Consider the following 60,948-nt stretch of genomic DNA (forward strand, 5'->3'; position numbering starts at 1 on the left):
AATCCATAAATACCCAATGACAAAGGAATGTTGACAATAAATGAAACCCTCATACAGCTCAGTCTATATCATTGAGAATATGAGTATATTTTCCCTTTAATATGGCCTCTTTGTATTTTGTTCCCATTGCTCTCTTATTACCCCCTTCTTTTTCGGCTAATACTCATTCCCTGCGTATCCCCTCTTCCTGCATTTATATTTACCCATAAATCTCTCCTGGTTGGAGAAGTCACACAGTTTAGAGGAAATCGTTCTGGAGAGATGCCAAAGCTGTGCACCCCTCCTATCCCCGAGGGGGGGGACATGAGCCAAACAGCTCACAGTTACAATACCAGGATCTGCTCAGACTTGGCTGATATTTACATGTATATATGTCTATTCCTCCATCTTCATATCTTTCTTTTTCACTCTGTTCTCTCTTTCTTTCTCTCTCTCCTTTCACCCTCCCTCTCTTTTCCATTCTGCTTTAGGGTAGGCACAAAGCTACAGTTGGGGATGAAGGAGGGGTATGTAAATAAAAGGTGCAAGGTAACCCATAGTAATAATCAGTAGATAGAATTTAATGGTTACAACATGAGAGAGAGCCAAGGAGGAGAAATCCAGCGCCGCACAATGGATGTCGCCATGTCGCCTTTTATGAACAGGAGTGGAAGTGGAGTTTCGATAAGTTATTTCTTAATAAAGGCTTTGCAATTTCAATATTTTATTTGTCTTGGTGTTTATTTTTTGATGTATACTAACGGATTTTTTTTTAAAAAAAAAAAAAAATTTATGTTACTGTTCCATGAAAGCAAGCAGCTGATTCGTTGCTATGGGTTACTAGACCTTGTCAAATGTCCCCCTATATATTACATTACCTCATAGTATCCAGAGTAGGAAAATAAGTCATGAATGACCCCCATCTACTACTTTGGATCAATTCTGAGAACCTATGGCAAAGATGCTTGATACCTTCATTTCTAGGGAATATCATCTCTAAACCCTCACCCTGCCTCCTCTTCCTCTTTTCTTTCGTTAACTTTGAAGTCACCACAAATAAAAAAACACTGAGTCCAATTCAGTAACTGGAAACTCAGCGAGCAGAGAAGTACATTCATTTTATCTTGGTCAAACCCATAAATCCCAAACCACACTCCCCACATCCCATATAAACCTTGTTATGGGAACGCAGCACACAGAACATACATGACATTCCCTGTTGGCCCATGTGTGCAGCAGATGCTTCCTGGGGTGGGAACGATTCATCACCATAAACGTTTGCAGACACAGAGCAGAGACTTTGAAACCGTGTTGGTTTCTCCTCTGCTCTACTTAAGGGGGAAACAAACACCAGATGTCTGACTCTTCCCAGCAGTTCATCTCAGTAGCCAAGCTGAGTTCACTACTGGTATATGAGAGGCAGGGCCAGGGGAGACCAGTGGAACTGTTGAAAACACCAATAAACTTAATATAAATGAGCATAAGTAAACCTGAGAAGTGACATCTCATGGGCAACCAATGGATCTCAAGCCAAACTAGGTCCTTCCAAAAGATTGATGTCCAAGGCCTCTTTACCCTACTTATGGCAGTAGTTAACTTCTAAGTGTAGTTGGCTAGAAATACATATCCATGGGGCAAAATGTCTATTATACCCCCTCCTGAGAACTAGATTATAAACATAGTCTCCTATTGAACTTCCTTCCTACAGCTGCTATTGTGCAGGGTCTATGCAGTTGCCTTAACTTATGACTTCTCCTGCAGAATCACCATCAGAAATCGTAGGGCCCCACTTAAGCTGCCTGTGAAGGTGCTGATAAAATTATACAGAACATTTCAATATTTGTATGATTTTCAGTACTGTTCTTTGGTTGGGCAGGATTGAAATCATGTGGACTATGTATTGGACCATGTATGTGGTTCATCAGCAGATAAAGAAGTCAAGAGAAGCCAGAAGAAAAGGTGCCATGCCATGTCTTCTAATAGTATCTACCCGTAGACTTGATTGGTTGGATCCAGTAAAGGAAAGGGCACTGATTGGCCATCTAAAAATGTGGGCGACCCATGGCCAACACACAGCCCTTTATGTAAACCCCTAAAAGCAACAATTGTAATCTGGTAGAAGCAGCGTTCTAACTAGAACTCCAGCATAAGCCGGGGCCTGGATAATGCTGCACAAAGAAAACAAAAATGAATTACTGTCCAGGCCCCGCCAGGCTAAAAGTTTACCAGTAAATAATCATTAAACAAAATGTATGTCCCATAACTCATAATTCATAAAACTCAAAAGTTTATTCAATTATTATAGCGACAGATTAAAATTTAGTACATACTGACCCCATATGATCCAGTTTACGCTTTTCTTACTCTCCGGTACTTAATCATAAAAACCTACGATTATGTACCAGAGGGTACGAAACACGTAAGGTGGATCATATGGGGGTATGTACTAAATTTTAAAATAATTGAATAAACTTTTTTGAATTATGAGTTATGGGACATAATTTTGTTTAATGATTATTTAATGGTGCCTTGGGAAATGGGGCAAGTCCCTGTTACTCAGCCGCCTTATCTGGACTGGCGGTATAGACCCCCTCCCCTTTTATTTAAACATTTTTCCTAAAAATTTACCAGGCCACCTACAGTGGTTTTGCCTGTCCCCTCAATGGTGGCCCTGAGCTCCAGCAGAATTTATTAACTACCTGGAGCAGATTCATTACTGACACAGCTCAGATCGAACCATACTTGCCACTGATGGACTCTGTCCTGGTCTAGTAATCCTTGGCAACCAATCACAGGTTTCCTATTAATAATCAAACTGCCCTAGATCAGCTGAAGTATGAACTGGTTGATGGTTGCTATGGGTTACCAAAGCAAATGGGTTACCTCCCAAAATTTTGGAAATAAAAAGAGGGACAAAAAAAGTTGCTGAGAGTAAAAAGGGGACATTTTGGCCACGCCCATTTTTGTGGCCACACCCCCTAATTAAGTTTGAACTTATTTCTGTGGGGTTTTTTTTTTCAGTTTTTACAGCTTTGTTAATGAAGGTGAATTGCCCTTTAAGGGCAGAGACAAGCTCCGATTTGGGGAGATAATCTCCTCTTCTTCGGGGCGACTAATCTCCCCAAACTGCCACCCCTGCCTTCCCGCCGGCTAAGAATATTAATAGGTGACGGGATGGTACTCGGAGCACTTTGTTTTCAGAGGTAGGAGTGGGGGCACCACAAGTTGGGCATGTTGGGGGCAAAACTGGGTGGGGGTGTTGTTACTAGCAGGCTTGGATTTGTGAAGCGTTCCCCAGCGCCATTGCGCATGCTCACTTGCAGACTGCGGGCACTAGGACCACAAGGCCTCGGGGCACCGCAGAGGCAAATCCGGCCCTGGTTACTAGCATATACCCAGGCCACAGCTGGGGATTTACCCAACCCTGGGTAGAGATTATGGGGCAAATTTATCAAAGAGTGAAGTTCCGCCACTAGAGTGAAATTCTGCCGCTCTCAATTCATTTCTATGGGATTTTGAAAGGCGTATTTATCAATGGGTGAAGTGAAAGTTCACCCTTTGATAAATATGCCTATAAAAATCCCATAGAAATGAATGGAGAGTGGCGGAATTTCACTCTAGTGGCGGAACTTCACTATTAACTTCACTCTTTGATAAATATACCCCTATGAATTTAGAAATGGGTATTTTTGAGCTTTTGAGAATTCCAGGAGTCCAGAGAGATTTGTTTAAAATACACTCACTTTTCCAGTCCCTCTGTGGCTTCTGGAGTCTTCTGGAACTTGAAAAAGGTCCAAATGTGGACCGAAACGTCAGTTTGATACCATGACAATAAAAAGTATTACATTTTAAAAGGGAGTGCTGGTCTGCTGATAATTGATATTCATACAATTACCATGCACCCCGCCATTAGCAACAGCCTTGGAGTGTGGATACTCATTGGAAAGAGTATATATATATATATATATATATATATATATATATATATATATATATATATATATATATATATATACTCATGCAGAAAGCTGACGCACACTGGGATTTATCAAAATAAAACTTGTTTTATTGGATCGACGTTTCGGTCCACACACGGACCTTTATCTTATTATTTACCTTCTTGATAAAGGTGATAAAGGTCCGTGTGTGGACCGAAACGTCGATCCAATAAAACAAGTTTTATTTTGATAAATCCCAGTGTGCGTCAGCTTTCTGCATGAATATACAATTTTTTCTGACTAGCACCTGGGTCTTTGCTTCAGTAAGGGGCCGATTCACTAAGCTCGAGTGAAGGATTCGAATGGAAAATACTTCGAATTTCGAAGTATTTTTTGGGTACTTCGACCATCGAATGGGCTACTTCGACCTTCGACTACGACCTTCGACTTCGATTCGAACGATTCGAACGAAAAATCGTTCGACTATTCGACCATTCGATAGTCGAAGTACTTTCCCTTTAAAAAAAACTTCGACCCCCTACTTCGGCAGATAAAACCTACCGAAGTCAATGTTAGCCTATGGGGAAGGTCCCCATAGGCTTGATAAACTTTTTTTGATCGAAGGATTTTCCTTCGATCGTTGGATTAAAATCCTTAGAATCGTTCGATTCGAAGGATTTAATCGTTCGATCGTACGAAAAATCCTTCGATCGATCGAACGAACGTTTAGCGCTAAATCCTTTGACTTCGATATTCGAAGTCGAAGGATTTCAATTCGAGGGTCGAATTTCGAAGTATTTTTTACTTCGAAATTCGACCCTTAGTGAATCTGCCCCTTAGTGTGTGCCACAGCCCTTCTACATATATATATATATATATATATATATATATATATATATATATATATATATATATATAGACTGCAGCGTGGGTTGCATGCATTACAGTTTGTATACACAAAGGAGACAGCGGCCCCAGCTCCGCCCTGCTATGAGGAAAAGGCTACTTGTCTTTTGCCTATAAACACAGTTAAATTTAGGGCCGGGGAAGAAGATTAAATCTGATTTTCAAGAAAAGACATAAATCCTGTGACAGTTGTTATTACAGAGCCGAGGGGGCGAATGGAACAATTTATCAGAAGGGAAAGTAAGAAGAGCGAATGGTACATCCTATAGATATGTATTTGTAACTTCATTTATAGAGCGCTGCACGAGCATCATACTTACTATATAAATATCAGTAATAAATCAGTACACATAGACAAAACGACACACTGGGAAGGAGGTCCCTGCCCCGTAGAGCTTACAATTTATTTATCAAAACCCTGAGCAAGCAAGGGAGCATGTACCACCACATTTGCCCATTATGCAGAGTCTTTACCCGGATTCCAGTATAACTGCAGTCCACATACACTGAAAGAGAAGCCATGTTGGTAATTTAGAGGGTCTAAGTCAATCATTACAAGGTTTAGTGCAGTGCAGTCTGCGGCATGCATATCAAGGCATTGCCAATTGCAATTGTTTTTAGCAGCCGCCAAAAAACTACCTTTTAGTATGTTATAGAACGGCTAATTCATTTCTAAGCAACTTTTCAATTGGCCTTCATTTTTTCTTTTTTGTTGTCTTTCAATTATTTAACTTCTTCTTCTTCTTCTGACCCTTTCCAGCTTTCCAGTGTGTGTGTGGGGGGGTCACTGTCCCCATCTAAAAAACAAATACAGGTATAGGACCTTTATCCAGCATGCTGTGGACCTGGGATAAAGGGTCTTTCTGTAATTTGGATCTCCATACATTATGGGTTGTTATTTATTAAGCTCCGAATACCCGAAATCCAAAAATTCTGGACTTTTTGGACCTTAAAAAAAAAAAAATTTTATTAAAGTCCGATGGTATGAAAACTCAGAATCCGAAAACCCGGCATCTAAAAGCTCTCAAGGTCCTGTACAAATCAATGGGGAATGTCCCAGTGTCTGCGCAGGTGTCTGTACCGATATCCAATTATTTCGGGGATTAGGAGCAGAAAACTCAGAAAACGCTGAAAAAACATAATTTTTGCGGAAAACTCAGAACAATTCTGAGTTTTCAGGGAAAGCTCCAAAGTTTTCATAGTTTTGGCCGACCCTAGTTTTTCGGACTTTTTTGTTCATAAATAAGGTCCAATTCGGAAATTTGGAGTTGCTCGAAGTTTGATATTAGAAATAGCGAGATAAATTCGGACCTTGATAAATAAGCCCCTAAGTCTACTAGTAAATCATGTAAATGTTAAAAGGCTGGTTTTGCTTCCAATAAGGATTAATTACAGTATATCTAAGTTACTGTTTTATTATTACAGAGAAAAAGGAAATAATTTTTAGAACTTCGGAACTTTCTGGCTAATGGGTTTCCAGATTTATTGTTATTGCTACTTTTTATTACTCATCTTTCTATTCAGGCCTCTCCTTTTCATATTCCAGTCTCTGAAGAGCTGCTGAATAAAAAACAAAATTACTCAAAAACCGCAAATAATAAAAAATGAAACTGATTGCAAATTGTCTCAGAATATCCCTCTCTACATCATACTAAACATTTATTTAAAGGCGAACAACCCCTTTAATCTGAATAGACCATTTATTATAGTAAAAAAAAAAAGTCTGAGACCCCCCTACCCCCCCCAACTCCATGTGCTTTTACTTTAGAGATACTGTAACCCAATAGGCCAATGAGTAGTCAGATAACCGCATGGGAAATGTGACCCCCACGTATAAGGAAAGCTGGACTTTAGAGCTCACTATCTTATCTGTATTCTTTGCATGGCTTCTGGGAAGTTTCCCTTTCAGTGGGGCGTCTGGGGACCCCGAGGCCTTTGAAAATGTGTTTATGGGATCATTAAGAAAAGGAACATTAGGCGGCCCCCCCATTGGCCTTCGTTTACCTAGGAGAGTGCTGGGCCACATGTTATCACACAGTCCCAGGAAGGGCCCATATGGGAGTGATTAGGGGGGTGCTACACGGCAGTGGGGCTATAGGACCTTTGACCTGCATTGAGTAAGAAGCCACTTGTCAATTCCAGGAGGTCACAAGCCAGGAGGCTGCCGGCCACATGCAAATAACACACACGGGCCTAAGAAATAACCTAAAAAAAAACAAATGACCTATGACTAAGGGATTTACTCCCGAAACGCGTTAGGTTTTGCAGCAGCAACCCCAATAAACCCTTTCCAGAAGTGCCGTCTGCTGGTTTTGATTCTGTTAAAAAAAACCATACGTGTGCTCATCCAGCTAAACTACAACTCCCAGAATCCACAGGGACAGGGCAACTGATCTGCTTTTTGGCCCCAGATAGGTTTGCCACCTGGCCAGTATTTTACCGGCCTGATTGATAAAAATTATACTGACCCCAATGTTATTAATAGGGAAAAATCTAAATATATAGGACAGAATTTTTTCCAAAAAGGTGGCAACCCTAGTCCTGGAGCAATGATAGGAATATAATAAGAGCCAATTTATTGATTTGGTGGCAACAATTTTCATTTAAATTGTCCCTGGATAATTGGACACCTACGGGTGAACTGATCATAGTTACATAGTTACATAGTTAAATTGGGTTGAAAAAAGACAAAGTACATCAAGATCAACCCCTAAAATGAAAACCCAGCATCCATACACACACCCCTCTCTACTTTTAATTAAATTCTATATACCCATATCTATACTAACTATAGAGTTTAGTATCACAATAGCCTTTGATATTATGTCTGTCCAAGAAATCATCCAAGTCCCTCTTATAGTCATTAACTGAATCAGCATCACAACATCACCCGGCAGTGCATTCCCCAACCTCACTGTCCTGACTGTGAAGAACCCCCTACGTTGCTTCAAATGAAAGTTCTTTTCTTCTAGTCTGAAGGGGAGGCCTCTGGTACGGTGATCCACTTTATGGGTAAAAAGGTCCCCTGCCATTTGTCTATAATGTCCTCTAATGTACTTGTAAAGTCTAATCATGTCCCCTCGCAAGCGCCTTTTTTCCAGAGAAAACAACCCCAAACTTGAAAGTCTCCCTCATAATTTAAGTCTTCCATCCCTCTAACCAGTTTAGTTGCACTTAGTCTCTGCACTCTCTCCAGCTCATTTATATCCCTCTTAAGGACTGGAGTCCAAAACTGCACTGCATACTCCAGATGAGGCCTCACCAGGGACCTATAAAGAGGCATAATTATGTTTTCATCCCTTGAGTTAATGCCCTTTTTTATACAAGACAGAACTTTATTTGCTTTAGTAGCCACTGAATGACACTGCCCAGAATTAGACAACGTGTTATCTACAAAGACCCCTAGATCCTTCTCATTTAAGGAAACTCCCAACACACTGCCATTTAGTGTATAACCTGCATTTATATTATTTTTGCCAAAGTGCATAACCTGCATTTATCAACATTGAACCTCATTTTCCAGTTTGCTGCCCAGTTTTCCAATTTAGACAAATCACTCTGCAAATTGATCAGACTGCGTCATTGTTAGATAAGAAATAGGTGCTGCTGGGGGAGTAAGGTTCCTATAGAGTTCCTGTGACTCCGGGATGTTACAATAAACCTTCTCTCCAATGTACTGTTGTCAGGATTCAGTTGCTCTTTAAAGGGGGTGGGTCACCTTTATTAGTATGTTATAGAATGGCTAATTTTAAGCAACTTTTCAATTGACCTTCTTTATTTATTTATTTTATAGTTTTTGAATTAATTTCAAAAGGCTGACCCCATCTAATGGTTGTTATTGCTACTTATTATTGCTCATCTTTCTATTCAGGTCTCTTCTATTCCAGTCTCTTATTCATATCAATGCATGGTTGCTAGGGTCAATTGGACCCTAGCAACCTGATTGCTGAAATTGCAAACGGTATAGCTTCTGAATAAAAAGCTTAATGACTCGAAAAACATAAATTAAAAAAAATGAAAACCTATTGCAAATTGTCTTAGAATATCAATCTCTACATCATACTAAAAGTTAATTTAAAGTTAAAAAACCCCTTTTAAACAAACAAAAAAATCTATAACCAATGTATGAAGCTGATTGTTGGTCCTGATTAGGACTCAGTGATTACAGGGATGGAGAAGGCGGAATGTGCAAAGAAACAGAAAAAGACCATTTTAAAGGGACTAAAATGTTTGAATGAGGCCTCAGCTTTTTATACCATTGCCAAACCCTCAGCCTGAGCCATCTTACTTTAATGAATGGGAAAGCAGCGCCATCTAGTGGGTAATACGGAACTAAGTATTCCCATTGGTGCAGGGAGCAATCTTGACAGCAGCTCATAAGTGACCCAGTAAGGCTTCACAGCAGTCACACCAGGGTCAGACTGGGCTGATGGGACAAGGGGGACAAACCTGGTGGTCCCTGGATTTCATGGGCACCACTGACCCAGACCCGCTCCCTGTAGCACGGCGGACACACCCCACTGCCTCTCAGTCGATGGCAGGATAAGAATAAAGGTGCACAACCTCCTGGGACCCCCTGTTTTAATCCCATGAGACACCTGGCCAGTGAGCCTTGCCAACCAGCAGAAAGCATACCTCCCAACATTTAGAAAATAGAAAGAGGGACAAAAAGAATTTCTGTGCGTAGTGCAGCAAAATGTATTTGGCCACGCCCATTTCTGTGGTCACACCCCCTAATTACCATGTTCATTTTAAAAAAAAATTGGCAGGTTATGAAAGTTTGAAGACATTTCAGTGGTTTTTATGTGTTATAACAGTTTTGCTAATGAAGGTGAATCGCCCTTTAAAGTCACAGCTTCCCCAAAAGACCTGCTTATCTTAGATTGTTACAAACGTATCTAAGTATCTGGGCTCTCTGCCAAAAGTCAATTACGTTTCAGAAACGTTGTATCTTTTTCTGGCTGTCCAGTGCAGGAGATCAAAGAGAAAGTCGGGACATTTCAGTTAATAATCCGGGACTGGGGGTTGAGCTGTCAAAATCGGGACTGTCCCGCGAAAAACAGGACAGTTGGGAGGTATGAGAATGGGCCCCCATGAATGAAAATGCCATGCAAGCTGGGTTGGACTGGAGCACTGGGGGCCCACGAGGGCTGTGACACCAGCAGTCCCCAGGACCCCTCCCGATTAGCAAACTTCGGCACGTATGCGGGAACGTTGTTGGTTGATCTTGGAAGCAGGTCTGGACCGGCCGGGACCACCGGGTTTTTTTATTGGTGTCCCACCGTCCTAGTCCGACCCTGCCTGTGAGCACATGGTCATGCCCTAGACCTGCCTTTGCCCTTTGGAATTATATCAAAGTGCTTACCCATAATGCCCCAGTACAGCACTCGCCTCTCCCAGGCTTTACATTTTTCACCCACAGGGATGGGAGCTGCCACTGTGTTTACTGGGAGTAACAGATACCGGCACCTCAGGGAAGGTCCAAACGTGTAGCCCAGGTACGATTTCCATTTGACTGGAGTTTCACTGGGAAACCCTAAGCCCAGGGCACACTCACCTCTCCCAGAACCAGCCCAAATGTATTTAACTGGGCCCACCCTGCAATTGCTCAGACCTCCCCAGCCAGAACTGAGCTTGGAGCCCACAGATACCCCCCTACAATGACATGGAACATTCTTCAGTGAAGCAATGGCTGCCACCAATGTCTAGCTTAAAAGTCAGTGGGATAATCAGATATTTCTGGAAAACTAATATTGCTGCCTCTGTACCTTAATGAGGTGGTTCACCTTTCAGTTAACTTTTAATTGTTATAGAATGGCTAATTATAAGCAACTTTTCAATAGGCCTTCAATTTTTCTTTTTTATAGTTTTTGAATTATTTGCCTTCTTCTTCTGACTCTTTCCAGCTTTCAAATGGGGGTCACTGACCCCATCTAAAAAAACAAATGCTCTGTAAGGCTACAAATGTATTGTTATTGTTACTTTTTATTACTCATCTTTCTATTCAGGCCTCTCCTTTTCATATTACAGTCTCTTATTCAAATCAGTGCATGGTTGCTAAGGCTATTTGGACCCTAGCAACCAGATTGCTGAAATAACAAACTGGAGAGATTCGGAATAAAAAGCTAAATAACTCAAAAACCACAAATAAATGAACTTTTAGTTGTTATAGAATGGCTAATTCTAAGCAACTGTTCAATAGGCCTTCAATTTTTCTTTTTTATAGTTTTTGAATTATTTGCCTTCTTCTTCTGACTCTTTGCAGCTTTCCAACGGGGGTCACTTACACCATCTAAAAAACAAATGCTCTGTAAGGTTACAAATTAGTGATGTGCGGGTCAGGGTTTCCATAACTCGCACCCGACCCTAACCCACCCTGCTAATATCCGCACCCGCCCACACCCGTTTCAGGGGGTCCTTTTATAGACCTGCGCCGCCCCGCCAATGACATCACAATGACGTCACAAAAGGGGCGGGGCGAGCAGACGCGACACTATAAAACTGGGAGCCGGAAGTCAGAAGCCGGCATTTGAAGGTGGTCGGGCGGGGAGAGCAGGAGAAGAGCTCAACCAGCAGCCACCCGGGAGGAGCACTGTGAGGGTCCCGGGGGTATCGGGTCGGCCCGCACATTACTACTACAAATGTATTGTTGTTGCTTTCTATTCAGGCCTCTCTTATACATATTCTAGTCTCTCATTCAAATCGGTGCATGGTTGCTAGGGGAATTTGGACCCTAGCAACCAGATTCCTGAAAGTGCAAACTGTAGAGCTGCTGAATAAAAAGCTAAATAACTCAAAAACCACAAATAATAAAAAAATGAAACCCAATTGCAAATCATACTAAAAGTTCAGGTGAACAACCCCTTTAACACCAGTCACTAATGAGGTTGTTACTGAGGCACATGCTGCAGACTGAACTGACATCTATACAGCCATGCAACAGCCAAAACATTTGCCATACAATAAACACGGCTGCTGCTTCATCTGAGAACCTTACACAGCCTGAACCTTCAGGCTGATTGGCAGGTAAATCCCCTCTCCTAGTTCCACCACAGCTCGTTGCTACGTCTCCAGCCTGAGCCTCCAGGGGTCACAATGCTTTAAAAAAAACGATGTTTTCTACAATAAAACAGATAAATATCCTCTATAATCCCCCCATAGACTCGAAATCCCCACAAAGTGAATTCCAGGAAACAAGGTCGGAATCCAGGAAGTAGAAGGGACCATGGGCAAAGGACTGGCAGCGGCGGCTTCATTGCGTCACTAACGTGCGCCGGAAGTAGAGCACATGCGCTTACAATTGACCTTCCTGCAGCCCCGGTTCGTGTGACAGGAATCGGGGGGAACCATCATGATATTGAGGGGGTTTCTGCTGGGCTCCGGGAGACGGGTAGGTGATGAGTCTGGGAGTTAACCCTCAGTAATCAGGGTCTCTGTCCTAATAATCATTTATGGCTGCTTTGCCTTCATTCCTGCAGCTGTCAATGAACTTCAGCCCCAGCACTCACAGAGCTACACTGGCCCCTGCCATAGAGAGATCCTGATGAAGGCTGCACGTGATTGGCTGATATGTGCCTCTGACTGACTGTCCTTTTTCCTTTGTCTCTTTTCTCCAGCTTCTCTGCACCATTTCTTGTGAGTCAGCAGTCCCTCCAAATCTTATTCTGCCTCCTGGTTTAAAGGATGGACCTTGTAAAAGTGAGTAAAATATAAATACTGCTCCCTTTTGGTGTTGTTACCTCACTTCCTGGGACCCTCATCCATAGGAAACAACTAGGGGTAGGCAGAAGGGGCATGTGACTAGAGCCCAATGGTTCAGTCCAGAGCCAAAAAGTGGAAGGTCACACTGTGGTGGTGGGGGGGTGGTCTAGGGTCCACCGGGGCTGCTGATTCAGGGGCCCCACACTAGGGTTACCACCTGGCCAGTGTTTTACCGGTAAAAATGATGGCTGGTCCCAATGTTATTAATAGGGAAAAAAGATAAATAATAGGAAGGTTGGTATTTTTTTGCAGAGAAGGTGTCAACCCTACTCCACACCCTCATCGGGGCTCCCACCCCAGTCTCAACCCTTCCCCATGCCCCGCAGTAGCGCTGCACGTAATTTATTTTCTAACGACCGCAATTGGGGCAAAAGGTCAGGGGGCAGTTCATAATGGCTTCTGAGGAAGTGACGAAACACATTGAAAGAAATTGTTCAGTGTAAAAATAAAAACTGGGTAAATAGAGAGGCTATGCAAAATGAAAAAATCTTATATAGTTAGTTAGCCAAATATGTAATGTAGAAAGACTGAAGTGACTGGATGTGGAACAGAACAGAACACTACTTGCCTTTTCAGCTCTCTTGGTTTACACTGACTGGTTACCAGGCAGTAACCAATCAGAGACTTGAGGGGAGCCACATGGGTCATATCTTTTGCTTTTGAATCTGAGCTGAATGCTGAGGATCAATTACAAACTCACTGAACAGATATGACCCATGTGGCCCCCCTTATAGTCACTGACTAACTCAGAGTTAGAGAGCTGAAAAGCAGGAAGTAGTGTTCTGGCTATTATGTTAAACATCCAGTCACTCCAGCCTTTATACATTACATTTTTGCCTAACTAACTATATTCGAAAAAAAAATTATTTTGCACAGCCTATCTATTTACACAGTTTTTATATTCACGCTGAACTATTCCTTTAAGCCGTGCTCTCCCCTGCCTGCTTTATTTGTCTGTCCTCATGCAATGATTTTATTGGAAAATTCTTAATAAATTTGGATTTTTATATATACACTCGTGCAAGTCCTGCAATATGGTGAACCATTAGGTGCGTTTTTGATGATTGGCAGTGCATAAGGTTCTAGGGGAGGATCAGTCCTGATTTGTGGAGAGGCCTCCAAGGCCCGGGCCTAGGGCAGCAGGATTTTAGGGGGTGGCATGCTGCCCAACCACACCCACACTGGTTCAGAAACATTGGGGATTTGCAGGAAATGCGACAGTTTTTTACATTTTCCATACACCAATCCCCATTGCTTCGGTCCTGATGATGAAAATTTGCACGAATAAAGGGAGGGGATGTGGGCGACTTGGTAAGTAAATTCGGCCCTGGGGAGGATCTGGTCTGGGTCACCAGAGCTTTTTTCCCGGTGTTCTGCCGGCCCAGTACGACCCTTAGAAAGTGGTGCCAAGTGGGTCGGGGGGAGAGATCGAGGACAGGAGCAAGACGTGGGCTCACGTGTTACTTTTCCCTGCATGTCCCCTCAATGTCACTTATTGCTACCCCTTCCCTCCTGTCCGATGAGCAAATGAATGTCACAGTATGGAGGGAGGTGAATGCTGGAATGTTAGTCCTGTTTGGTAGTCGTGCATGGGCCATGTGGGTTTGGGCAGACCAATTAGCCCCAGAGGTGGGATTTAGTAGGTCACCACCAGCCCAACATTGACGGGACATCACTTGTTTATATCACACATACCCCGTCCCTACAGTGTTATCAGAGAAGTGTCAGGTCAGGCGCAGGTATATAAACCATGGGAGGAGTGAGGCTCGGGTTGGTTCAGGGTCAGGCACAAGTTGAAAAGTCTTCAACCTGCACATTACTACTATACAGTTGCACGGTCTGCTGTGGCAACACTAGGCATCCCAGATGTTACACTGCCTGCTCCAGTACTGTATCTCACCAATCACCTCATGGGCTAAATGTGTGGCTACTGAACAAAGGGCTATACAAGTTACAGTCACCTTTCTTTTGTTCCATGTGTTTGGACTGACAGCCTAAGGCTGGAACTAGACGGTGCGCGTCCTTCCAATTCGACGCAATGAGAGGAAGCGCCGGCTGTCTGATGAAGACGCAATGTGAAGCATTCGCATCCGACAGTCGTGTCGTGTCAGATGCAATCTGTTTGTAGATGCGACATTTGTATTAATTACATTCGATTCGGCTCATCCGACGTGACCCCTGCGCTTCCTCTCATCGGATCGGAAAGACGCGCATCGTGTAGTTCTAACCTTAGACTTCATGTCAGGCTAAATCTTAAAGGGTTTGTTCACCTTAAGTAAAGGTTTTGTTATAGCATGGCCTATTCTAAGCAACTTTTCAATTGGTCTTCATTATTTATTTTTTTGTTGTTTTTTTAATTATTTGCCTTCTTTCTGACTCTTTCCATCCTTCAAATGGGGCTCACCGGCCCCATCTTATAACCAAATGCTCTGTAAGGCTACACATGTTCTACACATTTTTCTCATTGCTACTTTTTATTACTCATCTTTCTATTCAGGCCTTTCCTATTCATATTCCAGTCTCTTATCAATGTATGGTTGCTATGGTTATTTGAACCCTAGCAACCAGATTGCTTAAAATGCAAACTGCAGAGCTGCTGAATAAAATGCTAAATAACTCAAAAACCACAAATAATAAAAATGAAAACCAATTGCTAAATTGTCTCATAATAATAATAATCTCTACATCATACCAAGAGTTAATTTAAAAGCCTCTTTAAAGGGATCCTGTCATCGGAAAACATGTTTTTTTCAAAACGCATCAGTTAATAGTGCTGCTCCAGCAGAATTCTGCACTGAAATCCATTTCTCAAAAGAGCAAACAGATTTTTTATATTCAATTTTGAAATCTGACATGGGGCTACACATTTTGTCAATTTCCCAGCTGCCCCATGTCATGTGACTTGTGCCTGCACTTTAGGAGAGAAATGCTTTCTGGCAGGCTGCTGTTTTTCCTTCTCAATGTAACTGAATGTGTCTCAGTGGGACATGGGTTTTTACTATTGAGTGTTGTTCTTAGATCTACCAGGCAGCTGTTATCTTGTGTTAGGGAGCTGCTATCTGGTTACCTTCCCATTGTTCTTTTGTTTGGCTGCTGGGGGGAAAAAAGTGAGGGGGTGATATGACTCTAACTTGCAGTACAGCAGCAAAGAGTGATTGAAGTTTACCAGAGCACAAGTCACATGACTTGGGGCAGCTGGGAAATTGACAAAATGTCTAGCCCCGTGTCAGATTTCAAAATTGAATATAAAAAAAATCTGTTTGCTCTTTTGAGAAATGGATTTCAGCGCAAAATTCTGCTGGAGCAGCGCTATTAACTGATTCATTTTGGAAAATGTTTTTTTCCCATGACAGTATCCCTTTAAAGACAATAATTGTGCATAAAGGAACAATGTTATTCCCATCATTAAATCCTGTCTCTATTCTCCAGTCCAGCGCCCCCCAGTGGACTTGTCTCAGCCTGTCATACGGCCATGCAAGATCCCTGTTCCCTCTCATCTGTCCCCCAAACCAGTTTGGTTGGATTCTCTGAAACATCCGGATGATCAGCAACTGGGACTGGTCCATTTGCATCCAGACGTCTTTACTGTTCCGCCCAGGTGGGATTCCTGATGGCTCAATGTTACATTACTGTTATGTTCTGAGGCTCTTCTGTGTTTGTTAGTTTTATCCCTACAATTGCCATTACATTTGATTACTCTAGAATCCATTTCCAGGGTGAATTCATTTTTATATTATTTCCTAGGATTGATATTCTCCATCAAGTCATCACATGGCAGAGAAACTTCAAAAGGATTGTAAGTATCCCTATGTATTTATAAAATAAAAAAACAAACAAATACAAAAAGTAGTGTAGAAGTGATACCTATATTGGCTAACAATAAAAATACATTGCAAGCTTTCGGAGCACCAAGGCCCATTCATCCTAATTAATTGCCCATGAATACCTTTCCCTGATCTAACAGTATATATGCTGTGCCTTTCATTTGTATTTTGCCTGATGAAGGGGCCTTGGTGCTCCGAAAGCTTGCAATGTATTTTTATTGTTAGCCAATATAGGTATCACTTCTATAATACTTTTTGTATTTTTTTGTTTTTTTATTTGTTATTTTTGCTACTGGCTAACACGGTACCACAGTTTTGTGCTTATGTATTGATAGACACACGCACCCACACAGACTATACACTCCTATACACAGGGACACAGATACAGTAATGGGGCAGAGGGAGCATTGGGAGAAGGGAATCCTCCCCTGCAGAGCTTACACTCTAATGTATAGAGGAACACAGGTACAATACAGGGAGGAGGAACCTTTGGGAGAAGGGAATCCTGCCCTGCAGAGCTTACACTCTAATGTATAGAGGAACACAGATACTGTACAGGGAGGGGGAACCTTTGGGAGAAGGGAATCCTGCTCTGCAGAGCTTACACTCTGATATACCCAGGGACACCTATACAATACAGGGAGAGGGAACCATTGTGAGAAGGGAATCTTGCCTTGCAGAGCTTACACTCTAATATACAGAGGGACACATATACAATACAGGGAGAGGAACCATTGGGAGAAGGGAATCCTGCCCTGCAGAGCTTACATTCTCATATACAGAGGGACAGAGATACAATACAGGGAGAGGAATAATTGGGAGAAGGGAATCCTGTCCTGCAGAGCTTACACTCTATGTATAGCGGAACACAGATTCAATACAGGGAGAGGAACCATTGGAAGAAGGGAATCCTGTCCTGTAGAACTTACACTCTAATATACAAAGCTTTACTCTCTAACTCTGCCATTCCACAATCGCTTGCACTGGGGTCACTATTCTCCCAGTTGCCTCCCCTCCGTCAGTCTGATGAAGTGCAATTAATTGCAGAGTTACGCCAAGGTGAAGACTCGTGCAGAGGTGAGAGGAGGTGGGAAGAAGCCCCGGCAGCAGAAAGGCAGTGGCCGATCACGTCAGGGGAGTATCAGATCACCATTATGGAGAGGAGGTGAGTACGTTCAGGGGAGTGTGTATGTTAAAGTATAAGTAAACCTTAAAATGAAGTGAATATAAAATTGATGAGAGGGCTATTCTGAGTAATTTTGCAATGTACATTCATTATTTATTTTTAAATTCTAAGCTATTACATGTACTGTTAACGGGAATGAATTGTGTTACAACAGCTCCACCTACTGGTCAGTTTCCCACCAGTCTGACCACCAAGTAGTCAAGGAAGTTGTCAGGATAAAAAAAGAAGCTGCTCTGATGTTCTTCTGCTTAGGAAAAAAAATTAAAAACCTCACTTAAATTTTTCCAGAGCAGCATTGGCTCCTGTCAAGCATTTTCTTTTTAGTGTAATCAATAGTTATATAATAATAATAATATTTTACTTTTTAGGGGGTGTTGCACATGGTCCCCGTGGCCCTACCAGCTATTACTACATGATGCCTATGAAGTTACGGGTACTGGGTCTAAAGATTGCACTCACTACCAAGCTGGCACAGGTACTCCTTAGTGCCCATACTCACTACTGTTATATACTGTTGTTATATACACACTGTTATATATACTACTGTTATATACTGTTGTTATATGCTACTTTTATATACTTTTATACTACTGTTATATACACTCTGCACTCACTGTACAGCTAATTGCTTATTATAACATACAAGAGCTTGTTCTGTGCTTCTCCACTGAAACGAGACACATTGAGCCACTGCTGCTTCCTAATGATGCAGAATTCCCTGTATCCCACACCGGAAATATCCATGTCATTTATATTGTGATTTCTTTACAGGATGATCTCCATATTATTGACTCTTTAGAGATCTCCACTCCAGATCCTCAGTATCTCATTGACCTTGTTAATCACCGACAGTGGGGGGATTCTGTGCTGATTGTTGATGTGTAAGTCAAGTTTATATAATATATGAGCTGTATATGCTCAATGGTTTTATACCCCCGAGGCTTTACACTTTAACTATGACAGCATATTCATAATGAGCAATAGGAGGAGTTATAGGGAGGTGTTATATGGAGCAATAGGAGGAGTTATAGGGAGGTGTTATATGGAGCAATAGGAGGAGTTATAGGGAGGAGTTATATAGAGCAATAGGAGGGGTTATAGGGAGGTGTTATATGGAGCAATAGGAGGAGTTATAGGGAGGGTTATATGGAGCAATAGGAGGAGTTATAGGGAGGTGTTCTATGGAGCAATAGGAGGAGTTATATATATATATATATATATATATATATATATATATATATATATATATATATATATATATATATATATATATATATATATATATATATATATATATATATATATATATATATATATATATATATATATAAATAGTAGGATTATTTGGTGTATCACGTTCACCTTTTTTTTTTTTTCTACAGCAATGAAAATTTACCTGAAAATATATTTAATGCAACAATCAATTTAAAGAAGATCAATGTGATTCCTGCTACAGGTGAGTGTTTTTCTTCCCTAGTGTATAAATGTGCCCTTTGAAAAATATCTATCTTTCTGAAGTGGCAGGCTTTTATAATCCTTAAGTGCTCATGAAATGGCATAGCAGAGACTTACAAAAAGGGGGTCTCTTTCCCTTAAAACAGAACCATAGAACTCCCTGCTTTCCTGCTCTTGGAAATCGTGTTACCAGGGCAAAGAACAGAAAAATGGAGCAAATGTTGGTGCATTTATTGTACAATTTTGTCTTTGCGAAGAAGCAACACTTGGCTTTGCCGGCTGTATTTGTTTATTATGTTTGGATTTGTCCCTGATCCGGTACCTTCCATGTCTCTGTGCCCAGGTCTCAATGTGTTCAGCATGCTCAAGCACGACACCGTGGTATTAACCGTCGCAGCGGTGGATTTCTTGGAAGAGAAGTTACTGTGGCACGATTCCCGCTACACCGCCCTCTATCCATTCCGTCTGCCTTACAGCGATTTCCCTTAGCGGCGGCGCTGCTGTGTATTCGTTACTTCTGTGCAGCCAAACTGCCGTTTTTCACATTTGTAAATATTAAAAACAGGAAAAATCATGGCTCAGTTTATGCTTAGTTGCTGCTTCCCTGGAAGGTGCCTGAGCTGCGTCTTTAATCAGGTTCTAAGCAGAGCAAAGACCAATGTATTTGGTCTAAACAAACTTTCTTTTGGCTCTTTTGCTTCCACTGCAGTTTCTCACCAGATCAAATCATTTAGAACTTAGTTTGCTTTGTTTTTTTTATTGCAAGGAAACTGCCAGCCCACCTACTGCAAGTTCTAGCTCTTCTCAATTATGGTCAGTGTAGACATGGTCATAACAATCCCTCTGTAATAGTCTATAATCATCGCCCTCATATAGGATAAGTAAATCTAAAAATAAGTGAATGTAAAATTGATGGGGGGCTATTCTAAGCACTTTTGCAATGTACATTCATCATTAATTTATTTTTAATTCCAAGATATTCTGGGATACTTGTACTGTTAATATGAATGAATTTTGTTACAACAGCACCACCTGCTGGTCAGTTTCCCACCAGTCTGACCACTGAGTAGTCAAGGAAGTTGTCAGGAGAAAGAAAGAGGCTGCTCTGATGTTCTTCTTGTTAGTAAAAAATTAGAAACCTTTCTAAAATCTTTCCTAAGCAGAAGAACATCAGAGCAGCCTCTTTCTTTCTCCTGACAACTTCCTTGACTACTTGGTGGTTAGACTGGTGGGAAAATGACCAGGAGGTGGTGCTGCTGTAACAAAATTAATTCAGGTTAACTTTACATGCATGCCTTAATATATTGGAATTAAAAATAAATAATGAATGTACATTGCAAAAGTTATTAGAATATCACCCTCGTCAATTTTACACTCACTTATTTTTAAGGTTTACTTATCCTATCAGCCCAACCCTTCCCACTCCCCCACACTTTGGGATCCATTGCTCCAAAAACAGATGCATTGGATGCTGGTAGTGACTCCACCATAGAGAAGAACAAGAATCATACTGGTCAACTGTATGGATGGTGCCAGAGTCGCACCATAGCAATACATCCAATCACATGGCAGCATTAGGGTCCAACTCATGTCCATAGTCCATAAACAAAGCTACTATTACCCAACAGACTATGGTTACATACGGTAGACTTTATGGGAAATAGGGAAATTAACGATTCAGTAGGGAGACTGATCATTATGCACTGTGTGCAATACAGTTCGAATATGATTTTGGGATTGCTCATCTGTGTATCCCCTATGTCTTAAAGGACAAGAAAAGGCCTATTCAGTGGGGGGTACTAAGATGCACCCACAAGTCACCTGCTAAGTTCTTTTTTAGGGGGAAACAATACACTTGCCCTGGCAGAAGGAAAATCTCTGCTTTGCTCTGATGTTCTTCTGCTTAGGAAAGATTTGAGAAAGGTTTCTAATTTTATTTCCTAAGCAGAAGAACATCAGAGCAGCCTCTTTCTTTCTCCTGACAACTTCCTTGACTACTTGGTGGTCAGACTGGTGGGAAAATGACCAGCAGGTGGCGCTGTTGTAACAAAATTCACGAGTACGCAAATCCTTTAATATCTTGGAATTAAAACAAAATAAATAACGAATGTACATTGCAAAAGTTCTTACAATGGCCCCCTCATACATTTTACATTTTTACATTCACTTATTTTTAAAGTTTATCCTTTACAATAAAATCTCTGCCCACTGTGGTCTGAAATGTAAAGAGATCTGGGATCAGCTGCATTGTGATAGGCAAGAATCTAATAATAAATCCAGGGAGATGTTTGTTAGAGAGGCTCGGGGTGCTTTGCGGCTCTGCCTAATGACTTAATTATATTGTACGGATTTAACCAGAGATTCTGAGCATGGAGCAGCTGCACATTACACTGTATCTGCCTGCAGGGTGTTGCTTCTCTGACTTGAGCCATGAAAGAGTGGCGCTTGTATTCCAGCTAATGCTGTTGCTGTATTTAGTGTGGGGTCAGGTTAATTCTGCTCTGGGAGGATCACCAGCCCAAGGTCTAACGTACGCTTGTTTGTAGCCAGCAATGAAGTTGAAGCTATGGAAGTGGCTAGGGAGGGAGACTAACGTGGTCAACGAGTCTGTTTTTTCATAAAATACCTATATAAATGCACCAGTTGAAAAGCTGATAAGAATAGGTCAGTATGCAAAAAAAAAAAAGATTCATATACGGATACACTTTGCCTTTAACAGGGAGACCTAAAGCTCCACAAAGAATTACTTCTACATGCTACATCCTATGTGTTGTGCTTCTGAACCAGCCCAAGAGCCACACAGCCCTTTAGCAGGGAAGATTTGTGCCTCCAAAGATGCCCCAGTAGCTCCCCATCTTTTCTGCTGATTCCCAGCACACGCTTTGGGCTGCTGTCATTAACTGAGCTTAGGGAGCCACTCACAATATACACTATTTATCATTTAAGGCTGAATAGTAAGTAATTCTAAATTTACACTGCATGGCTGCAGAGAAACTGGTGTATTCCAGAGCACACTGAGCATGTGCAGTGCCACTGACACACACAAGATGGCATAACAAGATCCAAGGTGGGGAGCTGCTGGGGTATCTGTGAATGCCTAGATCAGGGATCCCCAACCTTTAGAATCCTTGAGCAACATTCAGATGTAAAAGGAGTTGGGGAGCAACACTAGCATGAAAACTATTCCTGGGGTGCCAAATAAGGGCTGTGATTGGCCCTTTAGTAGACCCTATGTGGATTGTCAACCTACATTGAAGCTCTGTTTGCCAGAGTACCTGGTTTTTATGCAGCCAAAACTTGCCTGGAATTCAAAAATAATCACCTGCTTTGAGGCCACTGGGAGCAACTTCCAAGGGGTTGGAGGGCAACATGTTACTCACGAGCTACTGGTTGGGGATCCCTGGCCTAGATCATAACTGCTATGGGGCTGCTGAACATCTGGGATGGTACAGTAAGTTCATTATATAAAATACAACATTTCTACCCATTTTTTTTTTTTTAGGATTTCATTCGCCTTTAACCCTAAACGCAAACATTACTAGTGTATGGTGTTGCCAGGTTGAACAGAATGCTGTAACATTCATACACCTTTGCAAAAGCAACAACTACATGTTAAGATGAATTAAAGGGGACCTGTCACTCAGACATAAAAAATAGGAAATATATTAGATTAAATTTCAAGACTAAAAAAAACAAGATTTAAATAATTTTTATAGTATAAGTACAGTTTGTGTTATTTGTGTCACATGATATATATAGATATATATGTATATGTATAATATATATATAGATATAGATATATATGTATGTATATATATATATAGATATATATAGAGAGAGATATATATAGAGAGAGAGAGAGAGAGAGAGAGATATAGATAGATAGATAGATAGATAGATAGATAGATATCTTAAAAATAATATATGTCTTACTTTAAATATGAGGGTGTTAGAATTCAGCTTGGAAGTTCCATGTAGGGTTGCCACTCAACAGTTCAGTTTTTTTGGGTGGTTGTTTGGTACAGGTTTGGTATCAGCATTGTGAAACCTGAACAAAAATCTGGCCAATACCTCCAATATCTCACCTCTGCTCCCACCAATATCACAACCACACCCCCATACACGACCAGTCTGCCCCCATGTTATCAGCCCGCTCCCATTAGTCCACAACCTTGTCTTTTTTTTTTGTAGAGGTCAGAGGCAGCAACCCCAGTTCCGTGGCTCCTGTAAAAACTGTTGGACTCAGATCTTAAAGATATCTGTGGTCATGGAAGTCCTAAGTGAATGTTATTTAACAAAGTTACACAAAACTTCTATGAATGCCATGAATTCCACATCTCACTTGCTACAGTGATGCGCCCAGCCAATATTGTCAATGAAATATGCTGGGTGGAGGGGTTCACTAAACGTAACAGAGAAGGTATGGAGAAGAGTCACTGTGTCAGAAAGGTGATAAAATGACAGGACCCCGGCCTCATAATCCAGGTATATCCCTAGGGTTCTTATTGGAGGGTGAAAGGGAAGGGTCATTTCATTACAATCATGCACTGCTCTATACTCCCCGATGGCAGACAGGTAAAGGCACCATGAATCTCTGTTAAAGCCCAACTTGCTCCCTTCTGCTCTACGATATGCCATTCCAACCCCCCACTCTAGCAATCCCTTAGTCTCTACTTCCCAGTAATGTTCTCCAGAAGATATGGCTGTTGAGCTTAAGGTCTGATATGCACTACTGTAGGGAGTCCCATCCAAGGAGAGAGTCTGCAATAAATTAGATGTATGAGAGATATCATCAGAAATGAGCAACTGGCTGAACATGCCGTTTAGTTCCAACGTGATGTGTGAAAGTGAGGCGTCCTGTGCATGAAATCCTCGAACTTTCTGTAGCCGTGGCAAATTTGTTAAGAAATCATGTAGGCCTGACTGCAACGCCACCTTGATTAGCACCTCGTCCATTGCTTTAGGTTCAGCGGTATCTTCAGAACCCATTAATAACTCATTTGCCCTACAGATGGTATAGCCACAGTTCTCCAAAACTGTCATGGGATCGGTGCTTTGACCAAGGTGGTTGATGTCCAATATCTGGGCACTGAGTTTTGATTTCTCCTCTTCCAGCTTCTTGATTAAGGTAGAGATTTGTGCACATACATCTTCTTCCTGCTTGGAGACCTCACAGAGGACTTTGTGCTCCAACACCTCTAGTTCTCTCCTTATATCCCCAAACAGACCAGTCACTCCAATTCTCATCTTCTCCTGACTCTCCTTGTTGTGTCCCTTCATTTCTTCCAGTTTAATTTCCTTCAGGTGTTTCTCTGCTGTCAGTAAATTCTCAACATTTTTAAGAATTGCCTTTTGATTTTTGGAAATCTCCTGAAGTGTGACAAATGTATGCCCCACGTGGTCACCAAACAGACAACAGGATGCACAGATACAGACATCTTCTTCACAGCAGTAGAACCTCAGGAGCTCCTGGTGGACAGAGCACTTTCGGGTGTCCAGGTTAGTGTTGACCTCAGTAAGGACATGCTCTACTGTTTTATTGTGTGTATTTCCGTGGCCTTCACACAGATACACCTCACAGAGCAAGCACAGAGTTATGGAACTTCCTCCACAGTAAGAACAATCGTTCATGGTGCCGGGTTTGGATTGCACAGAAGCCATATGTTCCACTATGTTGCACAGTTTGGTGTTCTTGTTGAGTTGAAGGTTTGCTGGAAACCTGTACCTGCATTCTGGGCAAGAGACTGCCTGGTAGCATCCTCGGCTCCTCTCTGCTCCACTGATACATCTTTGGCAGAATGTATGTCCACATGGCAACGTCGTAGGATCTTCATAAGTATTCAGGCATATTGAGCAGTTCAGTTCTTGCTTCAGAGCATCGGATGCCATTGTAACCAGGATTCAAGAACAGTAGGAGCAGCCGCTCCTCAATCAAAATATCAAATTTTATTCATCCGACTGTAGATAATCCCAGGAACTGGCAGAGCAGTGCCGTATGAATGCATGGCACACATCTGTAACAAATTATAGTGATTAAACGTGTTTGATCTGTTTACATTTGCAAATTGCCCGAGGCTACATTCATCTAGCAACTGTTACACATTGAAAGTAGAACGTACATAGAAATATCACTGGTTTTGATGGATTAGTCACGTTCAATAAGATTTTTAAATATTATTCTATTTTTGTTTCACTTGGCTTTATTTTTAAGAAGTCGTTTGGGCACAGAACGTTTCTCCAAGATGCCTCTGTACCTAAACATTTTCCAACAAAATTTTGCTCACTTCAGATAAGTACCTAGGCTGGCATAGATTTAAGCTATTGCTCAGTGCAGGCTATGAGCTTATCTAGAAGATTTTCCAAGTCATGGAGATCACCATTTAAAGCTCACAGATTAAAGGGCACTTCACGGGAGTAATTTATTTAATAAAATGCCCATGTGGGCTGCCTTATATAGGGCAGACAATGAGGAGTATTAAAACCCGTTTAAATGAACATAAGAGCAACATACGCAATTATAACCCAGAGAATGAAAAAATGAAAAATTAGGAAACTGTATAGCGGAGTTATCTGTTGCAAAACATTTTTATTATGCAAAGCACACTGTAGCCCAAATGAGATGGACTGTATTGGAACAAGTGAAGTTGCCCAGGGGTGGCAATATTAGCCAGCAATTACTAAGGAGGGAGGTGGCATGGATCAAAAGAGTAGATTCTCTTTCTCCTCAGGGATTAATCTTTTGAATGTTACGTTGTAACAATGGTTTTAAATGATGTATTTAGTGTTGCATTTTTTCAGATTAGGAAATATGAGGACTGCTTTTGAATTCAGATTGTTTTGTAACTTTTATACAGGTTAATGTCAAACTACATGGGACTACATGAAGCATTTAAATTGTGTTGTATTCACTAATGTGTGTTGCACCTGAGGAAGGGGTTGGACCCCGAAAGCTTGTGCGTTTAATACTTCTGAAGGCATTGCCTAGCTGAACTGGTGTGCTTCTTCCCTAACTGTATTTATCCTGCCATGTGTTCTGGGGTATTATATATGGAATTGGCACTGTTTTTATCCTGCCGTGTGTTCTGGGGTATTATACATGGAATTGGCACTGTATTTATCCTGCTGTGTGTTCTGGGGTATTATACATGGAATTGGCACTGTATTTATCCTGCCGTGTGTTCTGGGGTATTATACATGGAATTGGCACTGTATTTATCTGCCATGTGTTCTGGGGTATTATATATGGAATTGGCACTGTTTTTATCCTGCTGTGTGTTCTGGGGTATTATATATGGAATTGGCACTGTATTTATCCTGCTGTGTGTTCTGGGGTATTATACATGGAATTGGTACTGTATTTATCCTGCCATGCGTTCTGGGATATTAATCATGCAAATGGCACTTTATTTATCCTGCCGTGTGTTCTGGGGTATTATATATGGAATTGGCACTGTATTTATCCTGCCATGTGTTCTGGGGTATTATACATGGAATCGGCACTGTATTTATCCTGCCGTGTGTTCTGGGGTATTATACATGGAATCGGCACTGTATTTATCCTGCCGTGTGTTCTGGGGTATTATATATGGAATTGGCACTGTATTTATCCTGCCATGTGTTCTGGGGTATTATATATGGAAATGGCACTGTATTTATCCTGCTGTGTGTTCTGGGGTATTATATATGGAAATGGCACTGTATTTATCCTGCTGTGTGTTCTGGGGTATTATATATGGAAATGGCACTGTATTTATCCTGCCATGAAGGCTTGGGAAGCATAACTCCCACCCCCAATCAATAACAATACCATGTACAGGATGGAGGAATTATTGCATAGAAGTGACCCTTTTCTTGTTATGAGCTATAAGAAGTGTCACACATGGAGTTGGTGCTGAATGTATCCTGCCGGAGGTATTCCCCATACAATTGGCAGTGCATTTGGCCCACAATATGATTTGAGGTTATTATGGATTAATTTGATGCTGTATTTATCCTGCCGTGTGTACTGGGGCATTATATATAGAATTGGCACTGTATTTATCTGCCATGTGTTCTGGGGTATTATATGTGGAAATGTCACTATAAATATGTATAGAAAATTAGCTGTCCTGAGCTAGGCTTCTCCTACTTGTTTGTTGCCTGACCTAAGGCCAGTTCTAGTCACTGTTTCTGCATTTCCACTCCTGATTTGGACCTGCTCTAGTGTTGCCAACATGCCCTTGCCTGTTCTAAGCTTAGATTGTCAGCTGCTTGTATCGTCCTCAGTCTTTTCTAGAGTCTTCTGTTAGGTGGCATAGCTGCCTAACACCTAAACTCTTACAGACTCACTATGTTAACTGCTTGTCATCACTTTGTCACATTGTTGTTATGAATTAAATATATCTTTCTTTATGGAACAACTAGCAGGTTTTACATAGACATAACAGGCTAAACATGATGGATGGCAAGCTGGCACTTTGTAGCAAAGCCATAGATGATTATACATTAGCTAGCCAAACACAGAGACGTCACTTGCTTGACAAAGTCATTCATGAGTGGATTTTTGGCTGATTTTGGTGGGAGACCACATCAGGTTCAATGAATAGTATTAGGACCAGGTCAACAATTTTAATAATTAGGGGAGGAGCACTGAGCCATCAGCAGAGCATCTTGCCCAGCAGCATGTACCTCTAATCAAATACTGGGCATGAGCAGAGTACATGGACCAATAAGCTGCTAACGTTTGCGTCAACCTGTATGGTCCCCTCAACTCTTCCCGGCCACTTTGTGCAACAACATAAGGACACCACTGGCAGTACATGTACGTGTATATATATATATATATATATATATATATATATATATATATATATATATATATATATATATATATATGTATATATATATATATACATATACATATTTGCTGCTTATAAAAGCCAAGTTCATCTCCAGTTTGGACTCATCCTGCCATCTGTTGGCTGTACTTGATACTATATAAAACAATCATTTTTATTACATGATTATTTGGGTTTTAGGGTTCATGGATATTTTGTGAAAACATTGGCTATGCTACGGACACGAATTATATAATGAGTAATAAATAATTCACTCTAATTTATAAAAGATGCTAAATTGAACCTCCAGACCTAGTTGGCAGCGAATTTGAGCACTCCCAATTGCCTGCCAGGATGATAACTGTCTGAAATTGACAAGATCAAGTAAGTGTTAAAATCCTCCTGATGGAGTTCTCTCCTGACAGCCCTCCCGAGGCCACTATTATGATCTGATCATTGACTTGGTAGCCAAACCATTGATATTATTGGCCCAGCATGTAGGTAGCCGAATCAGGATAAGATCTTTATGTTTGGCAGCATTGCCAAATGAGCGTATGGCCATACTCTTGAAAATCTGTCACAAAAAAAGAGAAATGACTGTCAAATGTTTTCTGTAATACACATGTAAGGTATAAAACATAGTTCAGTAAATGTCATTTCATTTTGGTCAGTAGATGGCAGCAACCCTCTAGGTTGGGCTTTCTTATCTAAACAGATTACAGACATTTAGTTTTAAGATGCCAGCGCCAATGCACTCGCGTCGATTCAATTTCCGGAGTCGCCCGAAGTTTCCTCGTGAGGTGACTTCGGAAATCGAAGAGGTGCGAGTGACATTGCGCTGGCGTTTTCTCATTATAGCAGGCGAAAGTCAGGGGGAAGGCAGTCCATCCCGAAGAAGAAGCGATTAGTCGCCAGGTGACTAAATCTCCGAATCTGCCCGTGTGCCCCTGCCCTTACAGTATATACATATAATGTGCCTTTCAGCCTTTCATTTGTATTTTACCTGTCGAAGGGGCCGGGGTGCTCTGAAAACTTGCAATGTTTACTTATTCATTTAGCCAATAAAAGGTATCACCTAACTTTACATTTTCTACAGACATTTAGGATATTTATTCTCATCCTTACACATTGCAGTTTCATTTTTGAAGACCTCAAGGATTTAATGGACAGTGACAATTTTATGGGGCTTCCTGATAACAACAAATTGACTTTTTTTGCTATTGGTTTGGCCTCCTGTAGGGGGGATAGTGGTCTAGGTTTATGGGTATAATTAGATGTGTTGGATTAGTCACTTTTATATCCTTTTTTTAAAGGAGAATGACAGTCTTCGTGAACTTGGGGGTGCCACATGTTAGGCACCCCAAGTGATTGTATCTACTTACCTGAAACCCCGGGCTGGTGCTCCTATCAGCAGAAAACTGCACCGACCTGAGGTTATACCAGTGAGCACCACGGAGTGATCCTCTTCCATCTTCCTCTTTCTTCAAATTTCCTGGGGCAGACGCATGCGCAGTTGAATGAAATAGCCGACTTTTCAGTTAAAGTTCGACTTTTCGTTCTACTTCGCATGCGCGGAGGATCGCTCTGTGTTGCTCACTGGTATTACTGTTATTGGGTGTATTTAAACCTTTTTTCTGATGAATGCATACCTCCCAACTGTCCCGTTTTTCATGGGACAGTACCAATTGTGACAGCTCAGCCCACAATCCTGGATTGTTACTGAAATGTCCAGACTTTCTCTTTGATCTCCTGCACTGAACAGCCAGAAAAAGATACAACATTTTGAAAACTTAATTGGCTTTTGGCAAAGAGCCCAGAATAAGTGTCAGGTGCACTTAGATACTTTTGTAACAATTTAAGATAAGCAAAGAAGCAATTACAACAATTTAAGATAAGCAGGTCTCTTTGGGGAAACTGTGACCTGCAGCTTAAAGGGCAATTCACCTTCATTAGCAAAACTGTAATAACTCATAAAAACCACAGAAATGTGTTCAGACTTTCATAACCTGCTAAATTTTGTAAAATTACCATGGTAATCAGGGGGTGTGGCCACAAAACGGGCATGGCCAGAAAAAAAATGCCACACTCCGCGAGGCAAAGCTTTTTCTCCCTCTTTCTATTTCCAAAATGCTGGGGGTATGTGAATGCTGCTTGGTTAGGCCTCCCCTAGAGGTAATTGGTAGAGGGGAAATAAAAAGGCTAGGTATCAGGCCCGGACTGGCAATCTGTGAGTTCTGGCAAATGCAAGAGGGGTTGCTGTAAGATGCTATAGAGCAGGTCTGGAATGGGAGTCAGAATAGGCCCTGGCATTTCTAGTATAACATCGCCAAACAGCCCCCACCAGCTCACTAAATAGTTACTGTCCATGCAGGGGCTCTACTGAGGAGAGTTGAGAAACTTGAATTAGGTGGCAGCAGCCCGTAAGTTTCCAGGAGAGGCAAAAAACAGCTCCTGATAACCTAAAGAGCCAAAATTCTGATCATTAAATCAGAATTTTCGGTCTTCTAGCGCAGAGAACACCACTGGGCTCTGTACACTAGCAATGCAGCCCCCGCTCATCATGCTTCCACATAAAAAATCTAAGTGAGGGGGGCGGCATTTACTTGGCTTCTTCAGGGCACATGGTCCTAAAACTCCCGTGTCTATGGCATCTTACAACAGCATTTGCCAGAACCCACAGATTGCCAGTCCGGGCCTGCCAGTCACTAGTTTTTGGGCTAGTGTGGGCTGTTTGGACCTCGTTGTACTTGAAATGCCTGGGCTGGTGGGACACCGGGAATAAAATCCAGTGGCCTCCACCAACCCAGACCCGTACCCTGCTGAAGACGCTGTATGTTCACTGTGCTCCCCCTCACCTCTCCTGATCACGGGTGTCAGGCTAGAAATGAAAGGTATGAGCAGGAGGGGAGCAGGGAGATAATTGTGGCACTGGGTACTGACTGGGGGGCCCTGAGGTGGTAGCCCATTCGGCCCTGGACCCACAGTCTGACAATGCTCCCAGTTCAGGGCTGGCTAGTAACCTAATGTATATTTGGGGAAGAGACTCTATGCAACACTTATGGCTGCCATCAAATGATGATTGATCCCAATGTTATTAATAGGATAGAAGATAAATATTTAGGAACATTTTGGGGGAAAGTCAATGAATATTGGAAATCTCAGACAGGGCAGTCTATACAATTCATAATGTCCTGGGCAATTTTTGTAACATCTCCACAGGCAACTTGTCACATTCTGAAAGAGGCTTGACATTCTGAGAGAGACTAGCCACAGTGACCAGGAAAACAACGATGACTCTCTCTGATATCTCCACCACTCCTATTAGTTAAACACGCAACTTCTTTTTTCCTATGGATTGACTTGAGACAACCACAAACAAAGAACAATACACCGATATCTTACAATATACACTTTTACCTACACTTACCTTTACATTAACTATTATTTATTTATACAATAGCCAATGCTAAGCAACTTTTCAATTGGTCTTCATTTTTTTTTATAGTTTTTTAACATTATTTGCATTCTTCTTCTGACTCTTTTCAGCTTTAAAATGGGGGTCACTGACCCCATCTAAAAAACAAATGCTCTGTAAGGCTACAAATGTATTGTTATTGCAACTTTTTATTACTCATCTTTCTATTCAGGCCTCTCCTATTCATATTCCAGTCTCTTATTCATAAGTGCATGGTCACTAGGGTAATGTGAACCCTAGCAACCAGATGGCTGAAATTGCAAACTGGAGAGCTGCTGAATAAAAAGCTAAATAACTCAAAAACCACAAATAATAAAAAATGAAAACCAATTGCAAATTGTCTGAGAATATCACTCTCTACATCACACTAACAGTTAATTTAAAGGTGAACAACCTCTTTAACCCAAATGTTATTGTTACTATGAATACTTGTTTTTTGTACCCTAATTAACAAACAATATTTTGTTCTTCCTAATTCTTTTACTTGAAAACAAAATCCATACTAAATGGATATTAAAAGCACGGCTTGGCTCTAGGCCTGATGTGGTACTGACGGATACATTTACACCACGACCCCTCGTGCGTCCCAATCGTGTAGTGTAAGAGGCGGCAGATAGAGAGTAAATATAGGGGGGGGACTGTGTGTCGGCGCAGCTGTGCTGGGAATGTATAATGGAACGTTTGGCTGAGCTCAATCACATGGACGACAACTGCTGAGGGGGCAGCACATAACAGAGATTGTTTGTTGTTGGGAGCTTCGTTATATGTGCAGCGTCCAACTCCAGACTCACATCATGAGCAACAATAAATTCCTTGGCACCCGGATCAGATATCCCCTGCCAAAAGGGCTCCGATCTCACAAACAAAGCTTGTCTCAGCAAAACCAACTGAATGTACACAAAGCAACTCCAGTCTGAAACATCACACTTATACTACATACACACACTTATACACTGACACACACACATATACACTGACATACATATATACACACACAGAGCTAAAGATTTATCTTCAAGAAATATAGCACACAAAAAAAATATTTTCTCACTAACAAATAGTAGTCCTACTTCCAATCACCCACAACAAAAATTGAACCTTGTTGAGTTTAAGTCCAATGCTGACCTTGTCTTTGCAAAACCCAGGGCTCGTCCGGGATTTGAACCCGGGACCTCTCGCACCCAAAGCGAGAATCATACCCCTAGACCAACGAGCCAGTCCTGTGTTTTCCTGTAAGTACCTGTGCCCACCTGCTAACTTCTGTCTATCAATGTCTTGGCTTTTACATTTATTAGTAAAAACAGTTGATATTGAAGGCAACATGTGCTTAACTCCCAGTGTCAGACTGGCCCACCGGGATACCAGGAAAACTCCCGGTGGGCCCAGGTGTCAGTGGGCCTCTTGCTTCTAATCATTTGGCCTATTTCATGGTCATTCCCTATTTCTTTATGGGAACACAGAGGCTTAATAATGGAAGAATAGAGTATAGTATGTTGAGAAAAGAGACTAGGAGAATAAAGAGGTTGAGTGAGGAAAGGATAGTTTGGAAAGTGGGCCCTCAGCCTAAGATTTTCTGGTGGGCCCCTGGTATCGCAGTCCGACACTGTTAACTCCTGCTTGTTACTTTTTAAATAATGTTGCAACAGTCTTGGTTCCCCAGCAAAGTCAGGTCTGTTAAAGGGGAAGTCAACCTGCACGGGGAAAAAACCCTTCCCCCCTCCCCTGTGTAGGCCCCCCTCCCTCCTTCTTCCCCCCCGGCCTGCCTGCCCTCCCTGGGCAAATGCCCCTAACTTGTTACCCCCCTTGGCGCAGGTCCTCTGCTGCTGAGTTTGCAGCAGCCATCTTCTCCCGAGCGCTCTTCTTCCTGCTTTGCCCGGCGTTTTTTGGCGCATGCGCAGTACGAGGCATTTACCAGTAAGGATCTTCTGCGCATGCGCTGAAAGTCACGAGGTTTCCGGAAAAAAAGATCGAAATTTTTTTGTGACTTTGGGGCGCATGCGCAGTAGCAATGTACCGGAAAATGCCTCCAACTGCGCATGCGCCCGAAAGTCGCGAAGTTTCCGATCTTTTTTTCAGAAACTTCGTGACTATCGGCGCAAGCTCAGAAGATCCTTACCGGTAAATGCCTCGTACTGCGCATGTGAACTAGTCTTGAATGTGTAGACTAGAAATGTTGTACATGATGTTTTGGGCTTCTGTACCAGCCCAAGGCAACCACAGCCCTTTAGCAGTAAAGATCTGTGTCTCCAAAGATGCCCCAGTAGCTCCCCATCTTCTTTTCTGCTGATTCACTGAACATGCTCTACATTACTACATGGCAGAACAGAAACCAGTGCAATTAGCATCAGAATTTAATAATCAGCAAACCTGTAGCATCAGCTTATATTACAGCCAGGGAAGCTCATTTTCTGCTGGATAATTAGTGACGAGCCCTAAGTTTAGCTTCTCAACAGCTGGCCTGTCTCAGGGCGGAACTTTGTGTGGAATTGCTCCGAGTTAAAGCATCGTAGGTTGGATAATCCTGCTTTATGTGGATGGGGAGACTCTAACAACATTAGGACAGATGTGCATGCAATGATCATAGTCTTAAAGTGCCCAGTGACTTATACCTGGAAAAGCCCAAATGAGGAGGAGTCCGGGCAGCACATCATCAAACCCTACTGCCCATGTACCATCTGTTCCTCATTTATTTATACACCATTACTTAGTCTAGTGTTACTCCTAGCCAGTGTTTTACCTAAATGGCCAGTAAAATGATACTAAGTACCAGTGCTATAAACATTGAATTTGGATAACAGAGAATGGAAGGCCAGAGAAGGTGGCAACTCTACTTAGTGCTTATTCGAATGAGGGTGCTAATATAATATTTCTTATTCATCCTGGTTTATTTCATTTAATATGACAGCTAATGTGCTATTGGCAGCAGTTCACTAAAGGCAAACCTCCCCTTTAAATATGAGCATGACCCATATAATGGTAGGAATGTTGGAAGACTGACAAAGTGAAAAGCAAAATAGTCTTGGGAATACTGGGAGCTTATGCTTGGCAAATGGGAATATTGAAACTTTGGCCATGAGTGAGTGGGGTTATTGAAAGGATGACCTTAAATATGTGGTAGATAGATAGAATTTGAGGACATATATTAATAAGACTGACCCTCCCCAAATTTTACCCCTTCCCCCCCTCATGCTCTTGATAACCATCTAACACTTGCTGTAATTCCTATTGTTTCATACGGTACAATGGCTTCTTTACTGTTTCTATTATAAATGACACAACAGCTCAGGTTACTCTGAGTTAACTTTATTTGTTGAAGTTTCTGTTCCATTAATGATATGCTCAAAATGTACCACCACATCCAATGTTTTATACTGATTTGAACACTCCTTAATTAAAGAATTGTAAAAAAAAAACCAGTGGTTTACTGGAAACCGTAAGACTGGAAAAGTGGGCTTGGGGAAATCGTGAACCATGGACTTAAAACAAGCGATTCCACTTGCCGAAACCCGGGATCGAACCAGGGACCTTTAGATCTTCAGTCTAACGCTCTCCCAACTGAGCTATTTCGGCAACAGCTGACTGTCTTTCCCCCATTCATCTACTGGAGTAGTGAATTCCTGTGGTTTTAACAGAGTGAACCATAGGTCAAGAGTTCAAATCCAGCTCAGGGGCCAATCTTTTACATAGCAGCATATTTGCAGTTAAATCTTTCCTTGCAGAAAGCAAGTTGTACTGCCAGAGTCTCCTTTAGGCTACCAGTCCATATAGGGGCTACCAATAGTCAATCACAGCCCTTATTTGGCACCAGGAACATTTTTCATGCTTTTGTTGCTCCCCAATTCTTTTTACATCTGAATGTTGCTCACGGTTGAAAAAGGTCAGCATCCCTGCCCTATGGTATGAATAATAAAACAAATATGGAAATATTGAGATATAAGTAACATATCATAAGCAAGTAGGAATTCAGTAATATGCTGGTAGATTGGAATATAGAAAACATTGGCTTTCGCAGGTATGGATACATGGTAGGACTAGAACTAGGTAGAGATACAATAAATGAAAAGTGAGGCACGGAGAGGTAGGGATAAAGGATATAGGAAAGCCAGGAAGGGTTGGAAGAAATAAGGAAAAGCTGAAATAGGAAGGCAGGAATGTAGTACGGAAGCTACAGAAAGACAATAATATACAAGACTGGGATACAGGGAAGACTGGCACGTGGAAGTAATAATGGAAGAGAACTGAGATAGGTAAGTAGGGAGATACATTAGAAAGTCTGGGACATGATGGTGGAGATGGTGTAGGTATGGGATAGGGGGGCAGCAATATAATAAGGTGGGGAATGGGTGGCTGGTATATGTAGAAGACTGGGTTGGGATGTAGGGAAAAAGGAAAGCTTAAATAGGAGGAAAATCTATATTGGCAAGATAGGAATATTTAAAAGATAATTATGTGAACATAGAAATAATAATTAAGACGACTGGGAGGAATTAGAGGGGGTATGTACGGTATATGGAATGTTTTGTTTTTTTTTACTTTATATAGAATGGCTTTTTAAAGGAGACAAATAATGTGAAAAACAAGAATGTGCCCCTTCATTATACTCATTTAAATATAGAAGGAAATTGCTTTAAAAAGTATTGAAAGTTTCTGCAAAAACCGTACTAGTTTCGCCCATCTGTTCCACTTTCTGCTGCTTCCTTTCCCAGGCTGTGCAGGGGAGCCTGTTGCATTCAGCACACTGCACTGTAGCATAGGAACCAATCAGCAGCCAGGCTGACCTCATAGGGAACTGAAGCCTGTCTTTGTGTGTGTGACTGCAGAGTTGTGATTGGCTGTCCCACTCCTACTGTGCTTCTGGAAGGGATTGTAAGAACACACCCACCCTCATTTGAAACAGGGGCCTTTTTTGAGGATTAAATTAATTTGTTGCCCAAATTAACACCAAATATTATTTATTATTGACAACAAGTTTAGGGGTTTTTCACGTATCCTATATGCCTTTAACTATAAGAGGCAGAAGGAGAAAAAGGAAACGGGTGTCTTTCCGCTGTACTTTCCATTGGGTGGGGGGATTCATTCTATAACAATGTCAAAGCAGAAAACATAGAGAGGAGGAAGTTAACTACAGGATAATGTAATTCTCTCATGTTAAAAAAAAAAAAAAAAAAATAGTTCCAAAAGGAAGTGAAAATGAAAGTCAATAGACAATAGTAGAAGTAGTGGGGTTGTGTGTGCTGGTGTTGTAACTTGTGTGTGCTGGTGTTGTAACGTGTGTGTGCTGGTGTTGTAACTTGTGTGTGCTGGTGTTGTAACGTGTGTGTGCTGGTGTTGTAACTTGTGTGTGCTGGTGTTGTAACTTGTGTGTGCTGGTGTTGTAACTTGTGTGTGCTGGTGTTGTAACGTGTGTGTGCTGGTGTTGTAACTTGTTAACGTGTGTGTGCTGGTGTTGTAACTTGTGTGTGCTGGTGTTGTAACTTGTGTGTGCTGGTGTTGTAACTGTGTGGTGTTGTAACTTGTGTGTGCTGGTGTTGTAACTTGTGTGTGCTGGTGTTGTAACTTGTGTGTGCTGGTGTTGTAACTTGTGTGTGCTGGTGTTGTAACTTGTGTGTGCTGGTGTTGTAACTTGTGTGTGCTGGTGTTGTAACTTGTGTGTGCTGGTGTTGTAACTTGTGTGTGCTGGTGTTGTAACTTGTGTGTGCTGGTGTTGTAACGTGTGTGTGCTGGTGTTGTAACTTGTGTGTGCTGGTGTCGTAACTTGTGTGTGCTGGTGTCGTAACTTGTGTGTGCTGGTGTCGTAAATTGTGTGTGCTGGTGTCGTAACTTGTGTGTGCTGGTGTCGTAACTTGTGTGTGCTGGTGTTGTAACTTGTGTGTGCTGGTGTCGTAACTTGTGTGTGCTGGTGTTGTAACTTGTGTGTGCTGGTGTCGTAACTTGTGTGTGCTGGTGTCGTAACTTGAGTGTGCTGGTGTCGTAACTTGTGTGTGCTGGTGTTGTAACTTGTGTGTGCTGGTGTCGTAACTTGTGTGTGCTGGTGTCGTAACTTGTGTGTGCTGGTGTTGTAACTTGTGTGCAAATGCTCAAGCTTAAAGGAAACACTGCTTGGCTTTATTTGCCCAGTAACTACAGCTGTTTCAGTGAGTTCTTGGCAGGGCTATACGTTTTAAAGGAATTGTTCAGTATAAAAATAAAAACTGGGTAAATAGATAGGCTGTGCCCAATCAGTGACATGAGGGGGGGCCACATGGATCATAACTGTTGCTTTTGAATCTGGGCTGAAAGCTGAGGATCAATTGAAAACTCACTGAACAGTTATGTCCCATGTGGCCCCCCTTATAGTCACTGACTAACTCAGAGTTAGAGAGCTGAAAAGTAGGAAGCCTATCTATTAACCTAGTTTTATTTTTACACTGAACTGTGCCTTTAAAGGAGAAGGAAAGGCAATTTACATTGAGGGTGCCAAAAGTTAGTCAAACCCAAGTGATCGTATTTACTTACCTGACACCCCGGGCGGGTGCTCCTATCAACAGACATCTGCACCGGCCCAGGGTTCCTCCGATCGGTCTCCTTCTTCTTCGATTTTTACATTTCTCAAGGCAGACGAATGCACAGAAGAAATAAATATTCAGCTTTTTCGTTAAAGTTCGGCTCTTCGCTCTACTGCGCATGTGCAGCCGCAAGAAGACAGAAGAACTCGGAAGAGGATCGGTTCGTAGTGCTCACTGTAAAGCGCTCCTTGAGGGCAAAGCACTGTACAACAAAACAATAAATTAGTAGTAACAAACAAGGGGTCATTGGAATAAAAAGTAACAATAAGTGCATTATTAGAAATACAATTCACATAAATATAAAAAATATAATTACAATCCAGATTAAGTGCTCAGTGTCAAGGAAACAAGAGGCTAGAGGACCTTACCCCGTAGGGCTTACAGTCTAAATGGGAGGGTAACATACAGACACAATTCAGAGGGGTATTAAGGTGCTGTGGGTTACAGTTTGTTACACTGTTATATAAGTGCCAGTTCAGGTGTTATCCAGGTGCTCTCAGAGGTAGTTTTTGAGTTTTGTTTTAAAAACATTGAAGGAGGATTCTCTCCTGAGAGATTCAGGAATGGCATTCCAAAAATAAGGAGTCGCAAGAGAGAAGGGTTTTATACGGGAAACAGCAGTAGTAGTGGGGGGGTAAGTAAATACAATCGTTTGGGGGTACCAAAAGTTAGGTGTAATTGCCATTCTTTCTCCTTTAAAACCAGGAAAGTGATTCTGGGACGAAAGCATAAAGTTACACCCTGGTGTCACAGTAATGTGATTGTAACGCTGCCCTAAAAATACACAATATTCTTATTCACCCCCTGACTGTCACAGGATCCAGAAGTGGACAAAACTCTGCAGAATTGATCATATTAGATATCAGGATTATGCAACAGGTCTTTTACCTATAAGGGCAATGGCACACAGAAGATTTGTCGCCACCTTTCATCACATTTTCCCAGAGATTAAGCCGAATGAGCGGAGGAATGGGCGGGGATGCAGATGGGTGGAGAGTGGGCAGGGGACCAAGTGTGCCAAGGCCCCTTCCACGATTTTCTTTGGTGGGGGGCTTGGCTCCGAATAGTTACACCACTGCCCAGGGGACGGGGGACCTGTATCACAGGGTCTGCTGCACAGAAATGCCCCCAGCCACTTTGAAGCCTAAAAATCAAGCGAGGAGCGCAGCCGGTTTGCTGTGTGTGCCGGGCCCCTCTGAATAGTTTTTTGGGACGGGGAGGGAAACAAAAATGGCTAGCTATGCATATGGTTACTTTCCTAACTCTCGCACCTCTCATGGTTTTCTCCCTGTTGGTGTCTTTGTCTTGTCCATGCCCTTGTATTTTCACGCCTGTTCTAGTGTCTCCGTATCACTCCAGTCACTGGTTTGCACTTCAGAATCTTCTAGTCTGTGTTTAGGCATTGGGCAACCTGCTGGGGGCACAGGAATAGTATGTAGGGTCATGATGAAGCCTCTATTATACACTGCCTTACACATGTGGCTGTATATAGAAGAAAAACCTAGGGTTTTAGGCCAAACATCCTATTTCCAAGGTCCCATAAATCTTCTGATTACATACAGGATATCATGAGCAGGACCTTGGAAAGGGAATATCAGCTGCGCTATGTCTTTCCTTTATCCTTTTTCCTTTAAATACAGGGACAGCTTTTCTGAAGGCCACTTTCACTGTGGAGGGTCATACAAGGGACACGCTATGGGTTACTGGATCAGTGCTAACATGGAGCTATTCTAGATAAATAATTAGTGAGTTTTTCACTTTCGCACCACACTGAGAACAGTGAGAAGACCCAGGGAAAAACAAGTTCCAACCTATCCTGTAGAGCTGCAAAATCTGGGAGTTCCACATCAACAGGTTTGGAGGTTGGGCACTACTAATATAATGCATTTCGGCACCATCTTGTCCTACTGTCACCATCTGGGCTATTGTTGCCATTTGGCCTTACTATACCTGCTATCCTTCATTCTTCTTCCTAAACTAAACAACTACTGCCTTGCAGGACAACACTATACTATAACTGGGCAGTTACCCCTAAAGACAAACCACTGGATTAATACACAGTGCAGTATTACCCACTCAGGACAATTGGAGCCCTGCAGATTGGAGCTCATTGGGCTCCATGTCCTACTCTATTCAACATGAACTTTAGACATATGGTGGATATAATGGAAAGGAGATGCTGGACTGAGCACCTTCATTTTGCAGATATGTTTGTGGCCCCTACAAAACTTCTCATTTTAGGGTAGTGCAAAAGATGAATTTATCCTTCAGCATCTGGGAGTCCTATTTGTCCCTTGGAGGACAAATATAGTTAATTCAAAACTTATAGCCCTGATCATTTCATTTTTACCATCACATAGTACTTTCTAACCACACCCCCCCAATTACAAGATCTTCTGCTCAGCAACCAGGCTTCAGCCTTTCTCTTCAATATTTTCCCTTCCCCATTCACCCTCATCAGATGGTCCTTTTGGTTGCTGTTGACCAAGTAACCATCTCACTTTCATATACCCTCTCCTTCTCCATAATCATCAGTAGCCTTTTCTTGCATAAAAATCACCCACAACCTGCACCCATGGATTGCTCAGGAGCACCCAGGGTGATTAAACTGAGAGCACAGAGGGGTCAGAGGGAATGTGTTAAAGTCATGTATATTTTTATTTGTATAGCGCTCCTTGAGGGCAAAGCACTGTACGGCAAAATGAAGATGAAATCCTATTGTGTCAGGGAGCAATGGTGCACATAGGGTACATTTTACTGTGTAAAGTAAATAAATGGTTATTATTATCCTCAATTTATATAGTGCTGACATATACATCACTCACATCAATCCTTGCCTTGTGGAGTTTACCAGCTAAGGTCACTATTACATCTACATCACATACACTATGGTCAATTCCTTCAAGAGCCAATTTAATTGCCTTTATATTTCTATGGAAATCGTAGTCCCTGGAGAAACCCCACTGTAATAGATATTATTGAGCCTTATGGCACAGCTAATATCAATGTTTACTTTATGGCTGGGGCATGTCCAGAATAATGCACTGGTAAGGATTCTCAGAGACTCTGATTTATCTTGCCCAAAGAGCCAAGTGATCCAGATCTTCTTCCAGAACCTGGGTATGGATCCAACTCCTACATATTGCCATATATTTATCCACCCTAACCTACTGTTCAAAATATCCCTTTCTGTTTCTATTCCTGATTCCTGCCTGCTTATGGATGACATCACTTCCAGTTCTATGATGTCACATTTGTGTTTTAGGGCAGGTGGATGATGATACAGGCCAGTAAGTTTGACATCCTTGGTGGGCAAATTATTGTTATATGTTTGTTAAGGGATCACATTCAAAATGTTGTCCTAGTGAATGACATTATGAACATTAATCAGCATGGCTTTAAGAAGGATAAGACAAATTTGATGGCTTTTTATGATGAGGTCAGTAAGATGCTGGACAGCCGGCGGAGGAGTGGCTGTGATCTATTTGGATTTTGCTAAAATCCCCCACAAACGACTGCTAAGGTCTGTTGGACTTAATGTAGTCATTTGCATATGAATGGGAAACTGGCTACAGGATCGGGTACAGAGGGTGGTTGTTAATGGGACATTCTCTGCTTGAAATCAAGTTCTAAGTGGGGTCCCTCAGGGCTCAGTATTGGGTCCACTTTTATTTAACTTGTTCATTAATGACTTAGGGGAGGGGATTGGAAGTAATATATCAGTGTTTGCAGATGACACAAAACTATCAGCCCAATTAATTCCATCCAGGATGTGGCACTTGCAACAGGATCTTGACAAACTGGCAATCTGGGCAGCTAAGTGGCAAATGAGATTCATTGTTGATAAATGTAAAGTCATGCACCTGGGATGTAAAAATATCCACTTATACAGCATCAAGGGAACATAAGGTCTTGAGATGTATTAAAAGGGGCATAGAGTAATGGGAGGAGGGGACATTCTTCCACTGTATAGAGCACTTGTAAGGCCCCATCTAGAATATGTCGTACAGTTTTGGTCTCCATCACTCAAACAGGACATTATTGTATTAGAGAGGGGACAGAGAAGAGCAACTAAGCTGGTAAAAGGTATTGAAAATCTTAGCTATGAGGCAAGACTGGCCAAATTGGGGATGTTCACTCTGGAGAAGAGGCACTTAAGGGGTGATATGATAACTATGTATAAATATATAAGGGGATTGTTTAATAATCTCTCTAATGCTATCTTTCCATCGCACACAAGGTCACCCATTCCAATTAGAAGATAACAGGTTCTGGCTAAATATTCGGAAGGGGTTAGTTACAGTGAGAGCTGTAAGCTGAGCTGTAGGGTTATGGGAGATAGCTCATAGTACAAGATGATCAAGGGACTGGTCCAATTGCCATTTTGAAGTCAGGAAGGATTTTTTCCCCCTCTGAAGCAAATTGGAGAGGCGTCAATGGGGGTTTGCCTTCCTCTGGATCAACTAGCAGTTAGGCAGAGATTATATATAGAGTTAAAAGGGTGAACTTGATGAATGTGTGTCTTTTCTCAGCCTAACTTACTATGTTACTATGATAGGTTGTTGGCAAAGCTACTGTGGATTGGATAGCGGGTCAAAGCAGGAAAAAATTGGATCTGCTGAGTGGATCCAGGTTGGATGTGAGATCATTAGACCTGCTTAGGTCTCTAGCCTATTAACGATATATTGACAGCACCCAAGGGCTGCAGAAAAGATTCTAGGGAAATAGAGAGTTGAACAGTGAGAAATAGAGAAAACTAATGCCTTAGTCTCAGGTACAGTGAGCAACAATGGCACTAGGTGAAAAGAGAGGGGAGATCATAGTAGCATATTACCATCCAAACCCCAAATTCTTTTATGATCGAGAGTCCATATGGCTGATTTCTGTGAATCTCTAACCAAGCCAGAGGGACATGCCCCAGTTCCAAAGGCAGTCACAATGCATTAGTTATATCAAAAGATATATGTCCCAAGGCTCCTTTATAGTAAAAATAAATTATTTAAATTATAGGAACTATGTGATAAGATACAAAGGAAGTAGGGTTAATCCCCTGTGATTTTTGATTGGTTTTAAAAGAAAATGGGTGGGATAACCTGGGTTTAAATTCTGTGTTCAATATGCTACTGACAGAGACACCTATGAATAAGTGCCTGAGGGTACGAAATGCGTAAGGTGGGCCATGTGGGGTCAGTACCAAAAACTTTTTAATGTGAATATTAATAAATAATTTATTTTTACTATAAAGAAGCCTTGGACATATATCTTTTGATATAACCATCCAACCCCCCCCCATCCTAAGTCCTAAAAAGGTTACAAATATAAAAGCATCAGTGCACCCTATGTCACCCTATGCCATGTCGTGCTGTGCCCCATTTGTATCAGGGCCCTTAATCACAGAAAAGAGACTACAGATTCCTCTAAGTTTAATCAGCTGTTTTCCAGCTTTAATATCCCAATATGGAACCTGGGCCCAATCTCTTTGGTTTCCAAAGTTCCATGTTTTTTAGTTCTTCCCCCAAGTGTTGAGATTTCTAAATGCTTCCTGGCAGAATCTGAGTGGGCAGTTACAAAGAGCCTGGGGAGATAAAAACAAAGCCAGCACGTGTTCTTGCAAATCCCAGATCAGCAGTTAACCCTGAAAAGGAAACAGTTAGTTAAGAAAGGCTTTGTTACAATATCTACTGTGTTTCACATTTGTCCAGTATAAAACTAACAGGGCTGAATGGTCAAACAGCAGCCCCTGCCTTGTTCTATGGCCAGAAACAAATCATTTATTTGGACACTGGACTTTCCCAGCAACTCATTAAGGTGCAAAATCATGCCCTGAAGCCATAGTACTGGCAGATTCAGTAGATTGTTTTAAAAAAGGGTCCCTTCTTACAGTAGCAAGCAAGAAAATACAAGTTAAAGGAGACCCGTCACCCAAAAAAATTATTCAAAATCCTATTTTATCACATTAGTCAAGCAAAATGAACTTTAATTACACAATATAAATTATTTGAATCTTGGATCCTTCAGTCTTGGAATTCATAATTATAGCAAGCAGGCAGCAGCCATATTGTGGACACTGTTATTAAGGTAAGTTTTCCGTCATCTCAGAATCCCAGAATGGGGGACCTGATGTCCATTCCCATGCCCTGGATACACAATTAAACGGTGAAGGGAACGGGGGAATGTGGGGAGAGCAGTGATTTCTAGTAAGTGCTGAATGGAAAGTGAAAGTAATTGTCTGCCCCGCCTCAAGGCATAGAGGAGGGGCAGGCAATATTTGATTGACAGCCTATATTTTTAAATGAGCTTAAAACAGCTATGAACGCTTTAATAAAAAATAGAAATTGGACTTCATGTTTCATTTGAAAAGGACTTTTAGTATACAGATTTTTGTGTCTGGGTGACAAGTCCACTTTAAGTTATCTATACTGTTATAAATTGCAACCCTTAAGATCCATCCACGGAGCTCTTGTGCCAGTGGGACTTTCTGCGTTCTGCACCTGGAACCCTATTTTAATTCTTTTAATATTAAGGTGCAGCACTCTATGCAAGTCGTATATTTAACACCTACCAAAGGCAGGGCCAGGGTCGGACTGGGTTGGTGGAACACTGGGAAAAAACCTGGAGGGCCCCATCAGCCTCAGGTCTGCTCCTCACAGCTGCCTGAGTCTGTACACTACTCCCTGACCTCCCCCCACCCTGATCTTGGCCTGATGAAGTGTTGGAGAAAAGGGGGCAACTGGATAGCCCCTTGTGAATGCTGTGCTTCTAAATCCTGTACCCAGGCAATGCTGTCATCATGGGAAGGGTAGAGATCTTTGCTCTTTATTCTAAGGGTGTAGCCAGTGGGACCTATAAGTGGAACGTAATGGAATGTAAATAATGCCAACAGCTTCCCCAAACTGATAATGTTCTAATTCAGTGCTGTCCAACTTTTGTGGTACCGAGGGCCAAAATGTTTCCAGCTTACATAGTAGAGGGCTGATAATGGAAGCCAGTGTTGACCACTCCCTGTTTTTAAACCATGTCCACTTTAAACCACACCCATGTTACCACAAGATCATGTCCACATTAGTGGTGGTAACAGACCAAGAAACCAAATGGTTGGTGCTCACTGCAGGGATATCACTTATCACTCATATGTGAAAAAAAGTCATATTAAGACATAACCTTAAATCCATATGCCTCCTCCTCTTGGAAAACACAGCACGCACAGCACATGATTAAACACCTTAGGGGCCCCTATAAATAAATAATTTACATTCAAATGCTAACAAAGCCCAGAACAAATACCAGGCTTATGTTCCACAGGCAGAGCAGAGTACAAACAGGCAGAGTATGTCACTCAGGCAGAGTATTTCACACACAGGCAGAGTATGTCACACACACACAGGCAGAGTATGGCACACACAGGGAGCATAGGGCAGGCAGAACAGAGCAAGATCACAAATCCTAAACTATATGAATCAACTTGGAAGTAGAGACCAGTAAACATCAATGTTTTTGCCTATGACTAAGTGCTAGGTAAGCATGAAACGTGTTAGGCGCTACAAGGGGATTTTCTAATGTTTTTTTTATACTTTGATGTAATAAACTTTATCTTTTTACTTATAAGAATGCTTTGGATAATTATTTAAGTGCATAGAGCAGAGCAAGAGACAGGGAACCCTATCAGGACCAGTCTAATATGTACTACATACAGTGACACAGTGCTGGTGCCCTATTAGCATTTTGTATAAAGTGTGAACAGGTGAACAATGTGGGCAGTTTCAGTCTGGGTCTCAGGTAGAACAGTACAGGCTTTAGGGGTGTGAACAATAGAGGTGTCACAAGTGTGAACAATACAGGGGGATCACAGGTGTGAATTTGAGGCCAGTTAATCTCTGTAGTGAAACCATTTAAAATTTACACATGGTAAGCAGACACAGCAGGTAGGTGGGGAGCCACACAAGGGGGGGGTGCCAGTTGGACAGCCCTGTTCTAATTTATAAGAAAAACACCACTTAGCTCTTATCTCCAGAGGCACTGGTGCTGCCCTGTGTGCGGATACCAAATAGGAATTTATAGTTTTAGCACTTTTAAGGGTGGTGGCAGACGGGGAGATTAGTCTCCCAGCAACAAATTTCCTCTCCTACGGGCATCTAATCTCCCCAAAATGCCTTCCCGCTGGCAAGAATCCGAATCGCCGGTGGGATGGCATTTGTATCGCTTCGTTTTCTGAAGATGCCTCACGAGGAAATTTCAAGACGACTTTGGAAAACCGAAGCGATCTGTATGCCATCCTGCAGCAATTCGCATTCTTGCCATTTCGGGGAGATTAGTTGCTGGGTTACTACTCTCCTTGAATATTCACATGTTACACCGCCCTAAAGGATAAGTAAACCTTAAAAATAAGTGAATGCAAAATTGATGAGGGTGCTATTATAAGAACTTTTGCAATGTACATTCATTATTTATTTATTTTTTTTAATTCCAAGATTTTAAAGGATTTGTGTACTATTAACATGAATGAATTTTTACATTCCCTTATTTTTAAGGTTTACTTATCCTTTAGGGTGGTGGCAGAGGTAAAGTAATCTCCTTTAAATGCCTTCCCACTGACGATTATTGTAACTAGAGGCATGTGGGTTCCAGTGCATATTTTGAGATATTCCTACTATCCAGGATCTACTTTCCCTTAGACATCTGACCTCTAGTGATGTGTGGGTCAGGAAAAACTCAACCAGCACCCAACCCTAATCCTCAAAATGTTGCCATTGTAAGACCTGCACCCAACCTGTACCCACATTTTCTCGCTCTGAACACTATTACTATGTGCTCCTCTGGTTCCAAGATAGTGAATCTTCCAGAGGAATAGAAACATGTACTTCTCCAGTCTGACCCACACCCCTAACCCACAATGGCTGGCCAAATTTCAACCCCTTCAGTCACTGCTGGTTTTGGGTCAACCCTCACATCACTACTGACCACCCATATCTCTCAACAATTGCATAATTAAAGATCCAAGTTCTTTGTTCCCATAGCCCCCAGTCCAGTACAGCAAGTTAAGGTGGCCATACACATAGACAATCGCTCATTTGGCAATGTCACCAAAGGAGCAGATCTCTCCCCGATATGCCCACATTGAGGTGGGCGATATCGGGCTGATCTGATCATTTTCTCCAGTAATCTGTGTAACTGCCATTTAGGTATAATTCACTGTCAGTTTCTGATTGAGCTTATCAGCACCTGCCCAGCAGCATGAAGTAATGACTTTTCTTTCCTGTGCAAATATTACTCCATTCCAAAAACATGACACGCACTCAACAGTTTATTCTCGAAACTACACGACTGATGAAACAGAAGGAAAGAGCATCAAGATTCCCAAGAGATGGTCCACTTAGAAAGAGCAACAGTCCGATGATTTCACAGACTTTCTGGCACAAATAGGCCAAGTCCTGTTTTCCTGTTGCTATAAAGAAGATATAGGGGAAGCTCGATGTGGAGATTATAATTGTTTCATTCTACTCTCCTGAGATACATCAGTTCCAGCTTGGGAGTGGTTATATTATATGCATGATGCCAAATTCATACCAGTATATATCCTTAGAATGTACTTGCATGTTGTAAACAACAGTATACTAAGTCGTGTTGCTGCTTATATAGCTGCTAAGGCTTAATTTCCCTATCAACGACCATGTAGTCTTGACATCTGATTGGAAGACGAAAATTAGAGGACCTGAACAGAATCAACTAAAAAAAGACAATAAAATATAAGTCTCACAGCCAATTTTTTTTTTTTTTATTTGGTTGTTGGGGTCAGAGACAAGAGCTTCAACAAAGATGCAGAATGAGAATAATCAAAAAGTAAAGTAAAACAAGACCGTTTGAAAAGTTACTTTAAATAGGTCTGTCTACAACATACTAAAAGTATGGAATCGTGGCCATAAAGGAACGTGTATAAAATGTGCTCTGTCCTTCCTTTAACTTTACGTTTTCATATTTTCTTTATTTCTATTATTCGGGACGAATTATTATGCTTTTCAGTTGTACTCGGTCACCCATCTCTTTTCTTTTATTCATGGCTGTGTTCCGTAGCTTGACAATCTGGCATTTCATATGTGATGCTGTTACTAGGGTCCCACTTACCCTGGCATCGAGGCAGTGGTTGGAATGACAGACTGGAAGATGAATAGGAGAGATTTCCCATCATTGCAAAGTCAGATAATGAATGTAATGCTCCTGAGATAACTGCTTTAAACATGGACCATATCATCTTAGAGAAGGTGGGGGTGGTGTTGATCACTAACATTCCCTGGCAGAGGCATAGCAGTTTCAGTTCAATAAGAGGCTCCCTAAATAGACAAATCTGTTGCTACACAATAAAATGGTTTATCATTTGTATTTTGATTCTGTTACCCAATGTTCCTCACTAGAAAATAAAATAATTTTTAAGACAATCTTCTAATCTGCCATAGCCAGCCATGCCTCCCAATCTACCCATTAACCCCATCCTTATATCAGTTAATAAATACTGTCCACCTAAATAGTGACAAATAGAAGGTTTTTCTGGCAAAAGAAATCTTTCTCAGCTTCAGGTTTGGAGACCTCTGTCCCCTACACTAGTAATCACTCATTAGTGGAATATGTTTCTTTTCAGAATATATTAATATAATAATATATTGCTTTTCTGCTTGAAAAAGTCTCACTAAATATTCACTTCAGTTTCAGCCTGCCAACCCTCTGCCCCACCTCATGCCACATCATATTCATATTTACAGGAATACTTTCCAAACTATTAATGTTTCCACCACAATATCCTGAATATAATTATGATTAAAAAGAAGTCAGCCCAATGTAAAAATGCTGCATATCCCCTCCTCAAAGTAATAAACTTTGTAATGCTGGGAAACTCCAGATCTCTAATAGGATTAGAGGTTGCAAAAAACCATCAAGCTTAAATAATAAGCAGTTGGCATGTAACACCTTATTGGAGAAACTGTGAGTTCTTTCCTGCACGCTGGTTTATCTACAATGGGAACTGGAAGGCCAAGCTTGACCTCCGGTTAATTTGGGACAGTTCTTGAATGCCCAATGACTCAGCCAATGTAATTGTTATTTGTGTATTATCCATTAGGTGAGTAGAACAGAAGCAAAAAACCAAATGGCCTGTAAGAACGAGGAAGGAAACCTTCTTGATGAGATCATTATAACTGCTCAAGGTTCTGGACATTTTGTTCAGTTCAAGTCCTTTTGATCTGCAGGACTTTTTGTAACAAGCAAAACAAGCAATGTTTGCAACCTCAACCTCACATCAGCCCTCATGAGCATCTAGTTCTTCTGTGAACCAGTCATTCTCAGCAGCTAAATGGGAATTTAATGGCCAACAGTTGCAGTAACTATGTATGTTAGTTGAGTACTTGTGTCACATTTTTGCCACCACGCATTTGGAATGTTCACAGGTTTAGAGCAGATGTTAGTGGACCCTTCATCTTGCACTAGAGACACAATAGGACCCAAAGCTTTTCAGACTGTGACACTGATCTAATGGAAATAAATGTATGTTCCTTAAAGCTTGTTTCTTACAGAAGATTCCAAACATAAGCGTGTTTGCCAGTACAATTCTGCACCACCAGTGTAAAGTCTGAATGTTCATTCTGTGTTTGTTTTGATTCTTGCATGGTCTCCATCATGTTCCATAGCCAAAAACAAAGAGGTAGAATAACTGTAGGCTCCACTGAATAGGGAAAAGGAGAATTAAGAGATGTTTTATGCCTTAAGGGTTGGGGGCAGGCCATGCTGCACTACTGGATTAGCTGAACCAGCACTGAGAGAAGCCAAAAACCAAAAAAGTTGCCGCAAGGAACCAAATGCCACTGCAGGAAGCCACACACAGCTGCAAGAAGCCAAAAGCTGCCAAATGGAGCCAGAAGCTGCTGAATGGAGCCAAAACCGCCAAAGAAGAGGAGAAGCCGCTAAAAGGAGTGGACGTTGCCGAATGGAGCTGAAGATGAGGAGAATGAAGAAAACATTTAAAGGTAAATTCCACTGGCCACCAATGCTTTTTTAAAAAAAAAAACTTTTATGGGGCACCCTGGCCACCAAATAGCACTCAATAGTCCCACTGCAACTCTTCTAGTTCCATTGAGTAGGAGAATCAATATCTGTAAGCAGTAGCGTAACTAGAGGGGGCGGGCCCTGGTGCGTGACGCGCAGCCGGGCCCCGCCCCCCTCCGTACTGCCCGCATTATCAGTGGCGCACAGGCTGCCGGGGGGCCTGGCCCACTCGCACCCCCTGCTCACCTGGTAGTTCCACCACTGTCTGCAAGCAGTTCCATAGTGCAGCACTGGCTCTTTCTGAAAGCACAAGATCAGGCACAATGACCTGAGATGGAGCCTACACACCAATATTACAACTAAAATACACTTGCTGGTTCAGGAATAACATTTAATATTGTAGAGTGAATTATTTGCAGTGTAAACAGCGTCATTTAGAAATAAAAATCATGACAGAATCCCTTTAAGATTCCATTGTTCTCTTACTATCTTGCAACAACTTTTCTTATCTATCCGATACACTCCTCACCTTACCTTACCTTAAAGGGATACTGTCATGGGAAAACAAGTTTTTTTCCAAAACGCATCAGTTAATAGTGCTGCTCCAGCAGAATTCTGCACTGAAATCCATTTTTCAAAAGAGCAAACAGATTTTTATATATTTAATTTTGAAATCTGACATGGGGCTAGACATATTGTCAATTTCCCAGCAGCCCCCAGTCATGTGACTTGTGCTCTGATAAACTTCAGTCACTCTTTACTGCTGTACTGCAAGTTGGAGTGATATCACCCCTCCCCCCAGCAGCCTAACAACAGAACAATAGGAAGGTAACGAGATAGCAGCTCCCTAACACAAGATAACAGCTACCTGGAAGAAGCACTTAATAGTAAAAGCCAAGTCCCACTGAGACTCATTCATTACATTAAGTAGGAGAAATAACAGTCTGCCAGAAAGCAGTTCCATCCTAAAGTGCAGGTACAAGTCACATGACTGGGGGCGGCTGGGAAACTGACAAAATGTCTAGCACCATGTCAGATTTCAAAATTGAATATAAAAAAATCTGTTTGCTCTTTTGAGAAGAGTGCAGAATTCTGCTGGGGCAGCACTATTAACTGATGTGTTTTGGAAAAAAACATGTTTTCCCATGACAGTATCCCTTTAAGTGTTGCCTAGTATTGTGAAACTCTTCATATCAATTCTCCAGCATTTAGCTTTGATCAGTCTACTACAAGTTAGTAAATTAAAGCAAGTCAAGATGGGTTGCTATTGCCAACTGCACTTGTGTTTTAAAAATATACAGTAGATAACTTATACCTCGAAATGAATGCTGTCTTCCCATTTACTCACGTTGTCTATTAAAATGACCACAAATCACATTAAACGTGTGTATGACGGGAACTCACACATTTCCCATGGGTTGGAATTTTTTTATCCTGTGACTTAACCTAACTCACTGCCCATGCTGCATCCAACCAGCCCAAAGCCCTCTTCCACCATCACCAAAGGGAAGGGACCCTGCTTGAAGTTTGACCTGTCTGAACTCCATCTAGGGCTTACTTTCTTGGCCCAAACCAGCCTAACAGGTCAGCCACCCAATTACTACTGGAAGACTAAGGGTGGTAACAGACGAGGCTACTGGGGGAGTTTAGTCGCCCAGCGACAAATTGCCTCTTCTTCGGGCGACTAATCTCCCCAAAATGCCTTCCCGACGGCTATAATGTAAATCGCTGGTGGGATGGCGTTTTGCCTCACGAGGAAACTTTGGGCGACTTTGGAAAGAAGAGGAGATTTGTTGATGGGTGACTAATCTCCCCCAGTAGTCTTGTCTGCCACCACCCTAAGAGGAGTTCAATTCTGTTACAGATTGAGCTACAGACAGCCGGAAATCATCCACTCTGAACAAGCAAATGCTCCTTATTTTACAAACAGGAATAAATGAGGCCATTTCCCATACATCATGCCTTTAATCTTCTCTGAAAGACAGCTATTTCCTAGGATTTTGGCACATGAAGTGTTATTTCCTTATTCCAGCCTAAACCATATTTTCCACTTTGTTTGCTTAGTGAAGCCGATTCCTGGCATCGCTATGTAAATAAATAAGCAACGCTAGGAGGTCAGATACTAATAGATTAGTACACAGTGACTCGCTCAGCCTCAGAAGCAGAGAAATACTTTATTATAGGAATAAAATGTATATGGTAGAGAATGGAGGGGGTCCATCTGCTCATGCTGCTTAGCCGGTCACTAAAATAGAACTGGAATTCTGGGTGGAAAAATTGTGGGTATAAAACATTTCAATTTGCATGTGTGTTTTTAGGACATATTATAAATATCTTCAGTCGAGGGCCAGAAACTGCCAGGTAATAATGAAAGTATGAGAAATGCAAGAGGAATAATGACGCAACGTTTCCTGTATCCTTTAGTTAACCCTCAAATTGCTTTCATCTGTTTGTATGTGTAGGTCACCAGCAAGAAAAGAATAGGACCTGTGAGTTTGTGTTTGTTTCCTGGTATTTCCATGGCAGCGAGAAACGTTACGAGTCCCAGGCGACAGCTCAGAGGCCCATATTAATGATCCACAAATATCTCAGTTTCAGTAGCAATGTTTTCAAGGAATCCTTATCAGATCCTAAATTCACTCCCGCCTTTCTTTCCTCCGCCTCCCCTTTTCCTGGGCAATGTGGACGACCCTCCAATGAGAAATAACATTGCAGGTCAAGTGGGAAGATTAGGGGGTGATTTGATAAAATCCGAATTTATCTCATATTTTATTAAAAAAAAACACGGCCAAATTCCCATCTGATGGCGGAAAAACTCAATAAAATGACTCAAAACCCCGAATCGCTTGAATTTTTCGTTTTTTTCCCCCAGAATTGCTTGATTTTTTTCGAGTTTTTACCCAAAAAGCCAGAAAAGGTCTGATTTTCAAACTCAAACTACAAAAAGTCAAAATTGAGATAGATGCCTCTTCCATTGACTTATTCTAGGGATGCACCAAATCCAGGATTCGGTTTGGGATTCGGCCAGGATCGCGTGACTTTTTTTCACAAAACAAGGAAGTAAAAATGTTTTCCCTTTCCCACTCCTATGCAAATTAGGATTCGGATTCAGTTCGATATTCAGCCGAATCTCTTGTAAAGGATTCGGGGGTTCGGCCAAATCTATAATAGTGGATTCGGTGCATTCCTAACTTATACAGAACCTTAACAGGTCTGAGATGGCGGATTTTCAGATTTGGGCTTTTTGCAGCATCGGGTAGAATAAATCTCTAAAAATTTGAGGTTTTTTTCATGAAAATTTTAAGTTTTTGCCCCAAAAAGCCCAACCACATAAATTTGAGGTTTTGAATTTGAAACCAACTGAACTGAAAAAAATGGTTGGAAGGTGAACAACCCCTTTAATGTTTAAACCTTCCAGCGTTGGTCCTCATCTCTACATAAGTTAATAGACTGGATTTCAGCTCAGCCCCTTTAGGGTACAAGGGTCGCCAGATACTAAAATATCTCTATAAAACAGAAAGCAAAATGGATGGCGCCAATAGCGTAGATTATAATATAATAATGTTGGAAATGGTTATTTGCACAAAGTATACTCACTCCAAAGTTCCTAAATTGTACACATCCAACCAGCCAAAATCAAACCTCCAATCTGTATTTCTAGTATATAAACCAGCCCCTTCCTCCAATGCACACCTTAACTTACTTGTAGCACAATCAGGGGAGAACAGCAGGGAAGCGACAGTGGGGGTGCGACGACAGAGGGAAATCGAGTAGCAGGTCCGGCTTGGCAGGGCCCACGTTTTTTCCCCGGTGTCCTGATGGCCCAGTCTGACCCTGCCAATAATGATGGTAATAATTTTACACCACCTCAAAGTCTGGATGAATTACGGCTGAAGATCGGATGAATTAAGACATCCAAGTGTTCCTGGTGTGAAAAATGGTATAAAAATCTGTTATAAGTGATGGCACAATTTCACTTTTTGCATCTTTTTCAAACTTACGCCTCTACTTTAGGCCTGAATTTGACAAGTGCACCATGTACCCGGTTTTGCACACTCAGGTCTCGATGGCTTGTTGTAATTCAATTGCTTTACACACCATCAGTATTATGTGGCTCGGTTTCCTTCTTTCATTTGTAAACCAATTGTTTCTAATGAAGGCTAATTTAAAGCAGTGGGTAATGGATTCTAGTAGCAGTGATGTCAGTGTGTATCTTGCAAACAGCACTTCATTTTATGGCCATATTAGGAGCGTTTCACTTCATTGTTAAATTTCCACATATGACTTTACTAAATTCTTGCCCGTGGAACCAGGCCAAGTAGTACTGAAACCCTAAACAATCCTACTGACCCAATGACTACTAGACCGCCAAACTAATTCCGCCCCGCCCCCACTCTCTTGAGCGTCTGCTCTTGTGGTCACTCACCTGCTACCTCACTTTACCTTGTAGCCATGGAAACTGCAACCTCATCTGCAACTGCACTTTTCAACATAACCCTAGTTCCAGCCCTGCTTCCCCAATCTTCTCAGGTTCTCCATAACCTGTGGAATAACAAATAATTAGCCCACTAAAAATTAATAGCTGCAAAGTACTCCCACTGGAAGGCATGGGATGCCTGTTAATGGAAAATTAACATTAGAAGGTGAGCTATGACCCATTGTCTAGATATCTACTAGTAGAGTAGAGTCAAGGAACGCTACGTTTGGTTTCTAAATGAATTTTACTGTGAGTTGTGCTTCAGCCTTTTCGGCACCAGTCCTGTAGTGACCTTACTCTGGGAGGTAGGCAGTGATATCATGTATACAGCTTACACAAAAGAAGAGCAACCTTGATTCTATTCTCTTTTCTTAAAGGGGTAGTTCACCTTTAAGCTAACTTTTAACATGCTATAGAATGGCCAATTCTATTCCAATTTTTAATTGGTCTTCATTATTTATTTTTCATATTTTTTTTTCATTATTTGCCTTCTTTTCCAGCTTTCAAAACGGGGGTCACTGACCCTATCTTAAAGAAAAATCCTCTGTAAGGCAACAAATGTATTGTTATTGCTACTTTTTATTACTCCTCTTTCTATTCAGACCCTCTCATATTAATTTTCCAGTCTAAAATCAATGCCTGGTTGCTAGGGTTAATTTGGAAATTGCAAACTGGACAGCGGCTGAATAAAAAGCTAAATAACTTAAAAGCCACAAATAATAAAAAAATGAAAACCAATTGCAAATTGTCTCAGAATATCCCTCTCTACATCATACTAAAAGTTAATTTAAAGGTGAATGACCCCTTTAAGAATCCGCTGAATAAGACACACTCACCCCGGGGGCTTCAGTCTGTTTTATCTCCATAATGAAAATCTATATGTGATTGGACGTCAGTAACTCAAAGAGAGAAGCCAGCGTCAGGAGAGACGGAAGGGGGGCAATCATTAAACCTAAGTATTCCAGCTATTCTGTTTTGGAAAATGATGAAGGCAAAGTTACCTCTAGAAATTATGTTAATAAATGAAATGAGAGCAGAGCAAGTTGTTGGATGGTTATAACTAAAACTGTGACTTATCCTGTCTAAATAAGATTTACAAAATATTGTGTTTTTGCCCTGCTCTGTTTTGCTTACAAAGAACATTTTCCTGGAATGTGGAATTTGGTGACATTTTTAATTTTCTAGTCCAATGTTTTTTTACAATATTTGTCAGTAAAATGCAGCGTATGCAACTGAAATGTGCAGAGTAAGAAGCTTTCTGCCGAACATTGAGAAATGGGATTTTCTACTCTTATTTTAATTTAATTTTATTACCCGCTTTCATTACACGACGCCCCAAAGTGTTTTATGATAAATGGATTCTTTATCTGTTCCTGTGTTTGACAGGAGATTTTCAGCAGTTTACACGGTACAGAACTACACCAGTAAGAGTTTCCTGACACGCGGTGCTTCCTTGTGAATCCATTGTTTATGGGCCCAACACAGCTGGAAAGTTTGTCTGGGGGGAGCTTGGCTCACTTTTGTTATTGAATAGGGATGGGCAATCACTTTGCCTATCTCCTTCCATTCTAGGGTATAGAAGTAGTTCTGTCCTGCAATGTCGGACTAATGCCCCCCAAAAACCCAACACCCTGGGCCCACTCTCACAGCAATTAGATATAGACAATGCCATATGACATGTATTTTTATAAGGGCCCAGGATGAGTATTCTCCAAGACTGAGAATTACCTTGAGGACCTCTTGTACTCTAATAAGCCAGTCTGACCCTGCTGCCTTGCTTTACTTTATAATAAATTGCTTAGTCAGAGATAGGGTTGCCACCTTTCCATGGCCCAAGATCTGGACAGGGGGTGGGCCATGATGACGTGGGCAGAGTAAGAGATTCCACCAGGACGGGCCTATGGCATGGTGATCAGCGATTAGCTGACTGTCAATCAAGGGAGATCCTGTCCGGTTCTCCTTATTTGGAAAACCGGACAGACTGTCTTGATTCAGCAGCCCTTTGTAACCTGGGTCAAATCTGGATGGGTGACAACTCTAGTCAGAGATCCTTTCTGATTCCCTAGGCAGGTTTGGATTTGGGGCCCAGGGCTGCTGCCTTAGGCCCCCCCCCCACGAATGGCTGCTCGCGGCAGGAAGAAGAGTAGGGGAGCGGATCTGCCGTGGGCCCACCTGTTTTTTTCCCAGTGTCCGCCAGCCCAGTCCGAAACTGTACCCAGGGGAAATTCTGGCCCCTCTGCTGCCTGAGGCAACTTACTGCTGCTGCCGCCCCTTCCTCGCACATTCACTTTTATGTGCTAAAGGGGGTCGAGGGAGGTCCACAACGTCACTGGAGGGGTCCAGGAGGCTAGCGCAGAGAGCACAATTGCTAGAACGAATTTCCAGTTTGCCTTTTCTTCGGGCGACTAATCTCCCCGAACTTCCTTTCCGTCGCCTCGAATATAAATCGCCGGCGGGATAGCACTCGGAGCCATTTGTTTTCCGAAGTCGCCCAAAGGTTCCTCGTGAGGCAAATTCAGGTGACTTCGGAAAACGAATTTCTCCGATTTGTCACTGGGCGAATAAATCTTCTCGAATCTCCATGTGCGTCTTTGCCCTAAATAGCACAGTGAGTGAGATAAGAAAGCTAAGAAAGTGTCCATAACTCTGAGGTATTGGACCAGAGGACATTGTGTCAATGTCAAGTGCCTTTCATGGATATGGAGATTGGTGGGATTTGTAAATTTTAAACTGGCATGCGGGGGGCAAGGTCCAGTTATCCTGCTGGCTCCTACCTTCCAGTCCAACAGCAAAGATCCATTTCAACAGCAAGGCAAAGGAAACACAGCAGTTTTTAAATGTCAGTTTTATAAAGAGTATATGGACTGCTTCCTTTTGACGCCCAGCTAATAAACTGCCAGGTTTCTACGGAGCAGTCTCAGGAAGCCTCTGAATACTGCCAATTACTGAAAATACTTTTTCCCAAATCCTGCTTTTTTATATTCACTTCCCTGCAGTTGGATTCTTTCCTCATTTGCTACGATTATAAATCCCATGGCTGTCATTTGGCAATTGTCTACTCTTTAATCACCTGCGTGACTATAAGAGGATGCAGGCCCTGTTGGCGGGGCCTGGGGAAAAGGGGGGCCCAGACTGCAGGGTTTGTTTCCTCTATAGTGTGAACGTCCCCCTCCCTGCAGGTTTCTTCTTTAAATTGAGCAAGAGCGCCTCCGGAAAATTTTCTGGCGCGGGGTAGGGGGGGGTTTCGGCTCACTCTTGTTACACCCCTACTTTCTATTTTAGCTTTAGGTGGCCAGACCTCAACTATAAATGTGGGGATTATTTTTAGTAGAAACATCAGGCCACGGTCTGCCAACTCCAATGTATTGTTGGTATGCTGTTAAACTGCCACCAGAAATTCTATTACACTGCAAGAAACATATTGTTGTACAGGCCTGGGCTGGCAATTTACATATTCTGGCTAATGCCAGACAGGCTTCTGTAAAATGGAATAGACTTGGCCCGTGGGGTCTGCTTGGACGTCAGTCTAGTGGGAATAGCAGGTCCTGTTTTGAATGTCAGTGCAGATATACTGTAATACATATAGGATAAGTCAAAACCCCTTAATATTGTAAGCTATGATGAATAATATGTAGTGCTGGTTTAACGGCAGGCTAAAAACTAATATTATCTTCAAGAATGTTCCCTTTATTGGAGCTCTCTATAGATCTGCTCTGGTACCTGTTCGTGCTTCAAATGAGGAGTGGGCGTGTCCTAATTGCTCCTGCCAGAAGCACAGTATTCGGGGACAGCCAATCACAGCCCTGCAATCATACAAGCAAAAACAGGCTTCAGTTCCCTATCAGGTCCTGCTAGCTGCTGATTGTTTCCTATTCTACAAATCCTACAGTGCAGTGTGCTGAGTACCCGTGGATTAGTGACGTGTGGGCCCTATAACCGCAGTACCCGTGGCTTTACCTGCGGGTCGGGCGGATTCGGGCCAACCTCACACTCCTCTTCGTGAGTGGCAGGCGGGTGCGGGTTGAGCTCTTCTCCTGTTCTCCCTGCCCGCCACTTTCAAATGCCGGCTTCTGACTTCCGGCTTTATAGCCGCATGCCTGCTCACTCCACCCCTTTTGTGACGTCATTGGCGGGGCAGCGCAGGTCTATAAAAGGAACCCGGAACTCGGATACGGTGGGTGTGGGTTGTGGGAGGGTGGGTCTGGTTTTACCCAACCCGCACATCACTACCGCGGATCCCCTGCACAGCCTGGGAAAGGAGGCAGCAGGAAGTTGAACAGATGGGCGGGACTTGCAGGCTTTTTGCAGAAATTTTCAATATATCAGCCTAAAACACAAATATTTTCAGCTGTTTCCTTCTATATTCAAAAGTGTATAAATAATAGCACATTGCTGTTTTTCCCACAGTATGTCTCCTCTAAAGCCTCCCATACCCCCAAGCTATTTTTTAATGTGAATAATGGATATATTTCAGAAGTAGAGTCCTCTAATGAACCTGTTTGTGATCTGCTGGTCATCGGCTCAGCACCTACTAGCCTACTATCATGATTTACCTTTTGGGTGTGACAGAGTTAGAATTATTAGTATGAGCACCTTGATGGAACATGAGTTTGAATGTAGAAGTAACCCTCATACAAACATCACTGCTCCTATAATTAATGACCATGTTGCATGTCTCTTTTGGGTGGGGGTTGCTATAGACAGATGAATGCTCGACTCATAAAATATTCACTGCTCTGTCCTACTTGCTGTACCGTTGCTTTTGGGAGGCAAAATGTCATTCACCTATAAAAATAGTAAATAGATAATAGAGAGCACTCACCCGAACACGCTGTAGGCCGACCTTGCCGTCTGTGCTGACACATGCACGCGTTTCCGGAAGAACACGTTGAATACTGTATCCACTGAGCAACCAAATCATGGAGCACCAGGCAGCATTTGGGGTCATATAAAAAATCCAAATTTATTGAGAATAATCATAAAATCATGATGAGCAAACAAGTGAACATAGCCCCACGCTTAACGCGTTTCGTGGCCTCACGCCACTTCTTCAGAAGCACGGGGCCCCTCCTCTTCTATCTCTCTATATGAAGACATCCCCCACCTGATTAAAACCATTAACTCATTACCACCCATATAAAAACTAACGTAAGACCAGAATCTTTGGAGCTAGATCTATATATATATCTCTTACCATATTCAAATGGAATATTATATCAACTATATGGATGGATAAATATATAATCATAAACATAAGTTAATCTAGAAAATAGTAAAGACAATTTAAGAAAATGAGTTAGTTCATATATATACATATTCGATCGACGTCTCCATCTAAAATAAAGTACATAGAAATATTATAATATTATTTATATAGTTATTCTTAAAGACATCATGATATTTTAAACCTGTTAAATTTGTATATATAATATAATATATAATATATGAATGTGTGTGCACGGCCACTAATATCAAACAAGAAAACTACCCTCCCCGACAGCGCTGATCTATTCAGTCACAGAAACAGGAGAACTCACAGTCCCTGTTCAAGCCCCCATGAGTCTCTATAGTTTTTAATTGATATATCCAGGAGGCTTCCAATCTTCCTAATTTATATTCAAAATCACCTCCTCTCACTTCCATACACTGTTTATCTATTACTTGAAAAAGAACCTGTATAGCCCCATCATGTTTCTCTATTATATGTTTCGCAACCGCTGATTTCAAGTCTTTCCTGTCTGTGGCTGATATATGTTCTAAGAATCTTGTACTCGCCATCCGTGTCGTCTTACCTACATATTGTGCACGACAAGCACAAGTGATCAAATCCACTATTCCCTTGGATGTACAGTTAAAGTACTGGCTGGTATTATAGGACAACTGAACTGGTAAAAATATTCGACGGTTTAACATAGCTACAAGTTTTACACCTATTCCTCCCACATTTGTACATCCCCTTATATTTAAGCCGTGTTGATTCCGAAGTTTTAGTCTTAGAGGAAAAGAGGCTTTTGGAAATATGGGATGTTATATTCTTACCTCTCTTAAATGTAAATGAGGGTTTAGTGTCTATCACACTTCTAAGTGTAGGATCCTGGAGAAAGACGAGCTGGAAATTGTTAAAGATGAGATTACTAATCTTAACAAAGTGGCATTTAATACACCTGATCGAGGGGTTGCTGAACCCACGGAATGGATCCATATTAAAGAACAAATTAACCGTTATGAATCCATGATTAAAAACCTCAAAAGAGATAAATTTCAACGGGATAAACGTGACTATGATAATAATGCCGTATATATTTGGAAGTCTGAGAAAAGGGGATATCGTCCCCAAAAGTTTATCAACCCTGAGTATCCAGGCAGCAAGGGTCATGGGATATCCACTCCCCTTTCTATTTTAAAACCAGAGAGAGTAGTCCAATTTGTGGATCGGGCAGAGGGATCACCTGATCAAAGAGGTTCTTCACCTGTTTCATCTTCCTCTTTTTTTAACCTCGGAACCAGAATTTTCGGGAGACGATACGGAAGACCAAAGAGTCCAAGAGAGGGCACCGGA

The 60,948-nt window shown here is 41.7% G+C and overlaps 2 protein-coding genes, 1 long non-coding RNA gene and 2 other non-coding genes across 6 annotated transcripts; 1 reads left to right on the top strand and 4 right to left on the bottom strand.

Annotated features, from left to right (window-relative positions):
- The first annotated feature begins 12,143 nt into the window (after positions 1-12,143).
- On the top strand, positions 12,144-19,623 carry mrpl4.L (mitochondrial ribosomal protein L4 L homeolog). The gene is given in 9 exon segments (NM_001174004.1): positions 12,144-12,213; positions 12,440-12,521; positions 16,014-16,182; positions 16,329-16,380; positions 17,456-17,573; positions 17,963-18,069; positions 18,366-18,475; positions 18,977-19,050; positions 19,393-19,623. Coding segments are annotated over 9 exon segments (897 nt in total). The 5' UTR covers positions 12,144-12,174; the 3' UTR covers positions 19,539-19,623.
- Positions 19,624-23,387: 3,764 nt separating this feature from the next.
- On the bottom strand, positions 23,388-24,938 carry LOC108710641 (nuclear factor 7, brain-like). The gene has a single exon (XM_018251756.2). It carries the CDS (start codon positions 24,936-24,938, stop codon positions 23,388-23,390), a length of 1,551 nt encoding a protein of 516 aa, XP_018107245.1.
- A 7,546-nt stretch (positions 24,939-32,484) lies between these two features.
- On the bottom strand, positions 32,485-32,556 carry trnap-ugg. Its single transcript has one exon. It is a non-coding gene; the product is annotated as a tRNA-Pro (tRNA).
- A 2,281-nt stretch (positions 32,557-34,837) lies between these two features.
- On the bottom strand, positions 34,838-34,910 carry trnaf-gaa. Its single transcript has one exon. It is a non-coding gene; the product is annotated as a tRNA-Phe (tRNA).
- Positions 34,911-47,681: 12,771 nt separating this feature from the next.
- Positions 47,682-59,605, bottom strand: LOC121401629. 2 transcript variants are annotated; one of them, XR_005966406.1, is made up of 3 exons: positions 59,212-59,605; positions 53,616-53,837; positions 47,682-48,036 (listed from the first exon to the last, which is right to left on the bottom strand). It is a non-coding gene; the product is annotated as an uncharacterized LOC121401629 (long non-coding RNA). The 2 variants fall into 2 exon arrangements; XR_005966405.1 differs by lacking the exon at positions 47,682-48,036 and adding an exon at positions 52,207-52,603.
- Between the last annotated feature and the right edge of the window lie 1,343 nt (positions 59,606-60,948).

The sequence above is a fragment of the Xenopus laevis genome, chromosome 3L (genome assembly GCF_017654675.1).
Source record: "Xenopus laevis strain J_2021 chromosome 3L, Xenopus_laevis_v10.1, whole genome shotgun sequence".
Lineage (NCBI taxonomy): Eukaryota > Metazoa > Chordata > Amphibia > Anura > Pipidae > Xenopus > Xenopus laevis.

Bases quoted from the DNA above. Each gene is read 5' to 3' on its own strand.
- LOC108710641 (XM_018251756.2), bottom strand. From the start codon at position 24,938: ATGGCATCCGATGCTCTGAAGCAAGAACTGAACTGCTCAATATGCCTG.